The sequence below is a fragment of the Leptodactylus fuscus genome, chromosome 5 (assembly GCF_031893055.1).
Source record: "Leptodactylus fuscus isolate aLepFus1 chromosome 5, aLepFus1.hap2, whole genome shotgun sequence".
NCBI lineage: Eukaryota > Metazoa > Chordata > Amphibia > Anura > Leptodactylidae > Leptodactylus > Leptodactylus fuscus.
This window is the reverse complement of record NC_134269.1, coordinates 201670601-201742689: the sequence shown is the minus strand read 5'-3', so window position 1 is coordinate 201742689 and position 72089 is coordinate 201670601. Positions and strand designations below refer to the sequence as shown.

General features: G+C 42.7%; 1 protein-coding gene across 1 annotated transcript; it reads left to right on the top strand.

The window, feature by feature from the left end:
* The first annotated feature begins 25544 nt into the window (after positions 1-25544).
* LOC142203916 (solute carrier family 22 member 4-like) lies at positions 25545-61427 on the top strand. The gene is made up of 10 exons (XM_075275022.1): positions 25545-26073; positions 43092-43195; positions 47115-47269; positions 53828-53999; positions 54851-54977; positions 55062-55162; positions 56965-57179; positions 57425-57607; positions 58084-58219; positions 59556-61427. Exons 1-10 carry the CDS (start codon positions 25681-25683, stop codon positions 59644-59646), a joined length of 1677 nt encoding a protein of 558 aa, XP_075131123.1. The 5' UTR covers positions 25545-25680; the 3' UTR covers positions 59647-61427.
* Positions 61428-72089: the final 10662 nt, after the last annotated feature.

Genomic DNA, 72089 nt, shown 5'->3' with positions numbered 1-72089 from the left:
AATTCTTTATTTAATAATTATTATCACGCTGATGATCACAGCTATCATATCATGAACTCGGCTGCAAGAAGCGAGCCCTGCTATGATGAAGATACAGTGATGTTTCATTCTTTTTCGACATTTTCCTTTATTGCGGCCACCGCTGATATACAGATGTGTCCACCCTTAAAGGGGTTGCAGGATTTCTTTTATGGCCTTATCCTTAATCCATGGACTATCAGACTTAAAGAAATCGATCGACCTTCGGCGTACAGATTCCTGATCTTTGAGCTGGCAAGGCTTGGACAGCTTTACGTAACAATCTTCCGCCCACCCTCCTAATAGTTAATGAAGGTGGACTACAGACCTCAGTCTCAAGTCCGTGCTCATAAAAGAATGTAATTCGAGTTCTCGAGTAACTTTCAGGTTAATAACCACTGCAGAAACATGGCTTTGACCTCATGGTAAATATTTCCTGCTGGCGTTAACCTCTTTGGTGTTTCCGGACTGCTGTCGCAGGATATTGGTAACAAATGACAATCACACACACAAAAAAAAAGTTTAAAACAACATCCACTCCGTTAGGTAATAGAGACGACGTTTCCAACAGTTACATTTAGTAAGTGTGTTGAAATATTTCTCAATACGTTTGCCTATAGACACTATGACAATATGTAACGTGCTGGGTTATACCGTATGTACTACAAAGATAAGAAATCGCACTAGAAACATTGTAGGATTTTTGATGTTGATGAGTTTTGTAGGTTTGTTTTCAAATGCGTCATGTTGTAGGTATAGATTTTTTGTGTGTGTTTTCTATAGGCTTAGTTATATAACTTAAAGGGATTCTATCATTAAAATCTATTTTTTTCTCAATCACTCGTAGGAATAACCTTAAGAAAGGCTATTCTTCTCCTTTAGATGTCTTCTCCGCGCCGCCATTCAGTAGAAATCCCAGTTTTCGTCTATGCAAATGAGTTCTCTGACAGCACTGGGGGTGTCCCCAATACTGCAAGAGATATCTCCAGCACCGCCTCCATCTTCTTCAGGAACGGCCTCTTTGCACGTCTTCTTCCGGAGCTGGATTCAAACTTCTACGCATGCGCAGTCGGCTCTGCCATCGGGACCCGGGCAGAGCTAATTGCACAAGCGCACAGCCACAAGAAAATGACCACTTACACTAGGCGGGCATGCGCAGTCGGCTCTGCCCGACGGCAGAGCCAACTGCGCATGCGTATAAGTTTGAGCCCAGCTCTGGAGGAAGACGCGCAGAGAGGCCGTTCCTGAAGAAGATGGAGGCAGCCCTGGAGATTTCTCTAGCAGCATTGGGTGCTAGGGCCCGCCCCCAGTGCTGCGAGAGAACTCATTTGCATACTGACAAAAACCGGTATTTCTACCAAACGGCGGCGCGGAGAAGACATCTAAAGTTAGGAGAAGAATAGCCTTTCTTAAGTTTATTCCTACGTGTAAGGGGCAAAAAATTTGATTTTAATGGTAGAATTCCTTTAAACAATTTGGAACAAAACATTATAGTCTATGGGGTCCGTGTGCTTTCATTGCTCACTGCTTTTTAATGCGTATAGGTTTTCGTTCGGGAGGTCCCCAAGCAGACGGAAATCCGAACGCAGATGTGAACCAGGCCTTGGATCATGTGCATGTATTATTGACAGTGATGAATTGCCAGATTAGACAAAGGTGGACATACTGTCATCACAAACAATATAGGAATCCACTGAGGAAGTTCTGTAACCTATAATTATACCAAAGTTGTGTAACATTGAAGATTTATTACTGGATTATTGCATACACACTTTTCACTACCTGTAGGGGAATTCTCTTTAAAGATTTCTATGGAATGCACTAAAATGACATCAGTATAAGGCATCCTAGGGTATATAATGTGAAAAATCTGTCCAAGACTTAAACGGTAAAAGCTGCAATTATGTTCCCAAAATAGAAGGACGACTTTGTATTCTTTATCAATTATACATTCAGCAGCACAGAGGACTTCAGTGTCAGAACATTGAGCCATCGTTGCACAATGATCTGAACATTTAACAATCATTCCACTGACCCCGTCCCCTGATCCCCTCACTATTGTCAAAAAAACAGCAGATGAAAAGAAAGTGCATAGGGTGATAACATCTTGGTGTATTAACCCGTTTCATAGACTGTATGGATGGGTCCTCATCTTTAGAAGAGAAGTATTAGGCAAAATGTAGCTAGATTTTGATCAAGGGAGAGGTTGCTGCCCAGCACGTTCCACCTGATACGCTGTCCGTCTGGCCACATGGTGGAATGATTAGAGAGGAATAGGAAGAACTTTCACTATATGCAAGCAGTACTTTTCTCTCCCCATGTTTTGTGCGGACAGTGAGCGGAAACCACACAGACCCCATTATAGTCTATGGGATCTGTGAGTTTCCTTAAGTAACCACTTTATAATGCATATAGGTTTCCGTTCAGGGGTCCCCAAACGCAGATGTGAACTGGTCCAAACTCTGCCACAATGGTGAGGTTGGGAAGACACAGGTCCTAGACCATGGCAAGACAGAGCAACGCAACAAGATACAAGGTAATTTCTGCATCAACAAATCCTCTCCCAGGCTAAGATTTCAAAGCAGACAAGAGTTCAAGATGTGCTGTTCAAGTTCTTTAAAAGAAGCACCATTGGGCAATGTTGAAGACTGTAGATGGTCGGCCAAGGAATCTTAGTGCAGTGGTGAAAGACACATCATACTTCCCTTTGATATCGAAATATGTCCAGCAGTGGCAACAGCTCAAAACTGGCACAATCCAGTGGGACCCCAGTATACCCATATACTGTTCGGAGACGTCTGGTCTGAAATAGTCTCCATATAAGATCTACATCCAAAAAGCCCAAACATTGAAGACCAAGCGACTTAATACATGAAAACTTACAGAGGTGCATAAAAATGGCAGCAGATTCCCCGGACTGATGAGTTAAAATGTGAAATATTTGGCATTAGCAGAGGACAAATTGTCCACTAAAGGGCTGTAGATCAGGACAATAGTGACCGCAGACAACTATGAAACGTGCTGGAGGTTCCTTGCAAGTTTGGGGCTGCATTTCAGTGAATGGAGTTGGGAAATTTGTTCAGAACTGATAAGGTCCTCAATACTGAGAAATACAGGTAGATACTTAGCAAACATATCATCGGCAGCAGTACGACAATCCTAAAGATACAGCCCATGTTATAAAGAACTATCTGAAACATATAGAAGAACAAGGAATCCTGGAAGTGATGATATGGCCTCCACAGAGTCCTGATCGCAACATCATCAAGTCTGTCTGGGATTCCATGAAGAGACAGAAGGATTTGAGCAAGCCTCCATCCATAGAAGATCTGTCCTTAGTTCTCCATGCACTCTTTCCATAGTGTATCCCCCCAAGCAAATTGGTTCAAAGCTAAAAAAAAAAATTGTGTTTGCAAAAATGTTTAACTTTTTATGTTTAAATATGGTTATTTCATGGAACTTGAGTCAAAAGTAGGGACTGTTCCTCCATAAAAGGGACGGTTGGAAGGTTAAGTCATGAAAATACAGTGTTGGCCAAAAGTATTGGCCCCCCTGCAATTCTGCCAGCTAATACTCAGTTTCTTCCAGAAAATGATTGCAAGCACAAACTCTTTGGTAATATCTTCATTTATTTTGCTTGCAATGAAAAAACACAAAAGAGAATGAAAAAAAAAAAAGTCAAATCATTGATCATTTTATACAAAACTCCAAAAATGGGCCGGACAGAAGTATTGGCCCCCTCCGCCTAATACTTGGTAGCACAACCTTTAGACACAATAACTGCGCACAACCGCTTCCGGTAACCAGCTATGAGTTTCTTACAAGGCTCTGCTGGAACTTTAGACCATTCTTCTTTGGCAAACTGCTCCAGGTCCCCCCTGAGATGTGAAGGGGGCCTTCTCCAAACTGCCATCAGGAGATCTCTCCACAGGTGTTCTATGGGATTCAGGTCTGGACTCATTGCTGCCACTTTACAAGTCTCCAGGGCTTTCTCTCAAACCATTTTCTAGTGCTTTTTGAAGTGTGTTTTGGGTCATTGTCCTGCTGGAAGACCCATGACCTCTGAGGGAGAGCCAGGACAGAGGTTGAGTCAACTTTAATCCATTTCAACTGGCTGCAAGTATGATTTAGTTATTGCCACCACCTGTTAGGTGCCTCAGGTAAGTAACAGGTGCTGTTAATTACACAAATTAGAGAAGCATTACATGATTTTTCAAACAGTGCCAATACTTTTGTCCACCCCCTTTTTATGTTTGGTGTGGAATTATATCCAATTTGGCTTTCTGGCAATTCTTTTTGTGGTTTTTCATTGAAGACAAATTAAATGAAGATAATAATACCAAAGAATTTGTGACTGCATTTGTGAATATTATGTGACAGAATTGCAGGGGTGCCAATACTTTTGGCCAACACTGTATATGACGGTTCTGTGCAGATACATAACAATGAGAACACCGGAGTTCACACCACTTGTAATGGACTTTGTGTCAGGACGCCTTGTCCTTCGGCGGGTCAATAAAATGATGTTAATTGATGATTAGTAAGATTTGGCTACAATAACACCATGCACAAGTAGAATTGCTGTCTGGCAGCCGATAACGGCATACTATGGCAGGACTTGAAGTGCTGACACTGTCAGTGTCGCTTCTGTTCTTATCGTCTCCGAGATCACAATTTTCATAAAGTTCAACATATTCTGTCATAAATCGCCAGAGAAAACAGAGTGACAAACCATACGGAAATCCAGCGATTTCAGCTAAAATACAAAAAGGACATTTTACATACCCCATTATTGTCAATGGACCCTTGGAATCTGTTCATGTCCCTCATAGAACAGATCTGTCCTTGTCCTCCAACAGACCAGAAGAACAGACACAATGGCGATAATGGACACGAAGCGTAATCCTGGTATTGTGTAGAGTCATATTACCAGGACCACTCGCCCCTCTAAGGGTGCCTACTCATCTCTGTAGTTTAATCCATTCTTTTTGTCTGTTGCAAGACCAGAAGATTGGATTAAGTAATAGTAAGTCGATCTAATGATGGACGAGGGGTCTCAAGGGACTCCATTGACTCTGATGGGGTCTGTTGGTTAGCTGTTATTTTTTCCCTGACTTTGCTCGATGAAAAAGACGCACTTGCAAGAGTTTTTCATGCATGATTTCAGATGGATTCTGCACCGGATGAACTTTGATGCAGATGTAAGGCCTCGTTCATTCGGGGCTATGGACCGCGTATTTTGGTCCTGATTCTGATGCGGGAAGCCTCGTCAGAATAGGACCAAAATGCACTGTCGCGGCTACCGACAGTCGTGGCTTCCCCCACCGGAGTAAGCTCAAATGAAGGGGCCTAGTCCAGAGGGCGCTGTCACGAGGCGGACGCCGGGGTTGAATCAGCCGTGGAATCCACTTGAAGAAAGGACAGCTCATTTCTTTTTCCATGAGCCGGAACATACAAGCTAGCGGTCTACATAGACTTCTATTGTGAGGGGGCGGATTCTGAGGTGCATTTGGCGTCTTGCCCCGTGTCAATGAGCCCTTAAAGCGATTGTCTAGGCTTATTTTTCTTGTATGGCTTATATCCTTTATCCTATTATGGATAAGCCATAAATCGCAGCTGATCGGTCCACAGGTCGAGTGTCGGCCCCCTATCGATCATATATTTACGGTTTACCCTGAAGACAGTCCAGAAAAAATAAGCCCCGAGAACCCATTTAATGGAGCCTATTATGTATGGGGACCTATTTACTCTTTGCTCATTCAGAACATGTTGGATTATTTGAGCCTGTATACGGGGGAGGATTTGGAAGTGGCCGTGGTTGGCCGACAGTTTCCTAACCGCTCCCACAAACCGCAATCGGATGATTTTCCCAAGTTTGCCGTTGTCTCTAAATTTCCCTTCTGTGGCCCATAGACATAGAAGCCAGCCATATTAGTCATCCAGAATGGGGGCCGTTTATCTTCTGCGGCTCATATAGGAGGGTTCCAAGGATTCCCTCAATATGACCTAACAAGGCTTATAGACATGGGTGACGCTAAATACCAAAAACTCCTCATATGGACGTAGTATGGGGTCCTAATAGTAAAACTGGAATCTGTGGATCGGCCTGAACAATGAAGTGAGTGAAGTATCTCTCTTCATTCTGGCTTCCCTATTCCCAGTTCCTTTTTTGTGCTGAAATCTCTCTAAGCCTCAACTCCTCAACCCACATAATATCTTAGAACACAATAAAGTCTGAAATATTCTGAATCCTCCTCCAAAATTGTAATGTTGCCAGCATGCCAATAATTCTAAAAAGAGTCTATTCATGGGTAATATTGCGGTTAAGGCAACGTTTTACTCCAGACAGATGAAGCAGTGTTTATGTATATGAGAACTTATATTATATTCTAACATAGATTACGGTATATGGCAACCAGGAACTGCCCTCAAACCATATTCACTGGCATCAGGAGTATCAGGCACATTCTATAGGCATAAAGGGGTGTTCCGTTTTGGTTTTGGCACATAAGGAAGGCGAAAGAGTATCAATTACGTTTTGGTCCTGGGCACTGTTGTGTTGGCGTTCGGAACTGCAACCCATCTCATGTTGACTAGAATAGGAACAGGGCTGCTTCTGGCACCTAGTATATGGGTTCTGGGGGCATTGGCATAGGTCTTGATGTTGGACCCCCATGGTTTTGATACCACTGACTTATCCTGTGGATATTGTCCACTGTACTTGGATGGCAACAGTTGACTATACCAGGGCATCCAAAGGACTGTGACTGGTTGCAACAAGAACAGCAAAAATACAATTGGAATAATGGATACATCCTACTAATAATATTATAAATGTGAAAGTTTGTGTGTTTGGATGTTTGTTCCTCAATCACAGCCAAACGGCTGAACAAATTGAGCTCAGATTTTGCACATACGGAGATATTTGTCAGGAAGGAAACATAGGCTACTTGCCAAGCTGTGCACTCCGCTGACAGGCCCACCATGACCGGCGAAACAGAGCCCCTGCTCCGCTGCAGGACTTGGATGACGTCATCACAGGTCTGTCAGTGGGGATACGATTGGTGCGCAGCAGCCTGGGGGTGGGCAGATGCAGAAGCGGCGCGGCCCGATATGTCCGCGCAAGTCTGTGGGCGGTCCAATGTGCGAGCCAGCCAACATGGCGGCTGCTCGCAGCACCGGTGCGCCGCCGCCAAGCCACCTGGCTCTGCAGGGCCCGACGAGGCCATCGGCAGCACAGCGCATGCAGCAAAGAGGACACACAGCTAAACTCACCGGAGTAGAGAACAGTAGTGTAGAAGTACCCCAGCTGCCTCCACAGTGCAGATACGGCTTCCCAAATGCGTGTCCACGGCCAGGGTGTACAGGGGGCCAGGACAGCGCCACAGGTCTCGTCTCGGCTGTGCCAGCTGGGTAAGTACCCTGCCAGATTGTAGGGTGCAGCTACGGCGGCCCAACCCTGGGGCCACAGTCAAGGTGTGCAGGGGGCCTGGCCAGCACCGCAGAACTGTACAATTTGGGGGTGCTGGGCCAACGGGCAAGCCATTTAGGGGCCTAGGGTGTGCGCAGGAGGCTGCTGCGCAGGACAACGTTTAGGGGGGTACAAGGAGGGTTCCTTGGCCCGCGGGGCACAGAGGGCAGGGCAGTAGGCTTTCCTCGGGAGCGCAGGGGCGTGGATGTAGGGTAGGCTGCGGGAGGAGGGCCCACAGGAGGGTTCTGGGGCTGCCGCGGGATGAGGGGTCACGGGAGGAGGGAGGGGGGGGTTTCCAGGTTCTCCGCCAACAATACAGCACCTGTACACGCTTCCACGCCGCCGCCGCCAACCCGCAGGCGAAGTCGCGGGCAGATGCTAGTAAAATATAACTTCACAATTGCAGATACTTGGCAGTGACCCTTTAGCAACAAACGCCTTGAAAACAATGCACTGAATCGAGGGAAACCTCTGTCTAAGATGTAGTACAATAACCAAAAAGCATATTTATTCCTGATGTATCCACAATTTATTGTTCTGCCCTTCGCACCTTATCATTTTATTGTCGCAATTGACTTTTTATCTTCATTTAGTTAAATGAATTGAACATTAGATACATATTAATAAAGATGAGATAAAAGTAAGAGCTTAGACTAGTACACAATGATAGTTTGCCACATAAGGCCACTTTCAGATAAGCGTTGCACTTGTTGTTCTACAGTATTATGCCGGTCATGATATAGCGCAGTAGCTGTTGTATAACTTTAAGGTCAGTTTTAGACAAGAGTATTACAGGCGACTTTTACACCAGTGTTATAGACTGGTGAGAAATGAGTCTAACCCAAACACACACCATTGTAGACCTCATGGTCATGCACCAGTTACTATTCCGTATCAAACCTGTCATGTTGCTCTTAGAACAACTAGTGCTACAATGGGATATAACATGGAATGTGTTCACATTCAGTAACTGTAACAAGGTGTAAGTGGGTGTGGGTCCTGTGGGTTACCTAACTGGTTTGCCTTTGGGCTACTCCTGAGGGAGTTATCCCCTGATTTTTACCCACTAAACCCTATACAGGGACTTCACAGAGGACTGAATGTAGGTGTCAGGTAAGAGTTTGTGCATGGTCAGTAGTCAGGCCGGAGGTCAGGGCAAGTAAGAGTTTGTGCATGGTCAGTAGTCAGGCCGGAGGTAAGGGCAAGTAGCGCTCCTTCACTACTCAGTAAAAGTATGAGTATGCAGAAGAGGAGTCAGTCGGATAACAAGTTGGGGTCAAACACATGATCATATACAAGCACTTTGGCAGGACACTAGCAAGCTAAGACCCTTAGCTCCTGTGACATTTAGTGCATAAAGCAAACTTATAGATAGAAAATGGCCGGATTGGCTTGGAATAGAATAGCTGGTGCATAAACTGGACCGCTAAGACACAGAAAGGATTGGGTGCACACCCTACGGGCAGACAGCAGGAGAGATGGATGGAGGAGGGTGCACACAACAGAACATGGAGAAAGTAAGTAAGATGGCAGCCATGACCATCGGGAAGAGCAGGATGCGGTCACAAGGATTACACAAAATATACTTAGAAATTTGCTTAATTTTTATCTAATGCTGCACCTCCCTACATTTCCTCCCTCGTCTCTATATATTGCCCAACCCGTGCTCTCTGTTCACTCAATGACCTAACACTTACATCCTGTATTATCAGAACCTCCCCCGCTCGTATACAAGACTTCTCCTGAGCTGCACCACTTCTCTGGAATGCTCTACCCCGGACAATCAGATTAACTCCAAAGTGCAAACTAAATACACATCTTATCAGACAGGCCTATCCCAATTCCTAATGTAAACCCTTCTGTACCGTAACTAGAATCCCTAAAATGAACCCTCCTCTGTCCCCACTCCCACATTACCCCACAGAATATGATGCCATTCGAGGCTAACTTTATATGTCCAGGCACTATCTGCATGTTACTGTTGACGGCTCATACAGTTTTATCTTTCTGTAATGACAGTCACCTCTATTACAACATTGTCTGACCTCTGTATAAGCAATGCTGCCCCTGCTACCTCTTGTGTCACCCCCTCTACCTCATAGATTGTAAGCTCTTGTGAGCAGGGCCCTCAGTCCCAGTGTGTGAAGTGACTATTTCTCTGTAATATATCCTTTTGTCTGTGGATGAACCCTACAAATTGTACAGTGCTGCGGAATATGTTGGCGCTATATAAATAAAATGTATTATTATTATTATTATTAATAATAATAATAATAATAATAATAAAAGACCATGTAATAGTTAATAAGTATAAATCCAAATAAACATGGGTTGAATCCTATGTGTATTACTATATATCTGTTTATTTACAAGGGAACGTTCTGAAATATCAGTAGTGCAGTGGTGTGTGTTACCAGACATATTTTACCAGAGAACTATGGCATTAAATGACATCCAAGAAACAAAGACGTTGCCGCTTTCTCACGTCTCACACTATCATTACTGTGTATTTAGTGCACAAGCCAAATCCTGTATTTAGCTACAACTTCACTCAGCTCCAAGGAAAACCATATGCAGCGACTATATCAGTACAATGTAACCCATCACACCACCAAGGCCGACTCTAAATCTGAACAAGATACAACAAAGCATGTACTGTATATAATGTATCGATGTGGCTTGGGAAATGCTCACGGAAAACATGTAGGTTGCAAATGAAGAATGAAATTGCAGCCAAAGACCTTCCTACTGTCACACTGGGGTCTTCTTTTTGTTAAAGAAGTGTTTCCATGTTAGATGTTTATGGCATAACCACAGGACCCCCCATTTGGGAGATATGTGCAGGTCCAAAAGATAAAACTTACATTTATAAGGCCTGGTTCACATCTGCGTTTGGGTTTATGTTCGGGGAGTCTGCTTGGGGACTCTCCGAACGGAAACCTATCCGCATAAAAAAGCAGTTACCTAAGGAAACCCGCGGACCCCATAGACTATAATGTGGTCCATGTGGTTTCTGCTCGGTATGTGTATGAAAAATGCAGAGAGAAAATTGTTGCTTGCAGTTTTCATGCAGAGAAGGGAACGGAATGGCCCAAATGCAGATGTAAACCAAAGGCCAGAGGCATGTATGGAATAAATTATGTCTATACCATAAATGTCAAAGATTTATGGCATAAGACTTGTAGTGTTATGCCATAAATCTTTCTGCAGTCTCCACAAGCTCTGTGTATACTCAGCATCTAGACATCACTCAATAATATCCTATCCTTCCTTCCTATCCTATCCTATCCTACTTCCTATCCTATCCTACTAATCCTATCCTATCCTACTAATCCTATCCTTTCTTACTAATCCTATCCTATCCTACTAATCCTTCCTACTTACTATACTATACTTACTATATATAATAAAAGCTGAACAGATCTGGATGAAATTTGGCACATAGATAGTTTGTAACCTGGATTAATACATAGGCTACTTTTTATCCCGGTAAATGACATGACTTTATACTTTGTTAAACTGCAGGACAATTCAGCTAATTGCACTTTGCTGATAAAGCCTGCTCTGTTATCTCTCTATGTAAACACACAGATAACACTGAGTCCATGCTGTACAGCTGTGTACAGTTCTGGGCACCTCAATTCAAGAAAGACATCGATATATTGGAGCAAGTCCAGAGAAGAGCAACCAAAATGGTGGAAGGTCTGCAAACCATGTCCTATGAGGAGCGGCTAAAAGAATTGGGATTGTTTAGTTTGCAGAAGAGAAGGCTGAGGGGAGATTTAATAGCAGTCTACAAATATCTGAAAGGTAGTCACAGTGCAGAGGGATCTACCCTATTCTCATTAGCACAAGGAAGTACAAGAAGCAATGGGATGAAACTAAAGGGAAAGAGATACAGATTAGACATTAGGAAAAACTTTCTGACAGTGAGGGTAGTGAGAGAGTGGAATAGGCTGCCACCGGAGGTGGTGGGCGCTCCATCAATGGAAATCTTCAAGCGGAATCTGGATAAACATATAGCTGGGATGATTTAGGAAAACCTGCACTCGCAGGGGGTTGGACCCGATGGCCCTTGAGGTCCCTTCCAACTCTACCGAAAAAGAAAAAAAAAAAAAAAAAAAAAAAAAAAGCATCTGCATATTATCTGATCTACATAAGTGTTCTGTGTCCTGTTTAGGGAGACAAATAAAGCAAGTGATAAGCAGACACACTAGGCAGCGTACTGAGACACTGAGACGGGAAAACCCCTTTAATCCAAATTGGCAGTTTCCCAATTTTAAACATGCCGGGAAAAAGAAAATCTAATGTGTCGCAAAATTCACAAAAAAACCCAGAACTATGAAAGTAGTCAGAAGTCAACATACTTCTCCTCAAGTGGAACTGAGGAGGATTGAACAAGCTAGATGTGAAGCCGCTCTTAGAGCTGCCAAAACGCAGAGGCAGGCGGATCATCAATGCCAACAGCACACTCATTATATGGCATCCCAGAGAGCTGCTGTAACAATCACAGGCACAGTGCGAGGAATACGTTCAGCGGCAGTCCAGCTTGAAAGTTGCTGAAACGCCTGAGCAGGCAGATCATCAATGCTAACAATAAGCTCATTATATGGCGTCCCAGCGAACTGCTGAGATGCCGGAATAAAACCAGGCATAGCGCAAGGAAGAAGTTCAGCGGCAGGTCAACTTAAGAGCTGCCGAAATGCCAAAGCAGGCAAAAAATTTTATTACTCACACATTTTTCATTTCTCTCTGGACCCAATTCTGAAGTCCACGCAGGTGAAATCATGGGCAGAAGCTAGTTGTATATATGGGTACATGGCATGTAATGTTTGCCACAAATCACTCAAAGAGGTCATTCTTGTTTTGTCTCAAAAGAATGTGATATTAGAATAGATTTTTTTTTTTGCATAGTCATAAAATGTGAAAAATACATATTTAGTTCCCCAATATTTAGCAATACAAACCTAACATGTTACGTATGATGAATGATGTACAAACATAAAGAGCAGCATTTTGACAATAGTGTTTGTACCCCTATAAGGACAAAGTAAATGTTTCTACAGTGTTGCCAACACAATGGTTACCATAAACATCCGACAGACAACAGGAATCCGCAACCCACATTAATAACAAAGACACCAGCATAGACTTAAACTTCTATTGGCACTTATGCTTATAAAGACAATGTTAGTGCTAATAGAAAGTTTAAGTACTTTCTGAGATATTCCCATCACTGAATTATATAGCATATGCCATAACCAGATTAAGATTGGTGGGGTCTAACTTCAGAGAAAAGAGCTTAGCAGGCAAAGCTGGCAGAACATGTCCCCTCGGTGCCGAGTGCTACAGGAGAGCACCCACAGGCCACTTTGTCTTCATTCTGAAGGAAGGGTACACAACACTGGTTAAATACTGTAGCCCCATTACAGTTTATACCATGAGCCATTTTACAGGGACAAGCTTGAATTTATCTATGCTGCAGTTATATTGAAACATTGTGGGGACTGTTAAGAAAATTGATGGTGTATCCTAGTTAGAGATGGGTGAACCTCTCAGGATTTGTTTACTCGGGTCCCAGATTTGTTTCAGGTCGAATACATACAAACCACACCTTAAATCTATAAAACATAGGAACCTAGGAACCTATCTATAATACATAGTGTATAGCACTGTCAGGGCTCCTAGGAACCTATCTATAATACATAGAGTATAGCACTGTCAGGGCTCCTAGGAACCTATCTATAATACATAGTGTATAACACTGTCAGGGCTCCTAGAAAACTATCTATAAAACATAGTGTATGACACTGTCAGGGCTCCTAGGAACCTATCTATAAAACATAGTGTATGACACTGTCAGGGCTCCTAGGAACCTATCTGTAATACATAGTGTATGACACTGTCAGGGCTTCTAGGAATCTATCTATAAAACATAGTGTAGAATACTGTCAGGGCTCCTAGGAACCTATCTATAAAACATAGTGTATGACACTGTCAGGGATCCTAGGAACCTATCTATAAAATATAGTGTAGAACACTGTCAGGGCTCCTAGGAACCTATCTATAAAACATAGTGTATGACACTGTCAGGGATCCTAGGAACCTATCTATAAAATATAGTGTAGAACACTGTCAGGACTCCTAGGAACATATCTATAAACATAGTGTAGAATACTGTCAGGGCTCCTAGGAACCTATCTATAAAACATAGTGTGGAACACTGTCAGGACTCCTAGGAACCTATCTATAATACATAGTGTATAACACTGTCAGGGCTCCTAGAAAACTATCTATAAAACATAGTGTATGACACTGTCAGGGCTCCTAGGAACCTATCTGTAATACATAGTGTATGACACTGTCAGGGCTTCTAGGAATCTATCTATAAAACATAGTGTAGAATACTGTCAGGGCTCCTAGGAACCTATCTATAAAACATAGTGTATGACACTCTCAGGGATCCTAGGAACCTATCTATAAAATATAGTGTAGAACACTGTCAGGACTCCTAGGAACATATCTATAAACATAGTGTAGAATACTGTCAGGGCTCCTAGGAACCTATCTATAGTACATAGTGTATAGCACTGTCAGGACTCCTAGGAACCTATCTATAATACATAGTGTATAACACTGTCAGGGCTCCTAGAAAACTATCTATAAAACATAGTGTAGAACACTGTCAGGGCTCCTAGGAACCTATCTATAAAACCTAATGTAGAACACTGTCAGGGTTATTAGGATACTGTAGGGTATGACTGGGCAATTATGTCCTAATTCAAAATAGCAATTAATTGGGCATTTTACTTTGATGACAATTAAGGGTGATTATTTAGGTCACTCCCCTTTTAAACCACACCCCTTTTATAGTATGAGTGTGTTGGTTAAACCTCTCGAGATTCGTCTTGCATGTTTCACCCAATGGCTCAAACCTGTGTTTGGGCCTCAGTGGGTCATGTAGCATTAAGGGGACTCCAGAAATGTAAACCCAAACGCACGTGTGAACCTAGCGTAAACTTAACTCCTTTGAAATAAGGTATGTTAGGACGTATTTATGAAACACAAGATATAAATTTAATCTTGAGATGTGATTGGTTGCTTTGGGCAACAAAGCCAATTTTTCTTTTGGATAGTTTCATAAATCTCCCCCATTATGTAGTACACCGCCTGGAGGCTTCTCGCATTGAGAGCTAAGACTTGTTATAATCCATCTGTCAGCTTTGCTGAGAAGGCGATACCTATCATTAAAAATATTGAAAAACATGAGAAACCTTTGGTGTACATAGTAAATGTGGGAATATATTAACACCTACAAGTATTTCAGCTTTTAATTAACTCAGGAATCCAGAATATAGGCAGGTCATTTTACAAGAAAAGCACTGAGACATCTTGCCTTTGCCAGAGGCTAGAGATGCCTTCAGATTACATGAAATGTGGCTGTTTTGTTGCAGAAATTTTTCCCATGGAAAAATGAATTTTATATAACTCTATGGGTTGTTTCGGTAGCATGTGCTTTGTTTTCAGATGAATAGGACGTTCACCAAATTTGTTGCAAATAACATCCACATTGTAATGTATATATACTCTAGTGGTGGAACACGCCATGTGGCGATACACAACGATTCTCCCTAACAAAGAGTTAAAAGTGGTTGTAAAATGTAAAATACTTCAAACAGTGCAGGGAATAGAAACCTCAAGCGCTCACCGAGCGCAGACGTGAACCCGGGCTTAGCTCTCTTTATGTAATTGCAAGAATGTGTCCAGCAAAGTGACTGCCATGTGCCTGAGATCATATATCTAAAGCGAGATATTCAGTAAGAGGCCCCGTGAGGTCACAGGTAGTAACATTGCAGGTCCTTGGCTGATTGGACTCGGCGGTCACAGCACAGAAAAGACTTATACATATATTATACATACAATATACATATCTGTATTAGTTACTACATGTAAATATACATACATGTCAATGTGAGGGGTCCCAGGTAACAGCTGTAAGGAAACGGCACAAATTTGCAGTTGATTTTTACTCAAGGACCCACATTTGGATGGGAAACATGGTCCCACACAGTATAATGCTCCACAGTGGCCCCTCACAGTATAATGCTCCACAGTGGTCCTACACAGTATAATGCTCCACAGTGGTCCCACACAGTATAATGCTCCACAGTGGCCCCTCACAGTATAATGCTCCACAGTGGTCCTACACAGTATAACGCTCCGCCATGGTCCCACACAATATAATGCTCCACAGTGGTCCCACACAGTATAATGCTCCACAGTGGTCCCACACAGTATAATGCTCCACAGTGGTCCTACACAGTATAATGCTCCACAGTGGTCCCACACAGTATAATGCTCCACAGTGGCCCCTCACAGTATAATGCTCCACAGTGGTCCTACACAGTATAACGCTCCGCCATGGTCCCACACAATATAATGCTCCACAGTGGTCCCACACAGTATAATGCTCCACAGTGGTCCCACACAGTATAATGCTCCACAGTGGCCCCTCACAGTATAATGCTCCACAGTGGTCCCACACAGTATAATGCTTCACAGTAGCCATACACAGTATAATGCTCCACAGTGGCCCCTCACAGTATAATGCTCCACAGTGGTCCCACACAGTATAATGCTTCACAGTAGCCATACACAGTGTAATGCTCCACCGTGGTCCCACACAGTATAATGCTCCACAGTGGCCCCATACCGTATGCCTCACAGTAGCCATACACCGTATAATGCTCCACCATGGTCCCACACAGTATAATGCTCCACATTGGCCCTACACAGTATAATGCTCCACAGTGGTTCTGCACAGTATAATGCTCCACAGTGGCCCTTCACAGTATAATCCTCCACAGTGGCCCCTCACAGTATAATGCTCCACAGTGGTCCCACACAATATAATGCTCCACAGTGGTCCCATACCGTATGCTTCACAGTGGTCCCACACAGTATAATGCTCCACAGGGTTCTTCAAAGAGTCATGACTGAAATGGGAATATCCACAGGATGTCCTCACCACCAGGCCAGAACTATAAAAAATAAACAAAAAAACAGTCGGACATGGCTGTTTTACACTACTGTGTACATAACTCTATCGAAATAGACAGGAGTTACAGAAACAGCGTAGCTTACTATGCTATTCTATAATCATAACTTCTATTTTTGTCTATTGGAAAATATAATCTTAGGGAAACAGTGTACAACAACCCAGTTTCTGTAACTCCCAACCACATCAGGGGGCTCTTTTGACCTGGTGTATCTATTACATGCCCAGATGGGCCCTAATATGCTCTTACAAGACAAACCCATGGAAAGATAGTGGCCTCTGAACCTACTTAACTGATTGGGCAGTGTTATTTAGGAATCTGTTTGGGAGTTTTATTTCAGCATGTTATGCAGGTACTGTACGGTGTAGCTCGTTGGACATTATCACTAGAAGTCCCAGAAATTTCGAGCTCCCCCTTGAAGTCCTGAAAGAGGGTCAAATGACCCTTAATCTCAAACAGGCAACTCTGATGGCTCCAATTAGCTTCCTATCTTTTGCAAATGTGGCCATTGTCTGAGGAATCTGCAGGGGACAATGGTGTTGATCCACCTCGTCTTGTAAGAGAGTGTAAACAAACGAATGTAAGCTGCTCCTGAGTGTGTCTGCCCACCCCCCAACACCTTAGCAAATTTGCATGCAGCCTTTTGTGCTGTGGGGGATAAATAAACAAAATGCAGAGAAGGCACACAGTTCAACAGGCATTGGAACTGATCCTGAGCAACACCAACCCTTCTGACTCAGATGGAGAAGACATAGTCCTTCAACTGGATTCGGACTCTGAGCTGTCTTCAGGTTAGATTTTTCAAATTACTGATTTCTATTTCCTGACTATCTTTTTTTATTTAGAACCAAAACAAAATGTTAATTTGAAATTATTTATCTTGCAGATGAGGAGACTCCTCCTCTACCAAAAAAGAGAGCTCTGTTGGCGAGTGAGCAGACAGAGACCGCAAAAGATGGCACAGTGTGGCATGAAGTAGAAGTGGGGAAACGTCTCCATTTCACCCCAATAGAACCGTACCCTACAGATGGAGAGCCAAGTGCTAAGGCCAGACGAAGTGTCCGGAGTCGCCTTCAGAGCTTCCTCTGTTTTATCACTCTTGACATGCTTCGTAGCATTCAAGAATGGACTACGCAACATACAAGTCACACGGAGCAGGTGGATTGGTTCATGGGTCTCCCGGAACTAATGGCATTTATTTCAGTCATTATCTTGCGGGGGGTGACCAAGGTTCCATCACTACGTGACAGCTGGTCAGAAAACCTGGGAAACCCAAGGATCATTGCAACTATGACCTGAAACCGCTTCCAAGACATCATGCAACACCTACGCTTTGATGACATGTTCACACGCAGTGAGCGAGTGGAGACCGATAAGTTTGCTGCAATCTCCGATGTGTGGAAATCGTTTGTCACCAACTGCATCGCATCCTACAACCCTGGTCGACACATCACTATTGATGAACAGCTTTTCCCGTCAAAGACTCGCTGCTGTTTTCTGCAATACATTGCAACAAAACCAGACAAGTTTGGCATCACGTTTTGGGTGGCTTGCGACTTGAAATCAAAGTACATCTGTAATGTCCTCCCATATCTTGGCAAGGACCCCAGTCGTCCCAGCGGGGAGAGACTTTCCGAAACTGTAGTGATGAGGCTGATGGAACCATTCATGGACAAGGGCAGAACTGTAACCACGGACAATTTCTTTACATCATTGTCACTTGCACGACGACTGCTTAGCCGGAAAACCACTATCCTCGGCACAGTCAACAAGAGTCGCTGGGAAATTCCTCAATCTGCTAGACAGATGGCAGCACTGAATTCACCACTCAGGTGTTTTCAACCACTGGTGCCACACTGACAGTGTATGCACCCAAACGAAAGAAGGCCGTCTACATTCTCAGCAGCATGCACAGCGTGGTTGAGACTGAGGATACCAGCAAAAGGAAGCCAAACACGGTCACACAATACAACCACACAAAGTGCGGTGTGGATGTAATGGACCAAATGGTGCGGGAGTACAGCGTGCGTGCAGGAACACGGAGATGGCCAGTCGCCGTGTTCTGCAACATGATTGACATGGCAGCACTGAATGCTTATGTTCTTTATTAGGCATGCACTGGGGTGCAGGAGAGACGGGTGGACTTCCTGGTTAAGCCTGCAAAAGAGTTAGGTGGCTTTCATGTGACTGAAAAGAAGGCATGCAAGGAGAAACTCCTTCGGCAACAACCTTCCACACCCAGCCATGGCAAAAGGGCGACGTGTCAGGTCAACCATCGATGCACGAACAATTGTGCAACTGAGAGATGTGTTGACTGCTACAAATACACGTGTGGCAAATGTACCAGGGACATACCCAGGCAGTGCCAGGTATGTTCCGACAGTGCAGACAGACTGCTGAGTGAGTGCTGAAATGCTAGTCACACAAGAAGGACATGCCACTCACACACACACACGCGCAGCCCCCACAGCAGCCTATTGTAAATATGTGTGGAATTGTTTTATTCCTTGTATTTTTTTTATTATTTTCATAACAAAAATAAAAGCATGGAAACAAATAACAGTTGTTCTTTTGTATATTTACATTTTTGTATATTTAGATTTGAGACAATGGGTGCAGAAAAAAAAAATCGCAAAAAAAATCTCAGCTACTTGCGCTACTTTTGCGATCAGTCCCATTGGTCATTTAGATCACTCCTCTGGGATTTTTCCGCACGAAAAAATTCGCACAAAAAAAAAAAAAACGCTGGAAAATCGCTAGTGTACTTGAGGCCTTACACCAGGGGTAGGGAACGTACGGCTCTCCAGCTGTTGCAAAACTACAACTCCCAGCATGCATACTGGCTCTGCTGTTCTGGGAACTCCCATGGAAGTGAATGGAGCATGATGGGAGTTGTAGTTTCACAGCAGCTGGAGAGCCAAAGGTTCCCTACCCCTGCCTTAGACAAATGTTTTTGGTCATTACTCACAGCTGTACCTTGCTCTAAAATTTCTGATTCTATTTAAAATATCTAAAAAATGATTCATTGTTTCAGTGTTTTTTTGCTCAAATAAAACTAAACTATACAATATGTATAGTCTTTATATTATCAAATACAATAAACTGAATAGAACTAACTACTTTACTAGCTACACACTTTACTAGCTTTGGCAATTCCAAATGTCTATTCGGACGTGCCAATAAAGCTTGTTTGAATTGAATTGAACTAAATAGAAACTAAATGGCTAAACTCAATGGAAAACAACCTTCTGTGGTGTGACTGTAATGGCCTTAATTACAGAACAATAATGTGATGTAATGGCCTTAATTACAGAACAATAGACTGTGATTATAGGTGTTTGCTTAAAGCCTTCAGGTCATTCGACCCTTCTCTGGGTTCCAAAGGTAGAAATGTCAAATGACCCCTCTCTGGGACTTCTAGTGTTATATCATGCAACATATGTGGTATCCATAGGTACTGTACAGTGCATAATCCACCCTATGGCATGTAGCTATCATGTCTTATGCTAGGTGAGCATGCTTTCTTGTCGTTGCCACATACGTTAGATCAGGGGGCTGTGTAAAGGATGGAGGGCACATGTGATTCCTGAGACAAGTGCAGGGCACAGGGATGAAGAATTGTGTGTCGGTGACTATCTCCTCCATACAGCATGCCCAGCTGTGACTACAGAAGGCCGGCACCAGGCAATGTTGTGCAGGATACAGAGGAGAAAACTGGAATAACATTTTGTGGCACAGAATGCATCGTCAGGGTTTGCAACAAGACAGAGCAATGTTGTAACTTTCCTACCGGACTTCGGCTATAAGCTGACCGTATTGGAGCATTTTGTCTTCACAACATTTCATAAAATACACAGTAAAAATTAAAAAAAAGCTGCACTTCTCTGCGCCAGAACTCCTCATCTTCATCACTCTGCAGCAGTGAGCCTGATGAAGGACCAGTGGACCAAAACATCATTGTCCTTGTGAATTGCTCCCCTATAAGTAAATGTTCAAATGTAGGGTCACAGTACACGTAATATACAGCAGAGTGACAATGTGACTATACTATAGGGTCACACTATACATATTATACAATGTCACTATAGGGTCACACTATACATATTATACAATATCACTATACTATAGGGTCACACTACACATATTATACAATGTGACTATACTATAGGGTCACACTACACATATTATACAATGTGACTATACTATAGGGTCACACTACACATATTATACAATATAACTATACTATAGGGTCACACTACATATATTATACAATGTGACTATACTATAGGGTCACACTACACATATTATACAATGTGACTATACTATAGGGTCACACTACACATATTATACAATGTGACTATACTATAGGGTCACACTACACATATTATACAATGTGACTATACTATAAGGTCACACTATACATATTATACAATATAATTATACTATAGGGTCACACTACACATATTATACAATGTGACTATACTATAGGGTCACACTATACATATTATACAATGTGACTATACTATAGGGTCACACTACACATATTATACAATATCACTATACTATAGGGTCACACTACACATATTATACAATATAACTATACTATAGGGTCACACTACATATATTATACAATGTGACTATACTATAGGGTCACACTACACATATTATACAATGTGACTATACTATAGGTTCACACTACATATATTATACAATATAACTATACTATAGGGTCACACTACACATATTATACAATGTGACTATACTATAGGGTCACACTACACATATTATACAATATCACTATACTATAGGGTCACACTATACATATTATACAATGTGACTATACTATAGGGTCACACTACATATATTATACAATGTGACTATACTATAGGGTCACACTACACATATTATACAATATAACTATACTATAGGGTCACACTACATATATTATACAATGTGACTATACTATAGGGTCACACTACATATATTATACAATATAACTATACTATAGGGTCACACTACATATATTATACAATGTGACTATACTATAGGGTCACACTACACATATTATACAATGTGACTATACTATAGGGTCACACTATACATATTATACAATGTGACTATACTATAGGGTCACACTATACATATTATACAATGTGACTATACTATAGGGTCACACTACACATATTATACAATATCACTATACTATAGGGTCACACTACACATATTATACAATATAACTATACTATAGGGTCACACTACACATATTATACAATGTGACTATACTATAGGGTCACACTACACATATTATACAATGTGACTATACTATAGGGTCACACTATACATATTATACAATGTGACTATACTATAGGGTCACACTACACATATTATACAATATTACTATACTATAGGGTCACACTATACATATTATACAATGTGACTATACTATAGGGTCACACTACACATATTATACAATATAACTATACTATAGGGTCACACTACATATATTATACAATGTGACTATACTATAGGGTCACACTACACATATTATACAATATAACTATACTATAGGGTCACACTACATATATTATACAATGTGACTATACTATAGGGTCACACTACACATATTATACAATGTGACTATACTATAGGGTCACACTACACATATTATACAATGTGACTATACTATAGGGTCACACTACACATATTATACAATGTGACTATACTATAAGGTCACACAATACATATTATACAATATAACTATACTATAGGGTCACACTACACATATTATACAATGTGACTATACTATAGGGTCACACTACACATATTATACAATATAACTATACTATAGGGTCACACTATACATATTATACAATGTGACTATACTATAGGGTCACACTACACATATTATACAATATCACTATACTATAGGGTCACACTACACATATTATACAATATAACTATACTATAGGGTCACACTACATATATTATACAATGTGACTATACTATAGGGTCACACTACACATATTATACAATGTGACTATACTATAGGGTCACACTACACATATTATACAATGTGACTATACTATAGGGTCACACTATACATATTATACAATGTGACTATACTATAGGGTCACACTATACATATTATACAATGTGACTATACTATAGGGTCACACTACACATATTATACAATATCACTATACTATAGGGTCACACTACACATATTATACAATATAACTATACTATAGGGTCACACTACACATATTATACAATGTGACTATACTATAGGGTCACACTACACATATTATACAATGTGACTATACTATAGGGTCACACTACACATATTATACAATATAACTATACTATAGGGTCACACTACACATATTATACAATATAACTATACTATAGGGTCACACTACACATATTATACAATGTGACTATACTATAGGGTCACACTACACATATTATACAATATCACTATACTATAGGGTCACACTATACATATTATACCATGTGACTATACTATAGGGTCACACTATACATATTATACAATGTGACTATACTATAGGGTCACACTACACATATTATACAATGTGACTATACTATAGGGTCACACTACACATATTATACAATGTGACTATACTATAGGGTCACACTATACATATTATACAATGTGACTACACTATAGGGTCACACTACACATATTATACAATGTGACTATACTATAGGGTCACACTATACATATTATACAATGACTATACTATAGGGTCACACTACACATATTATACAATATAACTATACTATAGGGTCACACTACTTATATTATACAATGTGACTATACTATAGGGTCACACTACACATATTATACAATATCACTATACTATAGGGTCACACTACTTATATTATACAATGTGACTATACTATAGGGTCACACTACACATATTATACAATGTGACTATACTATAGGGTCACACTACATATATTATACAATGTGACTATACTATAGGGTCACACTACACATATTATACAATATCACTTTACTATAGGGTCACACTACACATATTATACAATGTGACTATACTATAGGGTCACACTACACATATTATACAATGTGACTATACTATAGGGTCACACTACACATATTATACAATGTGACTATACTATAGGGTCACACTACACATATTATACAATGTGACTATACTATAGGGTCACACTACACATATTATACAATGTGACTACACTATAGGGTCACACTACACATATTATACAATGTCACTATACTATAGGGTCACACTACACATATTATACAATATAACTATACTATAGGGTCACACTACACATATTATACAATATCACTATACTATAGGGTCACACTACATATATTATACAATATAACTATACTATAGGGTCACACTACACATATTATACAATGTGACTATACTATAGGGTCACACTATACATATTATACAATGTGAGTATACTATAGGGTCACACTACACATATTATACAATATCACTATACTATATGGTCACACTACACATATTATACAATATAACTATACTATAGGGTCACACTACACATATTATACAATATCACTATACTATAGGGTCACACTACATATATTATACAATATAACTATACTATAGGGTCACACTACACATATTATACAATATAACTATACTATAGGGTCACACTATACATATTATACAATATCACTATACTATAGGGTCACACTACACATATTATACAATGTGACTATACTATAGGGTCACACTACACATATTATACAATGTGACTATACTATAGGGTCACACTATACATATTATACAATGTGACTATACTATAGGGTCACACTACATATATTATACAATATAACTATACTATAGGGTCACACTACACATATTATACAATGTGACTATACTATAGGGTCACACTATACATATTATACAATGTGAGTATACTATAGGGTCACACTACACATATTATACAATATCACTATACTATATGGTCACACTACACATATTATACAATATAACTATACTATAGGGTCACACTACACATATTATACAATATCACTATACTATAGGGTCACACTACACATATTATACAATATCACTATACTATAGGGTCACACTACATATATTATACAATATAACTATACTATAGGGTCACACTACACATATTATACAATATCACTATACTATAGGGTCACACTACACATATTATACAATGTGACTATACTATAGGGTCACACTACACATATTATACAATATCACTATACTATAGGGTCACACTACATATATTATACAATGTGACTATACTATAGGGTCACACTACACATATTATACAATATCACTATACTATAGGGTCACACTACACATATTATACAATATCACTATACTATAGGGTCACACTACATATATTATACAATGTGACTATACTATAGGGTCACACTATACATATTATACCATGTGACTATACTATAGGGTCACACTATACATATTATACAATGTGACTATACTATAGGGTCACACTACACATATTATACAATGTGAGTATACTATAGGGTCACACTATACATATTATACAATGTGACTATACTATAGGGTCACACTACACATATTGTACAATGTGACTATACTATAGGGTCACACTACATATATTATACAATATAACTGTACTATAGGGTCACACTACACATATTATACAATGTGACTATACTATAGGGTCACACTACATATATTATACAATATAACTGTACTATAGGGTCACACTACACATATTATACAATGTCACAGCCCCGTGTACTCTCTGCCAGGGTTTGTAGTGTCATGGTGTGTCAGCGGAGGACAGCCTGCTGTGCCCACCCCGGGGAGGAGGAGAAGGGGGAGGGGGGAGCAGACAATGCAGAGATGAGTGGAGGGAGAAGTCTGCAGGGATAGGTCATCGCCTGCAGCCCCGGGGCAGCCTGGCGGGGAGCATGGCGGAGAATACACCGATAGACTGGTGACTATCTGTCCGCCCCGCCCTCACTGGAGAGAGGACACCCCCTCCTCATAACAACATGACGAGAGCCCGGCTGCCTCTCTGTCCCTAGTGCCAGGGCTGCGGTGCCACTACTACCCTCCAGCCATGCGCGACTATGATGAGGCGACCTCTTTCCTGGGGGACTGGGGACCCTTCCAACTCACCATCTTCTTCCTGCTCAGCGCCAGCACCATCCCCAATGGCTTCAATGGTATGTCTGTCATGTTCCTGGCTGCCACCCCCGAGCACCGCTGCCTGGTGCCCGACACTGCCAACCTGAGCCAGGCTTGGAGGAATGTCAGCATCCCCTGGGAGGAGACGGACGGGCAGCGGGTGCAGAGCAGGTGCTGGAGGTACAGGCTGGAGACCCTCCGCAACTACTCAGCCCTGGGGCTCATCCCTGGCCTGGACATCAATGTCAGCAGCATCGCCAAGGAGAAGTGTCTGGACGGCTGGGACTATGACCGGGACCTGTACCAGTCCACCGTGGTCACCGAGGTCAGTGCTCAACTATCTATCTATCTATCTATCTATCTATCTATCTATCTATCTCCTATCTATCTATCTATCTATCTATCTATCTATCTATCTATCTATCCATCTATGTATCTATCTATCTATCTATCTATCTATCTATCTCCTATCTATCTATCTATCTATCTATCTATCCATCTATGTATCTATCTATCTATCTATCTATCTATCTATCTATCTCCTATCGCTCTATCTATCTATCTATCTATCTATCTATCTCCTATCTACATATCTATCTATCTATCTATCTATCTATCTATCTATCCATCTATGTATGTATGTATCTATCTATCTATCTCCTATCTATCCCTCTATCTATCTATCTATCTATCTATCTCCTATCTACATATCTATCTATCTATCTATCTATCTATCTCCTATCTACATATCTATCTATCTATCTATCTATCTATCTCCTATCTATCCCTCTATCTATCTATCTATCTATCTCCTATCTATCCCTCTATCTATCTATCTATCTATCTATCTCCTATCTATCTATCTATCTATCTATCTATCTCCTATCTATCTATCTATCTATCTATCTCCTATCTATCTATCTATCTATCTATCTATCTATCTATCTCCTATCTACGTATCTATCTATTTGTCTGTCTATCTATCTATCTATCTATCTATCTCCTATCAATCTATCTATCTATCTATCTATCTATCTCCTATCTATCCATCCGTCTGTCTGTCTATCTATCTATCTATCTATCTATCTATCTATCTATCTATTTGTCTATCAATATGTCTATCTATCTATCTATCTATCTATCTATCTATCTATCTATCTATTTGTCTATCAATATGTCTATCTACGTATATATCTATTTTTCATCAATTGTATTACTCTACAACAGTATCTATCTTTCTCATATATATCTACAGTATATATGTATCTACTTGTGTCTCTATTTCATATCTGTCCACCTATATCATATCTTATCTTATCTTTATCTCTCTGTCCATTGATCTCATATCTTTCTATCATTATCCATCTATCTATCTGTGTATGTATCTGATATCTAGCATTCATCTTCCATCTCATATGTATCTATTGTATCTATGTCACATGTATAGTATCTATGTTCTGTCTAATCCATATCTGTGTCTCTATTGTATCTATTTGTTGTACCTCTCTGTCATACATCTGATATATTATTTATATTCTGTCCATTATGCCTGCACCTATATCATATCTCAGTGACTACATGTATCCTTCTGTCTAGGCTATAAGTCACTCCTGACATATTACATGTGATATATTGTAGTCAGGCAGCGCTGGGTTTGTAGGTTTTGGCCACTATACAAGTTGTAAGATCCCGCTGGCAGAAGCTGATATATGAACATTGTCATGTTATATGATTCATATCCATCCCTGTGCCCACACCTTGTGCGTGAGATGTTAGATGAATAACAAGGCTGACATGTGGCACCGGATGACTTGTTGCCCAAAGCAATGAGATGCCGTAATAAAAGGGTGATATAATAAAGCCCCCGACCATATCTGTGTGCTTCTAGGACACCAGTGTACAGTAATAACACATACAGCACATCTAGTATTACCGTATTAGGTTTCCTCAGCATTAAACAATGTGCCAAGCCCTGGCTGTTGTATACTGTATACTGTGCTAACCTGCTGCATGTATATAGTGTCACATATATCTCTTATACACCGCAACTATCTCTCTAGTACCCATCCCCCCACCAATGTGATACTGGTGACCCCTGCTACCCTATGGATAGGCCATCACTAAGTCCCAGAAAACCCTTTAATGTTAAGTGTATGAAAACACGAATTTCCATTCACACGTCTTCTTATTTTTAGTTTTGGAAATCCGCAGCACGGTTTTTACCGCAAAGTGAGCATGGGATTCACCAGAATCCCATCCACTTTGCTCTGACTGTAAAACGCCGCAAGTTTTCCCACCGCCGGCAAATCGTGGCGTATACACCAAGTCTTGTGCATATTTTGATGTTGTGCTGTGATTCTTTCCAGTATCACAAATGTTCAAACCGTGTACAGACAATAAGGAGGTTAGAACAGGGGTCTCGAGCTCCTCTTCTAGAAGAGATTTGGCTCCTCTGTTCAGTACCTTGTGGGATCTAGACTGGATGGAGCGCTACTGAGCATGTCCGGCCACAGCGATAATCTGACTGTGGTCGTGCAGAACGCCCACTCCGGTGACCAGTGGAGGTCCCAGCAGACACTATATTGTTTGGGGGCACTAACATAGCAATATACTTCCTGGGGGTATTATACTGAGTGGAAGGGGACTAAGGAGCTTTGTATTGTGTGGGAGATATTAAAGGGGTATTCCCATGACGCTTGTTCACTAACTTGCAGGCTGTTGTGCTCTCTTCACTTCCTGCTTTTCTCGGCACATTGGTGGGCGGGGTTTCACTTGCACGGGATTGGTTGTAAATGAATTACCACAGTGTGAAGCTGATGTAGCAGAGCTGAATTTGAGTCAGTTTGCATTTCATACAGAGCTAAGGGACTCCCTATCTCAGCCCTTATGAGCCAAATTCAATTAAACCGACTGATAAGAGCTCAGAAATCCCGGAGCTCTCACCTCCCCTATCTGAGGAGCTCCTTTGCTTGTCTGTGGCAGAGATGTACACCACACTCAGCCCCTCCCTCCCCCTGAGAGCAGGCTGCTACATCACTTGACAAATGAGCAGATAATTCCAAGGGCCATAGAAACAGAGTGTAAACAATGAAGTGAATAAATTAATATAGCGGTCAAACAAAGCAGTTTTTATAAAGCAATGCATTTAGGAAAAGTCTTAAATCCACATAAACTAGTAGTATAGACAGGATCCTTGTGATGGGACATCCCTTTTTAAGGGGCATTATACTGTGCACTAGCCCATTAATGCCCCTCCACACATAGTATAATGATCCATTGGTCGCCTCCACATTACAATGAACTACAAGTGTTCCTCCTCCCCCCTACGCAGTATAACGGACCATTAGTACCCCCGCATAATGCTCCTCAAAATAGATACTAACAGTGGTCATGAGAAAAACTTGCTGTCCCCAAGCCCTGATACCTTACAACAGCAGCAGAGATCAGTAATCCTCCCTACTGTTTACATACAAGCGGTGCCGATCCTTGCGGTGCCGATCCTCGGCGCCACTGTTGTATGAGAAGTTGTTTAGAACTGGAGGAACGCTTTCAGAGGCCACAGCAGGACGGAATTAAAAGTTTTTAGACTCCTGGAGCTTAGAAATATAAAGTAATATTTTATAACAAAATCTAGTAACTAATTCATGAAGAAGCAAGCACTTAGTAACCACCATAACTACATCAGCCTAGATGGGAATCAATCATTGGAAACTCTTCCCAGAAATGTCTACAATCACTATAATCTGACTTTCCATCTAAGATATGGAACAGCTTTATAATTGATCGTGTTTTTACCTTTCGTCAGGGGCTTGGGTGAGATAGAAAACTTACTAATAAGGCCGGGTTCACACGGAGTTACGTGCCGCGAGATTTGGCACGTAGACGCCGCGTGACCCTTTGCGTGCCGTACACGCTCCCATTCATTTCAATGGGAGCGGGGAGCGTATGCGCCGCGCTAGTTTGCGGCCGTGAATAAATGCACGGCCGCAAACTAGCGCGGCGCATACGCTCCCCGCTCCCATTGAAATGAATGGGAGCGTGTACGGCACGCAAAGGGTCACGCGGCGTCTACGTGCCAAATCTCGCGGCACGTAACTCCGTGTGAACCCGGCCTAACTTCAGAATCATGCTGAGCCTCAATCTTTGCTGCTCCTGACTTCACTTAGTGAGGGATCAAACACAAACCTGTTCACAACATGGCTTTTATGGCTTCTTCATACAAAATCAAATCAAACAAGCTTTATTGGCACTCCCGAATAGATAATTGGCATTGCCAAAGCTAGTAAAGCGGGGGGGGGGGGAGTTGGAGTGGTGGGTATGTAGGGTGGGGTGGTTGACTTGGGGTATAACAGTCCGTGGAGTCTCATCTTCCTCTTAGTTGGTGACCACTATATGGGGAGGTGGGGTGGGTGGTTTGGGGTATAACAGTCCGTGGCGTCTCATCTTCCTCTTAGTTGGTGACTGCTATATGGGGAGGTGGGGTGGGTGGTTTGGGGTATAACAGTCCGTGGCGTCTCATCTTCCTCTTAGTTGGTGACTGCTATATGGGGAGGTGGGGTGGGTGGTTTGGGGTATAACAGTCCGTGGAGTCTCATCTTCCTCTTAGTTGGTGACCGCTATATGGGGAGGTGGGGTGGGTGGTTTGGGGTATAACAGTCCGTGGAGTCTCATCTTCCTCTTAGTTGGTGACCACTATATGGGGAGGTGGGGTGGGTGGTTTGGGGTATAACAGTCCGTGGAGTCTCATCTTCCTCTTAGTTGGTGACTGCTATATGGGGAGGTGGGGTGGGTGGTTTGGGGTATAACAGTCCGTGGAGTCTCATCTTCCTCTTAGTTGGTGACCGCTATATGGGGAGGTGGGGTGGGTGGTTTGGGGTATAACAGTCCGTGGCCTCTCATCTTCCTCTTAGTTGGTGACCGCTATATGGGGAGGTGGGGTGGGTGGTTTGGGGTATAACAGTCCGTGGCGTCTCATCTTCCTCTTAGTTGGTGACTGCTATATGGGGAGGTGGGGTGGGTGGTTTGGGGTATAACAGTCCGTGGAGTCTCATCTTCCTCTTAGTTGGTGACCACTATATGGGGAGGTGGGGTGGGTGGTTTGGGGTATAACAGTCCGTGGAGTCTCATCTTCCTCTTAGTTGGTGACCGCTATATGGGGAGGTGGGGTGGGTGATTTGGGGTATAACAGTCCGTGGCGTCTCATCTTCCTCTTAGTTGGTGACTGCTATATGGGGAGGTGGGGTGGGTGGTTTGGGGTATAACAGTCCGTGGCGTCTCATCTTCCTCTTAGTTGGTGACTGCTATATGGGGAGGTGGGGTGGGTGGTTTGGGGTATAACAGTCCGTGGCGTCTCATCTTCCTCTTAGTTGGTGACCGCTATATGGGGAGGTGGGGTGGGTGGTTTGGGGTATAACAGTCCGTGGAGTCTCATCTTCCTCTTCCATACCACTACATACACGTCTTACCACCTTGCTTTTCCCGGCACATGTGTCAAAAACAGGGCACTGGTGCAGGATGTACAGCTGATCGTGGGGGTGCCAGGACTAGGACCCCTCTAATCTGATATAAGCAGTAAATAAAGAAGGAAGTCCTCAGCTGTCGAGCTTCCCTAGATGCCACTTTGCATTACACGAAAGCACGCCTTGCACTGCCTGGCATCATCCTGACTCCTGATGTCCTTAGCTGCACTTCTTCTTCTGCTTAAGGGCACATAACCATTAAAGGTACATGTAACTATATCCTAACACCTGCATATGGTGCCAGAGCTCTGTGTTTGTTGTATACGCCGGGAATAGCAGTGTGATATGTGTCAGGATAGGAAAGCACCATTATATATGTATTCTTTTTATCACAATCGAAGGCAGGCAGTTGTATACTGTCGGATGCCTGTACAGTTCCTTGGTACAGGTCGTAAGATTTGGTTATCTTCCTAATGTATTGTAAGCTGACTAGTATACAATTGTAACGAAAAATAACCGCTGCTTTAGGTTCTCCGGTTTGCCAGTAGATGCATACCAGTAATAAACTCCCTGTAACATACACAATGTCAAAGTGCGCCCCTCCCCAATCTCGTGTGCCCCAAGGCAGCCATGATGCTATCTTCTTGTTGACTCATTTGTATGTTCTTTCTTATTCTATGAACCTTGACAACATTGAGCCGACATGTAACTGCAGGAATATACGGCCGCTCTATCTAATGGTGCAGATGTCTGTAGAGTTATCTAATGTGACATATTCACGGACCACGTGACAAACCGACTGTGGAGATTTAACCACTTTAGGTCTGGGCTATATTTCCTGATTTTGGCATTAAAACGTAACAAAAACTAGATACGTTTAGAATTGCCGTAATTCGGGGACGCCATTTTGGCTGCGCAGTGAACGCTGTAAAAATGGAGCCCGTAAGAAAGTCACGCTAATTTTTTTTACAGTTTGTGAAAAGTAAAAAATTTTACGGCTTTTGGAAAGTGAGGAGTAAAAAACGAAAAGTGAAAAAAATGGCCGGAAACCAAAAAAAAAAGAAGGGGAAGCATATTGTAGTCACTCTGGGTGGGGCTAGAACCTGAGATATGGGCTTAATAGTGGCGAACAGTTCTAACATAACTGACACATTGCCTTTAAGAGGTCGTCATGATTGTCACGTTTTTGAGGAAAAATCCCACTGTGTAAACCCAGGCTTAGAAACCCATCCTAACAATTGGCTGATCAGTTACTGAAACTATGGACGCCCCATATTTCTCTTGTAGTACAGAGGGAGACATTCTTACTGCTAGTTCTCCTTTCTACTATGACTGGGGGACCTGAGCAGGTAAAGGGACAGTAGCCATCTTCATCCAGTATGATAATATGGCACCTGACAAATATGGCCCTTTCACTCACGAGCTATGTAAAACTGATTGATAGTATTTGGTTGTGTATTTGGAGATAAGATAAGGTATCAAGCATGGATACATTGAAAGGTTGTTATATAGACCCTAGATGTAGTAAAGACCCTAAATGTTATATAGACCCTAGATGTAGTAAAGACCCTAAATGTTATATAGACCCTAGATGTTGTATAGACCCTAGATCAGTGATGGCGAACCTTTTAGAGACTGAGTGCCCAAACTGCAACCCAAAACCCACTGATTTATCACAAAGTGCCAACATGACAATTTAACCTTAATACTGTGCGGATCCACAATTGCACACAATTACAGACCTGCAAAATATGGTCATACGAATGCGGCTTTATAGAGTTTTCTGATCCACTGTGACCCCCACACTGTCTAATCTGCTTCACAGTGGCCCCCACAAAGTATAATCTGCTACATAGTGGCCCCCACAAAGTATAATCTGCTGCACAGTGGTCTCCACAGAGTACAATCTGCTGCACAGTGGCCCCCACAAAGTATGATCTGCTGCACAGTGGCCCCCACAAAGTATAATCTGCTGCACAGTGGTCCCCACACAGTACAATCTGCTGCACAGTGGTCTCCACAGAGTACAATCTGCTGCAGAGTGACCTCCACACAGTACAATCTGCTGCAGAGTGACCTCCACACAGTACAATCTGCTGCAGAGTGGCCCCCACACAGTACAATCTGCTGCACAGTGGCCCCCACACAGTATAATCTGCTGCACAGTGGTCCCCACACAGTACAATCTGCTGCACAGTGGTCTCCACAGAGTACAATCTGCTGCAGAGTGACCTCCACACAGTACAATCTGCTGCAGAGTGGCCCCCACACAGTACAATCTGCTCCACAGTGGCCCCCACACAGTACAATCTGTTCCACTGATGGGTGCCCAAAGAGAGGGCTCTGAGTGCCACCTCTGGCACCTGTGCCATAGGTTCGCCATCACGGCCCTAGATGTTATATAGACCCCTAGAGTCTCAGCTTGTACTCCTGGAAGTACCCGCCCTGCATCCAGGAGGAGTTACTCACACAGTCTCCATGATGTGCTTGTAGGTAACGATCAGGCTTGGTCCTAAGGTTTGACGTATGCTGGTATTTAAGGGGTTAAGACAAAGGATATACAGGAACAATGAATGACGTCTAGAATACTAATATAGAGGGCTGGCTCCTCTGGGTACTCCCTTAGGTACTACTGACTCATCAGATCTCTGCAGCAAGACAGATGTCTGATTCTTCCTTCTACTACAGTGGCGGACATATTGTGGACTGCTAATGTAAATGTGTATGTAATAATACAGAGCTCCAACATCTAACCAAAAAGTTAGAATGTGACTGGCGCAGTCTCGGTCACTACAGTCTTACCCTTCTATGTGGTGGACTCTTCATTTGTACGAGGTTTTTTAAGCATTGCCAGGTTGTGGTCAGGACTGTTTCCTGACATGAATGCCCGGTGCTGTAAACCACATATTTCTGATGCAAGGCAAGAGCTGAATATTATTCTGCAACTCATATTTTTTCCCATTGCAACTAGATAAGGATATTTTATATTCGGCGGTCCAGATAGCTTTGCATCCAGTCCTCCTCTGCTCAGTAGGAAGCCCCCGATGTACTCGGTTTAGTGCTTTAGATTCAGATATGGCTTTTTATAAGCATTGCACCCTATGACGATGACGAATGCATGTAATGCAAATTTATCAACGAGATAGCAGAGTGTGTTGTGGGGTAGAGGAGTTAGCGGCTCATCCCCAACACCCTCAAGGGTTAGTTATTAGAGATGAGCGAACAGTGTTCTATCGAACACATGTTCGATCGGATATCAGGGTGTTCGCCATGTTCGAATCGAATCGAACACCACGTGGTAAAGTGCGCCAAAATTCGATTCCCCTCCCACCTTCCCTGGCGCCTTTTTTGCACCAATAACAGCGCAGGGGAGGTGGGACAGGAACTACGACACTGGGGGCATTGAAAAAAATTGGAAAAAGTCATTGGCTGCCGAAATCAGGTGACCTCCATTTTAGACGAATAGTGGATTTCAAATCCGGGTCATATGAGAATGTGAACTTTGTGACTATGAGACAGGGATAGCTGTACAGGCAGGGATAGCTAGGGATAACCTTTATTTAGGGGGGAATGTTATTAAAAATAACTTTTTGGGGCTCTATCGGGTGTGTAATTGTGATTTTTGTGAGATAAACTTTTTCCCATAGGGATGCATTGGCCAGCGCTGATTGGCCGAATTCCGTACTCTGGCCAATCAGTGCTGGCCAATGCATTCTATTAGCTTGATGAAGCAGAGTGTGCACAAGGGTTCAAGCGCACCCTCGGCTCTGATGTAGGAGAGCCGAGGGTGCACTTGAACCCTTGTGCACCCTCAGCTCTGCTACATCAGAGCCGAGGGTGCGCTTGAACCCTTGTGCACACTCTGCTTCATCAAGCTAATAGAATGCATTGGCCAGCGCTGATTGGCCAATGTATTCTATTAGCCTGATGAAGTAGAGCTGAATGTGTGTGCTAAGCACACACATTCAGCTCTACTTCATCGGGCTAATAGAATGCATTGGCCAGCGCTGATTGGCCAGAGTACGGAACTCGACCAATCAGCGCTGGCTCTGCTGGAGGAGGCGGAGTCTAAGATCGCTCCACACCAGTCTCCATTCAGGTCCGACCTTAGACTCCGCCTCCTCCGGCAGAGCCAGCGCTGATTGGCCGAAGGCTGGCCAATGCATTCCTATGCGAATGCAGAGACTTAGCAGTGCTGAGTCAGTTTTGCTCAACTACACATCTGATGCACACTCGGCACTGCTACATCAGATGTAGCAATCTGATGTAGCAGAGCCGAGGGTGCACTAGAACCCCTGTGCAAACTCAGTTCACGCTAATAGAATGCATTGGCCAGCGCTGATTGGCCAATGCATTCTATTAGCCCGATGAAGTAGAGCTGAATGTGTGTGCTAAGCACACACATTCAGCACTGCTTCATCACGCCAATACAATGCATTAGCCAGTGCTGATTGGCCAGAGTACGGAATTCGGCCAATCAGCGCTGGCTCTGCTGGAGGAGGCGGAGTCTAAGGTCGGACCTGAATGGAGACTGGTGTGGAGCGATCTTAGACTCCGCCTCCTCCAGCAGAGCCAGCGCTGATTGGTCGAGTTCCGTACTCTGGCCAATCAGCGCTGGCCAATGCATTCTATTAGCCCGATGAAGTAGAGCTGAATGTGTGTGCTTAGCACACACATTCAGCTCTACTTCATCAGGCTAATAGAATACATTGGCCAATCAGCGCTGGCCAATGCATTCTATTAGCTTGATGAAGCAGAGTGTGCACAAGGGTTCAAGCGCACCCTCGGCTCTGATGTAGCAGAGCTGAGGGTGCACAAGGGTTCAAGTGCACCCTCGGCTCTCCTACATCAGAGCCGAGGGTGCGCTTGAACCCTTGTGCAGCCTCGGCTCTGCTACATCAGAGCCGAGGGTGCGCTTGAACCCTTGTGCACACTCTGCTTCATCAAGCTAATAGAATGCATTGGCCAGCACTGATTGGCCAGAGTACGGAATTCGGCCAATCAGCGCTGGCCAATGCATTCTATTAGCCCGATGAAGTAGAGCTGAATGTGTGTGCTAAGCACACACATTCAGCACTGCTTCATCACGCCAATACAATGCATTAGCCAGTGCTGATTGGCCAGAGTACGGAATTCGGCCAATCAGCGCTGGCTCTGCTGGAGGAGGCGGAGTCTAAGATCGCTCCACACCAGTCTCCATTCAGGTCCGACCTTAGACTCCGCCTCCTCCAGCAGAGCCAGCGCTGATTGGCCGAATTCCGTACTCTGGCCAATCAGCACTGGCTAATGCATTGTATTGGCTTGATGAAGCAGTGCTGAATGTGTGTGCTTAGCACACACATTCAGCTCTACTTCATCGGGCTAATAGAATGCATTGGCCAATCAGCGCTGGCCAATGCATTCTATTAGCGTGAACTGAGTTTGCACAGGGGTTCTAGTGCACCCTCGGCTCTGCTACATCAGATTGCTACATCTGATGTAGCAGTGCCGAGTGTGCATCAGATGTGTAGTTGAGCAAAACTGACTCAGCACTGCTAAGTCTGCATTCGCATAGGAATGCATTGGCCAGCCTTCGGCCAATCAGCGCTGGCTCTGCCGGAGGAGGCGGAGTCTAAGGTCGGACCTGAATGGAGACTGGTGTGGAGCTATCTTAGACTCCGCCTCCTCCAGCAGAGCCAGCGCTGATTGGTCGAGTTCCGTACTCTGGCCAATCAGCACTGGCCAATGCATTTCTATGGGGAAAAGTTAGCTTGCGAAAATCGCAAACTGACAGGGATTTCCATGAAATAAAGTGACTTTTATGCCCCCAGACATGCTTCCCCTGCTGTCCCAGTGTCATTCCAGGGTGTTGGTATCATTTCCTGGGGTGTCATAGTGGACTTGGTGACCCTCCAGACACGAATTTGGGTTTCCCCCTTAACGAGTTTATGTTCCCCATAGACTATAATGGGGTTCGAAACCCATTCGAACACTCGAACAGTGAGCGGCTGTTCGAATCGAATTTCGAACCTCGAACATTTTAGTGTTCGCTCATCTCTATTAGTTATCTCACAGCAAGCTGATTTACTGGAGGATTCTGGAGTACCCGGAGGAAACTGATGCAAACACAGGGAGAGTCTACAAGTCTCATATGGATTCAACACAGGACCCCAGGTCTGCAAGGCAAGAGTGCTAACCACTGACCCACCCTGCTGTCCAAGGCCCAATTGTCAGGTCACTTATTGAGAACAAACTTCTGATACTTGGCCCATGGATGTGTCATCCCACTGCACCAAAAACGGGACAGACGCATATATCTTTAATCAGAGCTTGTTTTAATCCAAGTACACTTGGACTCTTAGTCTGAGATCTGATACCCTGTTTCCCCGAAAATAAGTCATCCCCCAAAAGAAAGACATAGCAGAGGTTTTGTTGAATTGCCTAATATAAGGCACCCCCCGAAAGTAAGACATCCCCCAATAATAATAATAATAATAATATTTCGGCGCAAAGATTGTATGAAGAAAAATATTGCAGCCAGCTGAACACTGTGCGCGATGTTCCAAGTGCACAGGTATGCCGGCTGCTGGCGCCGCTGCAATACGTTGTATCTACTGTTCCTGATGCTGTAGGATGAGCTGGGAGATGCCTGCTGTGTATACACTAAGCATCGTATGCAGTGGAGGGTCCACTCTCAGCTCATCCCACAGAAGCAGGAACACTGGATACAATGTACGGTATCACAGCAGCGGCAGCAGCCGGCTTTCCTGTGCACATGGAGCACCGCACACAGCGTTCAGCCGGCTGCAATGTTTTTCTTCATACAGTCTTTGCGCAGCAAGCACATATGCGTGCAGCACAGTGGCGGCGGCAGCACACAAAAATAAAATAAGACATCTGAAAATAAGACATAGCATATCTTTAGGCTCAAAATTTAATATAAGACACTGTCTTATTTTCGGGGAAACACGGTAGTCTTAGGGTAAGTTCACATGTAGTTTTTTGGTCAGAATCCTGACCAAAAAGACAGCTCCCATTGAAATCAATGGGAACCACTCAGGAGTTTTTTTCCGGGAGCCAGAAAAAAGAAGCGACATGTTCATTCCTCAGGCCGAGTCGCTTCGCAATTTCGGCCTGAAGACGCTCCCCTCCTCCGGACTAGGCCTATTCATTGGGCCTTATCCGGAGCGGAGTGCGCGACTGGATGCCGGTGCAGTCCACTGGCTTTTGAGGCCGCCTCAGGTTCCGGTCCAAAAAACCCAGTGTGAACTTTACCCATATCATTCTTTTTGTTCACCTCTTCCGCCCCTGAAAAATGGAACAAAATTGATCAAGAAGTTTCATGGCACGCACAATCTTCCGCGCAGAAACAAAAGAAAACCATTCACAACGCTGTAGTCAGACATATAAGAATTTACAGGTGTCGGAATAGGTCACTTTATACATTTTGTAAGATATCAAAACAGGACACAGAACGACAGAAATTTAGTATTGTCATGATTTTACTGACCCGCAGAATAAGGGAGCCTTCACACGGAGTAAACGCGCGTGTATTTTTGCAAAATACACGTGTAAAAATACGCCTGTAAAATGTCATTGAAGTCAATGGGAGTCTTATTTTTACACGTGTATTCTGCAAAAATACACGCGCGTTTACTCCGTGTGAAGGCTCCCTTAAGGTAATGTGTCCTTCACACTGCACGACTGCGACTGCTGTAAGAACAAATTCCCATAAAAAACGACTATTCCTGGTTTTATTTCCCCATTCAGCTGTTTTTCCAGCTTCCCAGTAAATTGTATGGCATATTAAGGGGCCGCTATGAAGTACGATTTGTTCTGCATAAAACAAGCCCTCATTCTACTTAAAAAAGTTGAGTTCTTGGAAGACAGAGAGGAAATAGCGTAAATGAAAAATCACCGTGACCTTAAGGAATCAATTTTTGGACTTTGGGATGTCTTTGAACGTAAGCATGTAATAGCGCTTGGTCACTAGACTGCAGTAGACAGCGGTCTTGAAGATCTGGTTGGTTTCTTCACTTAGACCCTGTAAGCCTGGGAACTTTCACATGATGCTCAGCGTTTGCATATTCAAATATACGGCATATGCACACATGTGAAAGTGATGTTTAACTTGTTATATGGAGCTATCTTCAATAGCCCAGAGCCACATTGCAATTGTCTAACCTAAAGTAAATGTAGCTGCTGGTATAGGATGGGTATTTTGAATGAATGCCCCCCATTGCTTCCCCTGTACAATAATATAGCCCCCATCACTTCCACCATATAATACGGTAGTCCCATCACTGCCCTTGAAACAGTATAATGGCCCCCATCAGTTGTCTTCATATAGTGGTCCCCTATATAATGGTCCTCATACAGTAGTCCCCCATACAATGGCCCTCTATAGAGTGGTTCCCATAGTGGTGAGTATTCAGTACTTACCTGCTCTGCTCCAGGTACACTGTTCTGTTGTGTCATGTGCCCAAAGCAGGAAGGAGTGGGATAGGCTGGGGAACAGAGTGGTAAGTACATAAGTAACACTTACCTCTCACTGCTACGGCTTGTAGGCCAGGGGCTTAATGTGGCCCCTGGTCTACAAGTTGGAAGGTGGTAGGACAGGAAGCCATACTACAGTCAAAACGGGGTTGGGGCTTCTCTTCTCCTAAGATGGGAGGAGCCATTTGCATCCCACCCCTGCTTAGTATGCATGAGAGATTCACTGCATTGTAGTCCAGCTTTTGCAATCTGACAACCGATTGTAGATAAAGCTATTCCATAAACCCAATACGGCTGTCCGCAAATTGGTGTCTGATTTTCTGATTTGGCTTGTATTACAGGTCATGTCACAAGTCTTCTAGAAAGTCAAGCATTGACCTATAGAGGGGCTACCTTCCAGTAGGTGGCACTAGAGACATTTTTCCTTTCCACCCATGTAAACATACAGTATTTGCAGATTCTTTTATGGACATTTTTAGCACATTCACAAAATTTACCATAAATGTCTGATCAATGTGGATCCCACCTACCTCCAGAACGGGGATTACCCGAACCCCTGTTTTGAGAGGTGCTGCAAATGGAGGGGTGACCTAGCGTACGCCATGTGGAAATTGTGTCGTATTCAGCTCCTGAGAACCCGGCTTTAGTGTATCAGACCTCCATACCAGGATGGGTGTGCAGTCTCAGGATGTAAACCATATGTCCCCTAATCTTATATACAGTATATGACTCAAGAGAACACCATGACATGAATGACTGGTATATATTTAGTTAAACTCTGACAAGATCTCAGGCGCGTGCGAGGTGACATAAATGGAGACCATGACTAAGCATTCTGACGCGCGCTGAGCATTGTGTCGTGTTGTCACCAGCAACAATAAAAGCCTATACAGATCTGGCACACACATGGTTACATCATGCAAACACGCCTGTTTACTGTCCTAGCCTGGCTGCATTATTTATCCCTATATACACACAACAAAAAAAGGCGGTTGCGCCGGTTATTAATCCGTAAACCTACTTATTATATGACCTTTTGATATATACTTTAGCGGAGCAATGCTTTTAGGGGAGAACGTCTCCTTACGTAGCGAGTCCTATAGAATATACTCCATTTTTATGTGCAATATGCATTGAAAGAAAAAAAAAGTGAAAGTACAGTATATAGCTCATATACTTAGAAGGCCTTCTACAGGCAATCTGAAGCGTACACCCGTGCACCCATTCCCCCAAAAAATCCAATCCTCATACAGCTACACCAGCAGAAAAATAAAAAAGTTAGGGTTCTTGGATAGGAAGATAAAACAAAAAAAGAATTGCTTGTATATTTCCACCTAAAATAGGCCAAGGGATTATGGAAGGTCATGCATGCAGAATTTATTTATGTGGTTTGTATTCGGTGTGCGCGCGTTTGGGTTGGGTCTCTCTTAGCAGATGAGTATTAAAATCTGTTTCCGGCCCTGGTGACATCTCTTCCTCTTCACCTAGTTATAAATATAGCCAGATATGAAGTGCCTGCAAAGGGCGCACGTTCCAAAAATGTAAATCTGAAATTGTGGCCCATAACAGCCAATTACAGCATTGCTTTTAATTGTTTTTTTAAAGAAATAATAAATTGAGTGGTTGCTATCTAGCTGCAGCTCCACAGTTGGATTTTCCTAGCTCCACCGTTCCTGGGCAATAGGTGCAGTTAGTTTTGGTGCCTGATATACTATGTAGGCTCTGTGCTGTCAGGGAAGAGCAGACAAGGGGTGTGATTCTGATCTCTGCCTCTGATTGGACCTCTGAATCACACCCCTTGCCTGATTGATATCTTGCACCAATAGCATATCACGCACCAAAACTAACTACGCTCACGTTAACAGATTCTAAGAACTGGAGTCGGTGGAGGGGTGAAAGGTCCTTTTTAAGGTTGATAGAATTTAACAACAGTGACACCTCCAGGCCACGTGGAGGCACTACTCCTCACCTAATGTTGCTTCCGATGTGGGGCCGAGTTTGCAGCAGAGTCCACTTGGATGACACGGGGAGTGATATCTGAGTGCATTATGTATTCACTTCTGTGGGCGCAATCCATTCTGTTCCAATGATGTGGATGACTATAGAGCAGGTGTTATTGGAGACCCCCATAGAGGAGACCACAGAATGCACCAAGTGTCATCCAAGTGTCTTCCACTGCAAACTCAGCCCCACATCGGAAACACACTCAGTCGTGTGCATTGGGTCTTACCATGATTTTATGTAATGGAAAAAAAATTTTATTTGACCTCATAGGCATAAAATCTTGTATATTTTATATACCTGCTTGACCATAACAATGTAAGAACAGTAACTAGAGATGAGCGAGTACTGTTCGGATCAGCCGATCCGAACAGCACGCTTGCATAGAAATGAATGGACGTAGCCGGCACGCAGGGGGTTAAGCGGCCGACCGCCGTCAAAGCGGAAGTACCAGGTGCATCCATTCATTTCTATGGAGCGTGCTGTTCGGATCGGCTGATCCAAACAGTACTCGCTCATCTCTAACAGTAACTACAATCAAATAAATGAAACAAGTAGTAAACATACTGCAATACCACACAAAGTCAGATATACAGATCTTAGGCTAGAAATGTTTTCATATCCCAATATTTCAGTTCTAGTTGAATATATGACAACATCTGGAATGAGGCATTTTTGATGCAGTTTGGGGGCAAGACAAATACGGGATTGGATGTGAGAGATAGAAAAAAAATAAAGTTCTTTACTCTCTCGCCTTTGACGCGACTTGAAAACTGCATCAAAAACTCGGGATATTCTCCACAAATTTCCATTGGTCATTGAACTTAGGAAATACACTGTCTACCGATAAGTATTTGGACATCCAGTAAAGTTCTGCAGAGGTGGAGTTGTGGTCTGGGGGTGTTTCTTCTGGTATGGACTGAGACTCTTGGTCCCGTGCACGGTAAACTCAACGCCAACGTCTATAGATAACAGGGTGCTTCCTACATTATGGCGGTGCTATGGGTCGGACCAATGTTACTTCCAGGATGACAACGCCGGCTGACATGTAGCGAGGTCTACCATGGCTTGGTACAGTGACAATCAGGTTAACCGACTGGACTGGCCTGCCCAGACTTGAACCCTATCGAGCACCTCTGGGACGAGTTGGATTGCCGAACTATGGGGTGCTGCAGCCGACCAAAATCGGTGAAAGAACTTACCTGTCTTCTCCAAGACGAATGGAATAAAATACCACTAGCCATAATACAAGGACTTGTGGAAAGCCCCGGAGGGTTGAGACTGTAATTGCCGCTCAGGTGTCCAAATACTTATTGGTAGACACTGTATACTGACAAAGTATATGAAACAAGTGCCGAAAATTCATATATTTTAGTATTTGTTAGTTCATCTGCATTTTATTTTTCAGTGGGATATAGTCTGTGACAATGACTGGAAGGGGCCGCTGACAACGTCTTTGTTTTTTGCTGGTGTTCTTACGGGGTCATTTATTTCTGGACAGCTCTCAGACAGGTAATGTGGTTAGATCCCTCCCCTCCATGTAATATTGTCTCGTAAGTATCATTGGAGGGAAGGGTATACCTGGGCAAAGGTTGATTTACAGATACCGATAAGACGACACCCATGGGAAAATAAAGTTTTGGCTTTTTGTGGCAAAAGAGAAGCAAACAGCTACTTTGACGGAAAAATTGCAACAATTGTAAAAAAAAAACAAAAAACAAAAACACACAACACAGCTAAAACTGGCCTAAAAGGGCTGCAGAAAAAAACGCAGCAGAATCGCATTGCAGTTATGACTTTTACCTTCTAATATACCTGTATGGAATATACCAGAATTTTCACCGCAGACTGTTTTCTGCAATATGTGGATGGGGTTAGCCAAAATCCCATCCACTTTGCAACTACTGTAATATGTAGTGTTTTTTTTTTTTTTTCGCAGTGTGGGGCCCCTGTCTTAAGTGGTTAAAGACTTGCTGATTTACAGTAAATTGTATAATATATGTAATAATATACAGTATACACACACACACGTGGATAAAATTGTTGTTCCCCCTCATTTAATGAAAGAAAAACCCACAATGGTCACAGAAATAACTTGAATCTGCCAAAATGTCCTATGGACAGATGAGATAAAAATCGAACTTTTTGGCAAGGCACATCAGCTCTATGTTCACAGACAGAAAAACGAAGCGTATCTTGAAAAGAACACTGTCCCTACTGTGAAATATGGAGGAGGCTCTGTTATGTTCTGGGGCTGCTTTGCTGCATCTGGCACTGGGTGTCTTGAATCTGTGCAGGGTACAATGAAATCTCAAGATTATCAAGGGATTCTAGAGATAAATGTGCTGCCCAGTGTCAGACAGCTTGGTCTCAGTCGCAGGTCATGGGTCTTGTAACAGGATAATGACCCAAAAGACCCAAGAATGGCTAAGAGGAAAACACTGGACTATTCTGAAGTGGCTTCTATGAGCCCTGACCTAAACCCTATTCAGCATCTTTGGAAGGAGCCGCCACGCCGTGTGCCAACAGTTTTAAACCTGTTTTTAATGAGGGTTTTCCATGGCATTTAAATGGCGTGTTTAGTCACAAGCTCAATGTTCTGAAAGTCCGGCCGCTTTCCTTCATTGATATTACTTCCTCATTTCTCAGATTACTGATTTGCAGAGGTAGAGCCATGAATGCTGAAGACAGAGAGAGGAGAAATTTACCTACCTAAGACATACACGCTTCACTAGACAAGGGTCACTAGCTTGTGACTTGGGTGTAAGGACATTAGGATCCTATGGATTTCTATAGATATTGTTATGGGTGGGTAGGAAGCAGATGGACATAGTGTTTGCATGTGTATCTAAGCTCATGTATCCCCTCGTATTACAGGATCCCCTCGTATTCCTTTTTGGCCTTTGATCTAGTAGACAAGCTGTGACATTGTTCTGATGGCTTCTATCTAATATAGATCTATATCATTACCTGTATTCATGACAGTGCCCTCCGTGCCAACCTGAACCCACGTAAACTCCTCCTGGGTTGACCCAGCTTATCGAGCAGACTTGTACCGCATCTCATTTTACATTGAAAAAGAAAAATAACTTAAGCCTCAGTCACACAGCGCAAAAATTCTACAAGATTGCCGCACGGTTGTCCTTCAAGCGTCACCGCAGCAAACACCTCCCAAAATAATCGACACGCTGCAGGTTTAAAACGTTACGTTATGTGGAGATGATGTGTAGCTATGCCTTCATTTTAAGATTCTTGGAGGCCTGGCCTGGACACTTTCATCTTAGGGCCTTTACTGCAGCACCGTCACTCTTGGGATCATTGGGGGTACCAGGGGTCAGACTCCCACCGCGTTCAGCATACTCTACGGATATGCCATAGTTTACGAAAAGGGAAATAGTTATCCATTTTCTATTAGCGATGGCCTATCCTTATTACATCTGTGGGGTTCAACACCCAGGACCCCCGCAGATCAGCTGTACTAAGAGAGTATGGGAGGTGTGCTGCTCATTCACCGTAAAAACGGTAGCGGCAGATGTAGGTACTAAAGTACTTAGGTATCTAAGGATAGGCCATCAATAGTAGACACTGAACAACCCCTTTAGGCTAAAGCCTCACGGGGCAATCCATCGCAGCTCCTCCTGCAGTGCTGTAAACAGAAACTTCGCGGAGTTTTACTTAAGGCCCCGGCCTTAAGGAGTTGTCCCGTGAAGACAACTCCTGTCCATATGCTTTATTCGGGCACATGACCCCCTCAGGACCCCTTGTATGATCCAGATCAGAGAGACCTTTTATAAAAGCAGTTCCCATTCTGGTCGACTTCAGCCACCCTCGTACGATATCAATGGCCATACACCAGAATGTCCGCCGTGTATTGCCTGGCCGTGTGCCCCGCTCGGATGAACTTGCCACTATAAAGTATTGTAGACCTTGTCACTTTGGTTCTTTTACACATTATTGTACTGTAATGCAGTGTAAGCAGGGATGTAGGAAACATTAACTTGTGTCAGGTACAAAGTGTTAGGAAAATGAGTCTTGTAGACATGTGATCTTTGACTGTTTCACAGATAAATGTAACTCCAGGCTATAATTACAGTCGTACGTTATGTCTGCTGTGCCCAAAAACATCCTGTGCCCGTCTGCCATCAAACGGCCATTACTTTAGATCCTTTTTCACATTCTGATGCACAATCCATTCAGCCATGAATGCCACGACTTCCTCATGGCCTAATCTTACCCAGCACCCCTATTATTGTCCGAGAGCTCAGACTGTAATGTTGAGTGACAGTAAATGTATTGCCGGCCCTTCCAGGAATGGCTTCCTCATTCTAAGGAGAAGTGTCTCCAATGTAAACGTTCTGGATAATTTAATAAGATGTTCAAAGGGCATTCAAGTCATCGCAAGTTATCCCCTATCCAAAGTGTAGGGGTAATTTGGTGATTGGTGCAGGTCTGACCCCACGAGAATGAGGGTAAGTTTGCATGGAGTTTTTTGGTCAGGATTTTGAGGCCAGAAGGGCCACACTGTGGCTTAGTGGTTAGCACTGCAGCCCTGCAGTGCTGGAGTCCTGGTGTTCAAATCCCACCAAGGGCAAAAAACCATCTGCAAGGAGTTTGTATGTTCTCCCCATGCTTGCATGGGTTTCCATCCCATATTCCAAAAAGACATACTGACAGGGGAAAAAAAGTACATTGTGGGGCTCACAATCTACATTAAAAAAAAAGAAAGATTTTAAGGCCGTATCCGCATCAAAATCTTCACCAAAAAGACGGTTCTTTTTTCCGGGAGCGTTTGTTCTGGCTCCTGGAAAAAGAAGCGAGATGCTCATTCTTCGCGAGCCGAAGACACTCCCGACTAGGCCCATTCATTGGGCCTAATCCGGAGCGGAGTACCACAACTGGATACCGGTGCACTGCATCGGCATCGAATCACAGCTACCCCTATTTTGGACCGGAACCTGAAGCGGCCTCAGGTTCCAGTCCAAAAAACCCTATGTGAACTTACCCTTAGGGTGCTTTGCCTGATCTGACGACACATTAACATTAATGGGATCACCAGTTATCTCTGGCAGTCCCATTGACAGCCGCTCCATTAGAAAATGGAACCCATTTCTCAAGTAAGATATCCGTCCTATGACTAGTGAAGGTACGGTAGAGGATTCCTGAACCTTTATGCCATCTGTAATACGGCCATGTGTACGTATATCTCTGTATATGTACATATAGTTCATATTCCACACTTAAAGGGAGTGTATTATTAGAAATATGAGTTTATAAAGCCAGTTATATAGAACCAGGGCGAGATCATTATACAGGACGACATGGTGTAATAACATCTCTTCAGTGAACCTACAAGAACAAACACGATAATAGCTAAAGTAACAATTCCTTAGCACTTCTTGTGATTTATTCATGACGTATTCCTTCTCTACAGCTTTGGAAGAAAGAAGGTCCTCTTTGGAACAATGGCGGTGCAGACCGGCTTCAGCATCATACAAGTATTCTCCACCAGCTGGGAGATGTTCGCCATCCTCTTCCTCATTGTCGGGATGGGACAGATCTCTAACTATGTTTCAGCCTTTATATTAGGTATGTATAGGACTGGTGAGGAGAGCTGGTCTTGTCAAGGGGCAGGGGGCCTTTAGGTTGCCCAATATCAGCAAATAGTTTTGTATACGACTGATTTTCCCATATAAGACGGAGATAGATTCAGTATCCATAACTAAGTTGGATATAGCTGACCGACTACTGTATATACCGCCTCATTCCCAGATCACAACTTGTTGCCGATGGGCTCTATCTGCAGTGTAGACACATCATGAAATGTTATTGCGTGTGACTTTCTAACAGTAACAACGTGTATTTGCTTCTTGCATAGTAGATAGCCCGACAAATATCAGATTTCAGTGTTGGACTAGGCAAAACATAACAAGTTTTGATAATAAAAATTTTTTCCCACGTCTAGCTATTGCTCTTGTAGACTTGTCATGGCGCCCCCTGGTGTTCTCTTGATACCTCTCAGAACGTTATTCCAATATGTTCAGTTCTAGTGAGAAAAACTTGCTCCCAGTTGCACTGAGCATGTGCAACCGTCTTATTTTTAAACAGATAGGTGGATTTGTTGCATTTATTTAAAGGGGTTGTTCAGGACTTCATATGCTATACTTAGGATTGATATATGAGATTGATAATATCTGCACAATGTGCGAGCTGGACAGATTGCTCCATACACTGCGTAGTGTTCGTGTCGCACTATTGCGGCTCAATTCCTGTTCACTCCTCGGCAGAAGAAAACCTCAGCAAATAAATGCTCCAGGCTTAGGCCCCACGCTTTTTTTGGTGCAGATATTACTGAGTTTTTTTGAGCCAAAGCCAAGAATGGCTGCAAGGAATAGGAGATATATAGGAAGCTCTTATACTTCTTCTTTCTGCTCAGTCCACTCCTGACTCAAAAAACCGCAGCAAAATCTTCACCAAAAAAAGCTGTGTTCCCGCAATGTGGCCCCTCAGCCTAAGGGACTTGTTCAGTTTCAGGCAAATATTGGGAAGCAAATCTTATTTGTACATTAAAAAGTTCTACAATTTTCCAATATAGTTTCTGTATCAATTCCTCATGGTTATTTCACTTCCTTCCAATGAATAAAATCAGTAATATAAAAGTGATAATAATCAGTCCACGGTCATGTGATCTGTAGTCCATGGTCATGTGATGTACAGTCCATGGTCATGTGATGTACAGTCCATAGTCATGTGATATATAGTCCATGGTCATGTGATATATAGTCCATGGTCATGTGATATATAGTCCATGGTCATGTGATATATAGTCCATGGTCATGTGATATACAGTCCACGGTCATGTGATCTATAGTCCATGGTTATGTGATATACAGTCCACAGTCATGTGATCTATAGTCCATGGTCATGTGATATACAGTCCATAGTCATGTGATGTACAGTCCATGGGCATGTGATGTACAGTCCATAGTCATGTGATATATAGTCCATGGTCATGTGATGTACAGTCCATGGTCATGTGATGTACAGTCCATAGTCATGTGATGTACAGTCCATGGGCATGTGATGTACAGTCCATAGTCATGTGATATATAGTCCATGGTCATGTGATGTACAGTCCATGGTCATGTGATGTACAGTCCATAGTCATGTGATATATAGTCCATGGTCATGTGATATATAGTTCATGGTCATGTGATATATAGTCCATGGTCATGCGATATACAGTCCACGGTCATGTGATCTATAGTCCATGGTCATGTGATCTATAGTCCATGGTTATGTGATATACAGTCCACAGTCATGTGATCTATAGTCCATGGTCATGTGATATACAGTCCATGGGCATGTGATGTACAGTCCATAGTCATGTGATATATAGTCCATGGTCATGTGATCTATAGTCCATGGTTATGTGATATACAGTCCACAGTCATGTGATCTATAGTCCATGGTTATGTGATATACAGTCCACAGTCATGTGATCTATAGTCCATGGTCATGTGATATACAGTCCATGGTCATGTGATGTACAGTCCATGGTCATGTGATCTATAGTCCATGGTCATGTGATATACAGTCCACAGTCATGTGATCTATAGTCCATGGTCATGTGATATACAGTCCATGGTCATGTGATGTACAGTCCATGGTCATGTGATCTATAGTCCATGGTCATGTGATATACAGTCCACAGTCATGTGATCTATAGTCCATGGTCATGTGATATACAGTCCATGGTCATGTGATGTACAGTCCATGGTCATGTGATCTATAGTCCATGGTTATGTGATATACAGTCCATGGTCATGTGATATACAGTCCATGGTCATGTGATGTACAGTCCATGGTCATGTGATGTACAGTCCATAGTCATGTGATATATAGTCCATGGTCATGTGATATATAGTCCATGGTCATGTGATATACAGTCCACGGTCATGTGATCTATAGTCCATGGTTATGTGATATACAGTCCACAGTCATGTGATCTATAGTCCATGGTCATGTGATATACAGTCCATGGTCATGCGATGTACAGTCCATGGTCATGTGATCTATAGTCCATGGTCATGTGATATACAGTCCACAGTCATGTGATCTATAGTCCATGGTCATGTGATATACAGTCCATGGTCATGTGATGTACAGTCCATGGTCATGTGATCTATAGTCCATGGTCATGTGATATACAGTCCACAGTCATGTGATCTATAGTCCATGGTCATGTGATATACAGTCCATGGTCATGTGATGTACAGTCCACGGTCATGTGATCTATAGTCCATGGTCATGTGATATACAGTCCACGGTCATGTGATCTATAGTCCATGCTTATGTGATATACAGTCCACAGTCATGTGATCTATAGTCCATGGTCATGTGATATACAGTCCATGGTCATGTGATGTACAGTCCATGGTCATGTGATGTACAGTCCATAGTCATGTGATATATAGTCCATGGTCATGTGATATATAGTCCATGGTCATGTGATATACAGTCCACGGTCATGTGATCTATAGTCCATGGTTATGTGATATACAGTCCACAGTCATGTGATCTATAGTCCATGGTCATGTGATATACAGTCCATGGTCATGTGATATACAGTCCACAGTCATGTGATCTATAGTTCATAGTCATGTGATATACAGTCCATGGTCATGTATTGTACAGTCCATAGTCATGTGATATATAGTCCATGGTCATGTGATATACAGTCCATGGTCATGTGATATACAGTCCATGGTCATGTGATGTATAGTCCATGGTCATGTGATATATAGTCCATGGTCTTGTGATATACAGTCCATGGTCATGTGATATACAGTCCACAGTCATGTGATCTATAGTTCATAGTCATGTGATATACAGTCCATGGTCATGTATTGTACAGTCCATAGTCATGTGATATATAGTCCATGGTCATGTGATATACAGTCCATGGTCATGTGATATACAGTCCACAGTCATGTGATCTATAGTCCATGGTCATGTGATATACAGTCCATGGTCATGTGATATACAGTCCATGGTCATGTGATGTACAGTCCATGGTCATGTGATGTACAGTCCATAGTCAAGTGATATATAGTCCATGGTCATGTGATATATAGTCCATGGTCATGTGATATACAGTCCACGGTCATGTGATCTATAGTCCATGGTTATGTGATATACAGTCCACAGTCATGTGATCTATAGTCCATGGTCATGTGATATACAGTCCATGGTCATGTGATGTACAGTCCATGGTCATGTGATCTATAGTCCATGGTCATGTGATATACAGTCCACAGTCATGTGATCTATAGTCCATGGTCATGTGATATACAGTCCATGGTCATGTGATGTACAGTCCATGGTCATGTGATCTATAGTCCATGGTCATGTGATATACAGTCCACAGTCATGTGATCTATAGTCCATGGTCATGTGATATACAGTCCATGGTCATGTGATGTACAGTCCACGGTCATGTGATCTATAGTCCATGGTCATGTGATATACAGTCCACGGTCATGTGATCTATAGTCCATGGTTATGTGATATACAGTCCACAGTCATGTGATCTATAGTCCATGGTCATGTGATATACAGTCCATGGTCATGTGATGTACAGTCCATGGTCATGTGATGTACAGTCCATAGTCATGTGATATATAGTCCATGGTCATGTGATGTACAGTCCATGGTCATGTGATCTATAGTCCATGGTCATGTGATATACAGTCCACAGTCATGTGATCTATAGTCCATGGTCATGTGATATATAGTCCATGGTCATGTGATATACAGTCCACGGTCATGTGATCTATAGTCCATGGTTATGTGATATACAGTCCACAGTCATGTGATCTATAGTCCATGGTCATGTGATATACAGTCCATGGTCATGTGATGTACAGTCCATGGTCATGTGATCTATAGTCCATGGTCATGTGATATACAGTCCACAGTCATGTGATCTATAGTCCATGGTCATGTGATATACAGTCCATGGTCATGTGATGTACAGTCCATGGTCATGTGATCTATAGTCCATGGTCATGTGATATACAGTCCACAGTCATGTGATCTATAGTCCATGGTCATGTGATATACAGTCCATGGTCATGTGATGTACAGTCCACGGTCATGTGATCTATAGTCCATGGTCATGTGATATACAGTCCACGGTCATGTGATCTATAGTCCATGGTTATGTGATATACAGTCCACAGTCATGTGATCTATAGTCCATGGTCATGTGATATACAGTCCATGGTCATGTGATGTACAGTCCATGGTCATGTGATGTACAGTCCATAGTCATGTGATATATAGTCCATGGTCATGTGATATATAGTCCATGGTCATGTGATATACAGTCCACGGTCATGTGATCTATAGTCCATGGTTATGTGATATACAGTCCACAGTCATGTGATCTATAGTCCATGGTCATGTGATATACAGTCCATGGTCATGTGATATACAGTCCACAGTCATGTGATCTATAGTTCATAGTCATGTGATATACAGTCCATGGTCATGTATTGTACAGTCCATAGTCATGTGATATATAGTCCATGGTCATGTGATATACAGTCCATGGTCATGTGATATACAGTCCATGGTCATGTGATGTATAGTCCATGGTCATGTGATATATAGTCCATGGTCTTGTGATATACAGTCCATGGTCATGTGATATACAGTCCACAGTCATGTGATCTATAGTTCATAGTCATGTGATATACAGTCCATGGTCATGTATTGTACAGTCCATAGTCATGTGATATATAGTCCATGGTCATGTGATATACAGTCCATGGTCATGTGATATACAGTCCACAGTCATGTGATCTATAGTCCATGGTCATGTGATATACAGTCCATGGTCATGTGATATACAGTCCATGGTCATGTGATGTACAGTCCATGGTCATGTGATGTACAGTCCATAGTCATGTGATATATAGTCCATGGTCATGTGATATATAGTCCATGGTCATGTGATATACAGTCCACGGTCATGTGATCTATAGTCCATGGTTATGTGATATACAGTCCACAGTCATGTGATCTATAGTCCATGGTCATGTGATATACAGTCCATGGTCATGTGATGTACAGTCCATGGTCATGTGATCTATAGTCCATGGTCATGTGATATACAGTCCACAGTCATGTGATCTATAGTCCATGGTCATGTGATATACAGTCCATGGTCATGTGATGTACAGTCCATGGTCATGTGATCTATAGTCCATGGTCATGTGATATACAGTCCACAGTCATGTGATCTATAGTCCATGGTCATGTGATATACAGTCCATGGTCATGTGATGTACAGTCCACGGTCATGTGATCTATAGTCCATGGTCATGTGATATACAGTCCACGGTCATGTGATCTATAGTCCATGGTTATGTGATATACAGTCCACAGTCATGTGATCTATAGTCCATGGTCATGTGATATACAGTCCATGGTCATGTGATGTACAGTCCATGGTCATGTGATGTACAGTCCATAGTCATGTGATATATAGTCCATGGTCATGTGATATATAGTCCATGGTCATGTGATATACAGTCCACGGTCATGTGATCTATAGTCCATGGTTATGTGATATACAGTCCACAGTCATGTGATCTATAGTCCATGGTCATGTGATATACAGTCCATGGTCATGTGATATACAGTCCACAGTCATGTGATCTATAGTTCATAGTCATGTGATATACAGTCCATGGTCATGTATTGTACAGTCCATAGTCATGTGATATATAGTCCATGGTCATGTGATATACAGTCCATGGTCATGTGATATACAGTCCATGGTCATGTGATGTATAGTCCATGGTCATGTGATATATAGTCCATGGTCTTGTGATATACAGTCCATGGTCATGTGATATACAGTCCACAGTCATGTGATGTACAGTCCATAGTCATGTGATGAACACAGAGGTTTACTTCTCCCTACAGTCGCACGTCTGATTTCTGTGCTGTGACTATAATGAATTAGTTTACAGGGAAAAAAGCCTTAAAAACCATTTTTCTCATCCCTCAACTAGGTCATGTTTCTGATAAAGCCTCCATTTTCAGACTTTGTGTTTCTCCTGCTATTTTCAATAGGATGCGAAATTCTTGGCAAGTCGGCTCGTGTCATCTTTTCGACATTAGGCATTTGCATATTCTTTGCGATCGGATACATGATTCTGCCTTTGTTTGCCTTTTTCATCCGGGACTGGCGGACATTGCTGATGGCCCTGACTGTTCCCGGGCTGCTATGTGTCCCCTTGTGGTGGTGAGTTGATGTGAATGAATGCTTTCTGTCCATCATGTCATTGCTGTTTTTTCATCCTCCATATTTCATGAACATTTGAACCTTTGCCTTAGAGACATTATTGATGTGGGTCTGGATATTGGGACCTTCACCCGTCAATAGAATGGCCTCTCTGTGAGGTTCCTGTCTATCCAATCCATCTCTATGGAGTGTGAGATTGCTGGTAATGGGATTGATGGGGAGACCAGTAGCCATATCCCTACAGATTAGACTATTATCTCATATTATCACTATTTAATATACTATCTATATTGCCGAAAAAAATGGCGTGGAAAGGATGCTGATATCGCTGATATAATCTTTTATTGCCCTTGGTTTTACTGCTTGTAAAGTAAATATCCGTCTGGTTTTACGCTGGAAGATCCTTTTATCATATCCCCACCCCAAGGTCATGGAGACACTATTTCTATCCCTAGAAAGCTAACATGGCTGAGATAGTGTTAAGTGTTCTCTAAGGCAGAAATGCGTCACGTGTATTGGCCTAATGGGTTTGTCCATATAGTCTATTTGTAGAAAGCAGGGCTTGCACGCAAGCTCAGCTGTCTCCATAACCCCATAAAAGTATTTGGAGATCTCTACACATATCCTTGGCGCCTCCATTCATTCTCAGTCTCACCGGCCATGATAGCGGATGGAGGACTGCCATTGTGTGAGGGTCCCAGAGTGGGAAACCGTATCAATTACACATTTATTACCTATCCTACATAAGAACAGCTCTTTTATTTTCTATCACCCTTTAGGATATTATTTTCCTATGATCTTATTTATCTATTATTCTAAAAGAATAAGAATTTTCCTGATTTCTTTTCCAGGATTATTCCAGAATCTCCGCAATGGCTGGTCTCTCAGGGGAGGATAGAAGAGGCAGAGGCGATAATAAGAAAAGCTGCAAAACAGAATAAAATTCCTGCCCCTGCAGTCATCTTTAAAACCGCCGAGGTAACGTATGTAATAATGTCTGTGCGGAACGGAGAGATTCCCTCCTGTCAGATAGACTTATACTGGTTTGTTTTCTCTCCATAGCTGGACGACACCAACCAGCACCACAACAAGCGACACACTATATTTGATCTAGTAAAGACTCACAACATACGACTGATCACAGTACTTACTATCCTGTTATGGTGAGTGACGTCATCCTATCAGATACCGTATAAAAGTCCCACGTGTGCCATCCAAGGGTCCATTCTGTAATGATAAAAATAGAGCAGGTCCTATTCTGCTACGTTTCATCGGAACAGAATGGATCAGAAGCCACAATACAAGTGAGTTCATCAGAATGGATTTGGATGGTCACTCCACGTGTCATCCAACTGCGTTGCACTGCAAATTCGACCCCAACTCGGATGCACTCATTGGGTCTAACTGGGCTGCTGCACACAGTTCACTTATATACATGCTGGGGTGTCATATGTATAGATTCTCACCAGGGGTTGCAAGCTGACAGTGAGGGTAGGCAATTGTCCAGGGCACCACCTGTCATTGGTTGCACAATGATCTCTTCCATCACTACTGATGAAGGTGTCCATGGATTACCAAGACCCAGGGTGCATTTAGATCCCTGGTCTCTCCATGTGCTCCAACACCAGTAAGACGTAGGGTTCCGACATCCAGAGCAGAGAGAAGGACCAGGGATCTAAAGGCAGTGGAAATGGCTTAGGTAAGGAACAAAGGCGGAATACAGGGGCATCATTTTTGAATGGCGTTAAGTATGGTAGTGGGGTCATCCAAAAGAAAAGTCATAAAGGTCGGACACCCTCCGGCCCAGACAGTTTCAGCAAGATTCCGCTACATTGGGCACCAACCAACATCCATGACCTTGTAGCCCCATTGCGGAAAACCTTTCTTGCAGATTTTTTTTGCGGTTTTTGATCCAAAGCCAAGGGTCGCTTCAACAGGAATGGGAATTATATAGGAAGCTCTTATACTTCTCCCGCATCTTAAATTCAATCCAGACTTTGGCTTAAAGAGGACCTTTCATGGATTTGGGCACATTCGGTGTTATATACCGCTGGAAAGCCGACAATGCGCTGAATTCAGTGCACTGTTGGCTTTCCTGATCTGTGCCCCGGGTGAAGAGTTATCGGTCCCGGTACCGTAGCTCTTCACAGTCAGAAGGGCGTTCCTGACACTCTGTCAGGAACGTCCTTCTGCACAGCAGCGCCTATCGCGCTGTACAGTGTGAGCGGTGAGGAACGCCCCCTCCCTCTCCTCCCAGTACTCGTCAATAGATGAGTATTATCAGGAGGGGAGGGGGCGTTCCTCCCCAGTCTCACAGTACAGCACGATAGGCGCTGCTGTGCAGAAGGACATTCCTGACAGACTGTCAGAAACGCCCTTCTGACTGTAAAGAGCTACGGTAACGGGACCGATAACTCTTCACCCGGGGCACAGATCAGGAAAGCCGACAGTGTGCTGAATTCAGCGCACTGTCGGCTTTCCAGCAGTATACATCACCGCATGCGCCCAAATCCATGAAAAAAACCACAACAAAATCTGCAACAAAAAAAAGCAGTTTTTCTGCAACATGGGGCCATAACCTAAGACAGGTAGCAGTCAGCCGAGTTGGATTTTTCCAGAAAATCACTGACAGGGTTGTTTACAATTTATTATAGTTGGAAAGTTTCACACGAAAAATAAGTACACACCCGGAATTATGAAGCAATAACAATTATATTTTATTGCACCCAAGAGCAAAACAGCAACTATAAAATAATTTTAAATATTAAGAAGAGATGACTAACAATCCATTTATATACAGAATCATATTATGTATGTATGGTTCCCACTAACAAGAAGAAACGGGGCATAGACTGTGCCCTCTATCATATATTATACCATGTTATATTATCATTTGTTCACGCTACATTGTGGACATCATTTCATATGTACACCGCCCTGATATGAAACAATGCTTCTCTTCTAGGTTGATCGTATCCATTGGATATTTCGGTGTCTCCCTAAACACACCAAATTTGCACGGGGATCCATTTCTGAATTGCTTCCTTATGGCCGCCATTGAAGTTCCATCCTATATTATAGCATGGCAGCTTCTTGGGCATGTATCTAGGCGCTACTCGATGTGTGGAACAATGCTCCTCGGGGGAGTTGTGCTTCTTCTTATACAACTGGTGCCACCAAGTAAGTATTATATTCTTAAGGGTGCCAAAGTGGCCACAAATGCCACGTTCGCCTGAGGTTAACCTGGTGTGATATATAATGGGAGCACCATGGATGGCACAGATACACGGTTATAGATACGGAGACATTTTTGTGGATATGTCACCAATATGAAAAACCACTTAGGGTTACCCTCACAGTATATTACGATACATCACTGCTAATAATAGAGAATACTAATAATTTATCCTTATATATTTTTCTAGGTCTCAATATATTGTCCACTATTATGGTGATGGTGGGGAAATTTGGAGTTACAGCAGCTTTCTCCATGGCGTATGTATACACAGCTGAACTTTACCCTACAGTCATACGAAATATGGGCGTGGGTATCGGTTCTATGTCTTCTCGGGTGGGAAGCGTCATCTCTCCATACTTTGTTTACCTAGGTAAGATTAATATTGAAATTCTAAATGTAAATGTTTGCTTGTGGGATCTGTGACAATAGGGTAGTCACTAGAGATGAGTGAATAGTATTCGATCGAATACCTCACTCCCATAAGAATGCGTGTAAGCGGCTGAATACCAACGGGCAAGCGGTGTGCAGTGAAATCACACGGACCCCATAGACTGTAATGGGGTCTGTGTGCTTGCCGTGCGCTGCCCACACGAATCATACGGACAGGAAAGTGGATTGTGAAGTAGTTTCCTGTTCGCATGTTCCCTGCGGAGATGTCACGGCAAGCACACGGACACCATTATAGTCTATGGGGATCCGTGTGCTTCCACTGCACACCGCTTGCAAATGCGTTTGGTAGTCCATTCAGGGGGTTCAAATGGATTACCGATGCAGATGTGAACGAGGCCTTAGACAATTATTACTGCATGTGTAACTACATAATATATTCTTTCCTGTTTTGACCAGGTGCCTATAACCGGCTGCTGCCTTATATCCTCATGGGTAGTTTGACCGTAATTATCGGACTTCTTGTGCTACTCTTCCCAGAAACTTTTGGTAGACCTCTACCTGAAAATATGGACCAGATACAGAGTGTAACAGGGTAAAGAAAAACATTTATCCCTGGGGTTGATACTGGATGGTAGACTTGACAGTGTACAGATGTCACAGATTTAGGTTTATACCACCTATGACGCTAGGTTCACACCTGCGTTCAGCCCTCCGTTCTGTGCTTTCCGTCTTCTGCATGCCAGAAGACGGAAGGCACAGACCGGGTCCAGCCGTGAGCGGCGGTGAGCGTTTTATGCTCTCCGCCGCGAAACCGGATTTTTTAATCCGGACACAGAGTACTGCATGTCCGACTCTGTGTCCGGATTAAAAAACACTGTTTCATGGCGGAGAGCATAAAACGCTCACCGCCGGACATCTTTCTCACCCATTCAAATGAATGGGTGAGAAAGACTCCTGCAGGTTTCCGTCTCCTGCTCTGTTTTATGCAGGAAACGGAAACCTGCAGTACAGAGAGGACAACGCAGATGTGAACGAGCCCTTAGCTGACTTACTTAGTTTTTTGTATGTAGATTGTGAGCCCCATAACACACACATATCACAATGTACATTTCCATTTCCTATTAGTATGTCCTTTTAGAACGGGAGGAAATCCACACAAACACGGTGAGAACATACAAACTCCTTGCAGATGTTGTTCCTGGCGGGATTCAAACCCAGGACTCCAGTGCTGCAAGGCCGCAGTGCTAACCACTGAGCCACCATGTTGCCCCTTAGCTGACTTATTTTGTGTATCTGTATTTTAGACCAAAATCTTGGCAATTATACCAAATCATGGCGCAGTTTCCACCAGCAAACTGTCTGACATGCTGGTTAGAAGGGTCATGGCGCTTGGTTGAGCACTGCGGCCACATCACTGTATACCAGGCACAGTGCCATATATGACATACTGTAACAGCTTAAATAGGACTGAGCTGCGGAAAGATCATGTGAATGATAAACAGAATGAGACAATGAAGCCGTGTCCGCCTCAAATATCCTGAACAAAAAGACAGCTCCCATTTAAATCAATGGAAGCCGTTTGTTCCGGCTCCTGGAAAAAAGAAGCGACATGCTCATTCTTTCAGGTGGATTCGCCTCGTGGCATCCGCCTGAAGACACTCCCTCCCGACTAGGCCCATTCATTTGAGCCTAATCCGGAATGGAGTGCGCAACTGGATGCTGGTGCAGTGCTTCGGCAACCAGTCACAGCTACCCGTATTTTGGTCCGGAACCTGACCCTCCGCCTCAGGTTCCGGAGCAAAAAACCCCGTGTGAGCTTACCCTAGCCCGCTGTAACTACACCCATATGTGGCCAGGCCTAAAATGGGATTGTCCTTCCGACTCAATTCCTCATAGTCTTCCTAAATGTCTTGTCTTATCTCTTTCAGACTATGTTGCAGAAGGAATTCTCAGAAGGATCTTCATGGCAATTCCGAAGAATCAAAAAATGGCATGATATTAATGACCACAAAGTTATGAAGTTCTGATTCATTCTTCTAACCCCCAGGGTACAGGATCGGTCATGTCCATTGCTGTGCCTTTAGGAAAGATAGCCAGTAACTACACATCCCATTAGACGATCGCCTTCATATATTATCACTTATGGACGCACCAAAGAAGAAGGGGTCTGGCACTACCAGTATTAGCCGGCATTACTAGCCACCTATCCTATCACCTGTGCCCGCTGACAACGCTGTGCTGGAAGCCCAGAGGGCATTTTTCTCTTGTTTCCTGTGTTTTTTGTATGTTTTTAATTTTGCATTGTGTGATTTTTGTTAGTAATTTCTGATACCGTATGGAATTCTGGCCATTGAGATCATGTCGACATTCAGATCTTTTGGACGCGCGTTTCTCGGTCTTGCCTGACTGCAGAATCCGGAGAGCTGAGAGACGTAATATTCTTGCTTTCTGGACACGTGCTAAAAGATTATGAAAGCTTTTCTACTGTAAAGCCTATATTAGGTTGAGACAAATTGTGACCAAAAAAATCAGTTCTGTTCAATGAACGATTTATAAGACACTTTCTATAGAAATAAAACTTGGCAGCCATGTTTGTTGTCTGTCTTTTAACACAGTGAGGAGTGTCTGGAAAATCTGATTACAAAAGCGGATTATATCGTATTGATGCTTGAGACATACTAGAAGCGGGCACACCCTGGTACAGTCTGTACGATGTTGACACATCATTGCAACACCTGGCCTGTCTCCATGAAGGGGGTACCGGTACAAAATGGAGCACCGGGGCTGTAGTGGGCAACCATGGAGCACCCACCACCAAGACCCACATCACAAATCTGCTGAAATCAGCCCTTAAAATCTTCTCACAAACAATTCATGTATTGGCACCCCAAAAAGATACTGAATCCTGATTTATTTTTTTTAACAAACCTTTTATAGGTAAAAATAGGCATCACATACAGCAGATGATTTCTACAACTAAGGCCTGGTTCACTTCTGTGCATGGGTTTCCATTCGGGGGGTCAGCTTGGGAACCCCCAAACAGAAACTTAATCCACATAAGAACGCGGTCAACTTAGGAAACCCTTGGACCCCATAGACTATAATAGGGTCCGTGTGGTTTCGGCATGAAAAAGGCGGAGGGAAAAGTGCTGCTTGGACTTTCCTCCACCAGAGACTCCTGTTTCATGGGTTTTACTATCAGCTCCACTATAAGCCCAAGTAGTTTGCTCCCTTAAAGGCATAATGTCATGTTTAAATGCACAGTAGTATACACGGGTATATGCATTCTATCATTTGTTGTCTTTTCCCAGTGCATCTAGCATCCTATACTCCATGGGGGCCATACACATGTAACGGCATAGGAACCCACATCATCGTGACCCACACAGCCCAGCCATGTGGATATGGTTCTCTCTGTACACTGACCTGTCCAGGGCCACCAGGCCCCCACTCACTGGTGCTTACAAAGTTGGCTGGAAGAGCGCACACTCACTGTCACGTCCGATTATCTCTGGTACATTACTGAAGAAGAAGTAGTTTCTTGGGGACACCGAATATTTATCAGTTTTTCATGAGCTAGTGGTTCACCCAGCATGAGAGAAGAAGCCTAATGGCCACACGAGTTGGGGGGCCACTTGGGCGTGTTTGCTACCCCCACCCCCTGTGCTCAACCCCTAGCTACGCCTCTGCCCAATAGTCTAAGGTTATAGCATCAATATCTTTAACTCAATAAAGCCCTTTTAAAAAGGTGACCTACCCAATCAGTTGTGACCACGATAATAAAGTAAATTTGCCCTTTGTCTCTGCCTTTTACTTACTTAATGGATGATCAACATGATACTTGACATTTCAATCATGTGACCTCAAAAATATGCACAAATTCTCAGAAAAAAAATTAAAGTGCTACAATAGGAAGTATTTGTACGAAAATTATATTAAAAATAGAAGTTACGGGAGGGGAGACATAAATAAGATTTTAATGATTCATTATGAAATGTAGGCAGAATGTGGGTGGTGTCCAGGAATGAACAGACAGGTTATTGTGGCAGGCCCAATATTCTTCAAGGGGTTGTCCCATCTCAAGGTTCCTATCTATATTTGTAGCTCATGTAAATTGAAGACTTTTCCTAAATATATTGCTCTAGAAACGCTGCTTTGTTTGCCTGCTATGTGAACCTCCCATTGTTTACACAGTGTTTCCCTAACGCCAGACCTGAGTGGTAGGACAAGTGACATCACTCACTTATGAATCATACAGCTAGTGCCATCTTTATAAAACTTGTGTTCAAAATGCTATTGGGACTCATAAAAAATAGTTAATACACATAGGTAATAGCTTCCTAATTATCCCCCCCCCCCCCCACAGATAATAGTGTCCTATTTATCCCCCCACATAGATATTGGTGATCCCCACAGGTAATAGTTCTCCTAACCCCATAATACATTACATACAATCCAGGCCACACATTTCTGGTGAATTTCATACTTACCTCTATTTCCTGTAAAAAATTGATGCAGCACTCTTCTATTGTCCTCCCGGCGGCCATGTCACCTGCACTATTTTACCACAAGTGATACCATAGACCAGAAGACAGTATAGCTAAAAGAGGTGAACAGCCGGGTGCCACATCAGGAAGAAAAGTAAAGTATGAAATTCCCTACACCTGGAAACAGTAGTGTGGTGAGGGGGTCTATGAAGACCCTGTTTTTGGGCCTGGTCGCAAAGGCCCAAAACCAGCGTCCTCATAGACCCCTATGGAAGTGAGCACTATGGAAGTTTGTTCCGTCTTTGGCCAGAAGGTCTACAGCACTCCCCAGGTTGTATAGTACTGTAGACTATAGGACTGTATACTTGGAACAAACTAATATTACGTGATGTTGCATACTAGCCCTAAAGACAATAATATGGCCCCATTTTTGGACCCCACACAGTACATGACCCTCTTTTTTTTTGCCCCCAAACAGTATATGACCCACTTTTTCGCTCCAACACAGTACATGGCCCCTTTTTTTTGCCCACACACAGTATATGACCCCCTTTTTTCCCTACACAGTATACGATGCTCACTCAGTATATAATATCGACATGTATATGACTACTCACCTATCCATGCTCATGTCCATGCCAGCTTTTTCTGCCAACCCCAGGGCGCGCTATATCAGACGATTTGTAAACACACAAAGACAAGCACAACAGCAAGGGGAGAAGATAGTGCAAGTACAACCTAAAGTTAGTCCCCTGTTTGTAAATATAGAAGCCCTGTTAACAATGTGTTCTTACCATCAACAATGGAACAAAACAAGGACCCAGAAGGTCAGGTAAGTATAACACTCAAATGGAAAAAAAAATCCAAAGACACATCATTGAAATGGAAAAATACAAAATAATTTTATTTGAAAAACACTAATGAAGATTAAAAACACCAAAGCACAATGAGGACAATAAACACAACCATGACAATATGAAAGACCTGTAGTATCCGCTTGTAGTGCGGGCATGCGCAGTCAGCTCTGCCCAGGCCCGGTGCCTGGCAGAGTGAATTCAGAGCCGGAAGACGCCGCGGGGAAACTGCACGGAGGATCCAGCCCGACCCTCACTCGTGGACTTGGTAAGTATAATTTGATCGAACGTTGCCTAGCCCTGAAACGAGCATTTTCCCCCCATAGACTATAATAGGGTTCGATTCGAGTAGTTGAATATTGAGGGGCTACTCAAAACGAATATCGAACCTCGGACATTTTACTGTTCGCTCATCTCTATTTATTACCATTTTTGCTGTGTGGGTCGTGCATGCATTTTGGCATCCATGTTTGTGTCATCTTGACTGCATATGTTTTTTCACGCTATCAGCACTTTGCTAGTGCAATATAGTGGTCTTCCCATTTTTTGCCACATTATTTGTTGTACTATCATCAATTTTCCAGGGATGACCTCTGAATGGTGGCTGTGATACTGCAGGTCTTTCATATGGTTGTGTTTATTGTCCTCATTGTGCCTTGGTGTTTTTCAAATAAAATGATTTTGTATTTTTCCATTTCAATGATGTGTCTTTGGATTTTTTCCATTTGAGTGATATACTTACCTGACCTTCTGGGTCCTTGTTTTGTTATATCAGACGATGAAGAATGGCAGGATGTAACATGTCATGACAACATGCAGCACCACCTAGAGGCGGCAGTGAAGATCGGCATATTCAAGAGCACAGATAGGTGTGTAAATTATCAGCTACCTATTGCAATAATACAATAGATAGCGGCCAATTAAAAAAGGCTGCCTCTCCTAGTTCATACCATTGCCTCAGGTCACCTCATGGCAGATGTAGAAGTTCTTGGCCTTGTGCTTGATACCTGTGCACTATATTGCAATTGCAATGCTTCATGTAGTGAAGGCCATTCTTGTTTCCAGACAGCTGATGTCACATCATTGGTTACATGACCTGTTTGCAATATCAAGCACAACTGCAGAACAGTGCACTGTGCCATGAAGGGGCCACATCACTTTTGCAAACACTGCAGCCTCCTCAAACAGCTGATTGGAGGAAGGGGCTGCCAGGGGTCAGACCCCTACCAATCTGATATTAATGAGCTATCCAAAGGTGACGTCAACAACATCAGAGTTCTGGAAAACTCATTTAAGTTGCATCAAGCCATCAAATAAACCTGGCTCTCTTCTAAACATACTTTTGGTGCAACATAGTAAAAGTATTCCATTATGTACAGTATGTCATTCAAATGTTGACAGATGACTCTGATGCCCCCTGAGCCTGCAGGACAGCTTGAATTTCTTTGGAACTTGTTTTGGACTGCTTATCCACCATCCGGACTATCCTGCATTATAATCTTGAATCAATTTAGCTACACTGCCATGGGTTGTAAACGTCTTGATTATGTTGCCCACCATGGAGAAAGGAACATCAAGATCTCTGGAGATGGATTTGAACTCTTGAGATTGTTGATATTTTTTTAACAATTTTGGTTCTCAAGTCCTCAGACAGTTCTCGTCTCCTCTTTCTGTTCTCTATGCTTAGTGTGACACACGATGCAAAGACTGAGTCAATTTCTCTCCTTTTTATCTGGTTTGAGATGTAATTTTTATATTGCCCACACCTGTTACTTGCTACGGGTGATCACATGCTTGAAACAAAGTTATATACCCCTAATTTTGAAAAGGTGGCAACAATTTTGTCCAGCCCATTTTTGGAGTTATGTGTGAAATTGTCCAATTTGCCTTTTTTCCCCGATTTTTTTTTTTTTTTTTTTTTGTTGCTCTAATACATACAAAATTTTCTTGAAAAATTTCAAGGGTGCTAACACTGTATATTCCATGCAGGTTTTCTCCTCCCAGTAAATAGCTGGGAGTTAAGAAAAGCAAACATGCATCAAATAGCTCTGACCCCACTGCAAAAACCTGAAAATCAAGTAAATTTGAGAATCGCCCGAAAACTTGAAAGGCAAAATTGCCCAGCTTTGTTAGACAGATAGAAGATCATTTCAAGCGTGCAAGCTATAGGGGCTGTATGTGCACAACAGTCTTTTCTGCAAGGTGCTGCAAATCCACTCACTACATACTGCACCGGATTACGTTTCAGAGGGAAAAGTGAAAGTAACTTGAGCATAAAGCCAGACATCTACAATTTATGAGAGCAGATCAGAACATGGATAGGAGAAAGCGACACGTCTACACGACACCGGATTCTATTGTGGATTACTTATGGGGACAGAACACCTTGACTTTGATTGTGGATTATAATCTGGTAATAGAAGACAATATGAAGTTCTGAAGATCTACAGAAGGTAATTGTTATGATCTTTTCCCCTTTCCTAATAAATACAATGGGGAGACAGATTTCGGACAATAGGCATCCGTAGTTAGTTAAATTTTTGACGGACAGGCTAGAAAGTACAGGGTTATGGAATGGTGATGGGATATTAAAGTGGTAAACCAGAATATGAAGCCTATAGTCCTATCTATAGCAGGGAGTGTAGAGGCCAGCCTGCAGAATGGGAGAGATCACACCCAGTCATGTAAATAGAATCTATCAGATTTATTACTATTTATCCGTAGAACACATTGTAACCTTTATTCGTAGGGAAATATAGACGAAAATCTGTAAGAAAGTTACTTCGTAATAATAAAAATAACAAAGGATTTAAATAGACTCCGGCTGCTTTCACTTTCTATTTTCTTCTTTCTTTCACACTCTCCATTATATATACAGTATATATATATATATATATATATATATATATATATATATATTATACAGAGGATATATATTATACACACACTTTTCTATTCTTGTAGAATGAAGATGATTTTTGATGAATATTATTGTTGTATATTAGATAATATGAAGATATAATAAAACATTTATGGCTGACAATTCTGGCCTTTGAAATCTGTGATGATGATAATATTAACGCAGACATGTCCCATCTTTCCTGTTCTTTAGCAATCATGAAAACAGAGATTTTTGTGCTTAGAAGGATATGAGACGACCCCTGTCTTCCACCCCAAGGTGCTCATGAGTTATGGAGACAGCTGTTTCTGCAAGTCTTATAGAGATATACAGAAGTTACAGAAATGTTATATACTGAGCCACACTGTTACCATAAATCCAAAGCTATGGAAGCAGAGCAGATCATTGTGCTATAACAGGGGTAGGGAACCTTCGGCTCTCCAGCTGTTGCATAACTACAACTCCCAGCATGCATACTTGTTGTTCTTGGAACTCCCATGGAAGTGAATGTTGGGATTTGTAATTTCAGAGGAGCTGGAGAGCCGAAGGTTTCCTACCCCTGTGCTATACCGTTACTGTACCTCCTATTAAGGAATCTTAAGGAATCTTAGCTTAGAACAGATACATTTGGCTGTTTCCGAAAGTCCCAACCTAATAGCCCCAACCTACCCCCCTTTTCTCATCTCAGGCATGGACTAGCTTTACCTTTAATGTATTGATATTTAACCTTACCATACAGCCGCCCATAAGATTTAGATATTGGTCAACCTGATTATGGGATATAAAAGACTGAACAATGACACATTTGCTGTTTTTAGAGATGAGCGTGTAGTATTTGATCGAATACCTCCCCGCCATAGGTATGCGTGTAAGCGGCCGAACACCAAGGAGTTAAACGCATCGAATATTCCATGTGCTTAACCCCTTGGTGTTCGGCCGCTTACACGCATACCTATGGCGGGGAGGTATTCGATCAAATACTACTCGCTCATCTCTAGTTGTTTTACCCATTGTGGGGTCCAGTCGTTGGAAATACTTCAGTTCATTTGTGCTAAGCATCACCCTATACACACAAATCCAGTCCAAGGCACAGATTACTGCCAGTTTACCATTTTGAGTTGAGAGACCCCTCCCTAAACCAACCATTAGACAATTCTTGCAGCAAACTCTATATAGTCCATATTGTGCCACATCAGTCCCGACCTATGCAATGTTGAATAGTATAAGATGGTACAAAAGGAAACAATGTCTTCTCATTGAGCGTTTTATTCTTCATGTTCAGGCAGATCATTGGAAATTCCACAAATCCAGCTGCGAATCATGGACATATGCCAGTCCCGGGCTTTAGGATTTTATCTACAATAGTGCGACCATCATTGGCGGTAAAGAACTGAAAGGAGTTCACTTTCATTGTGAACTTTTAGAAAGTTCCTTAAAGTGTCTACAACTATATAGAGAGACATTTATATTATACAAAAATCATTCCCTAAGTACATTGCATTACAGGTTCTGTCCCTATATAGCAGCGTAGACTGGAAGTGGCCATATTGTGGTCTGCTCATATCTATGCACTAGGAGACAGAACATTCTGCTATCCAGAGACGGAATGTGTTACAATATGGATTTAGAATATTATTTTGAGCACTATATGCAGTGGTTCTCGGTGCAATGACAGCGTCCATTCTATATGAGCAGCAAGAACAGTGCTCTAGGGAGCTGCAGGCCCGCCTCCTGTGCACCAACTACCTCATTTGCATAAGGCCCCATTCACATCTGAGTTTGGGTTTCTGTTCAGGGAGTCCACTTGGGGACCCCTCAAAACAGAAACCTATACGCATTAAAAAGCAGTTACCTGGGAAACCCGCAGACCCCATAGACTATAATGGGGTCCATGTGGTTTCCGCTCGGTTTCTGTGCAAGCAGCACTTTTCTCTCCGCATGTTTTGTGCGGAAACCACACGGACCTTATTATTGTCTATGGGGTCCGTGTGGTTTCCTTAGGTAACTGCTTTCTAATGTGTATAGGTTTCGGTTCAGGGGGTCTCCCAGTGGGCTCTCTGAACAGAAACCCCAACACAGATGTGAATGGGGCCTAAGATTGCCAAGATATTTTTCTTCATATGTGACCTACAAAACAAAAGTATGTTGGTTATCAGTGTAATGTGGTGGTGGTAGTTGAATATACTTGGGGGAGGTGATAGAGGTGACAGACTCCCTTTAATGAAATGCTGGAGTTTGAAGAAATTTCCGTTACTTGTGTTTATGAGCAGTTGCATCCCCTATTATTTTACCAATTTTTATTCTAATCTGTGTTTTATTTTCTGATCATCATTTTTTTAATTCTATTTTTTTTTTATACGATTATGGGTGCAGCCATCTTGCCCCAGGTATAGCATTTTCGGGACCTGCTTTACAGCAGCCATATTGACCACAGACACATTGACTTTTACGAGGCTACGTTCCCATATGGCTCCACCGCTGAAGCCACCAGAAATCACCAGAGAGAAAAGTCCTGAATGGAGGTCTATTCTATCCTGTGCTTTCAGATTGAAAATGTAAGGAATATGCAAATCTGTCTCCCAAGATGTAAATAGGGAGACAGTGCCTCTGTTATACTGCCCTCTATAGGAAGCACCCTGAACATCATGCCCGACTTTCCCAGAAGCCTTTACTGCATAATGTGGGTTTTATACAAAGATAGTTTCTCAGCTACGGACGGCCGTTTCGGTCTGGTTGGATCTCGTCAGCACAGCGTAGAGAGAACTGACTTGGTAGAAGTGAGATATACAAGAAGTAATTTTGTTGCACACACTTAGGGGTTAAAGTGAAAAAAAAAAAATTTTGTGATTTTATTTTAACAGGATTGTTAATGCCATTGACACAATGCAAAGTAGTATTGACAATAAACTAGATCCGTAAATAAATCTTTTGACGTTTCGGTCCTTAGACCTTCCTCAGAAACGATCTAAAATAGCAAATACAAATCAGCGTGAGGCGTTAACAGGTGATGAAAAGTACTAGTGCAGTGAGATATATACAACAACTATACATAACAAGGGCTAGGCATAACATGAACATGTGGCAAAAACAAGCCAGATAGAACCAAAAACAGTCATGAAATAAATGATAATAAGAAAACAATAATAATAATAATAATAATAATAATAATAATAAGAGATCAAAGGCAGCCAGTAACACTAACCAAGTTAGAGTCTAAGGACTCTTTTTGTTAGCACCACGTATAAATGTATAGTGTGCGGTACCACTGATCTCTCTAGTGTTGGTAGAAGTGAGAGGCTGAGAGACCAGATTATGGGGATAATGTCACTCCTTAAGGAGAGACCACCTATTAGGTGTGTGGAGACTTATACAGCCATAGTCAAAGGGGAGCACTGGTGTCCGTGGGTAATAGGGTTGAGCGATCGGGATTAGATCCTGATTGGCGATCGAGATAATTTCACGATCACAATCAGCTGGAAAATGATCAGAAATCGGATTTTGAAATCTCAAGATCGGCTCAACTCTAAAAGTGACTTTTCCCATAGAGAAGCATTGACTAGGGTTGAGCAATTAGGATCGGGAAAGATCATATCCCGATCGGCGATCGAGCAAATTTCACGATCGTGATCGACTGGAAAATGAGCGGAAATTGGATTTTAAAATCGATCCTGAAATCTCAAGATCGGCTCAACCCTAGTGGGTAACCGTTGTTTTAGCGGTCTGGCTCTCTCCCGGCACCAATGTGAACCTAACCTGAGATAGTTTTGTAGACATGCTCTGGGATCTGTGCAGAGGTCATTGTGCAGGGAGGGCGAGTAGATAAGATGTGACCATGGGTTGTAAATTGTAGTAATGGTTTATACAATTGATGGAAATTATTTTAATTCCAGACTCATTTCTGCTACCTTTTACTGTCCATCACAATTTGTAAGTAACATTTTGGTCCACACGTACTGCCCATGATTCCTGCTGTATGAGCAGCTTAGGTTCTGTTTCTAAACAGATAAAAACGATAGGAATCTAAATCCGCTAAAAGATTGTATCCTGAAACTAGATCTATCATGTAGCATGCTCTTTGTTAGGATGCAATGTATTGTATTAAGATGAATGCAATTTTATTCCCATTTTTTCTTTTTATTTAAAATCTTTATTGATGCAAGTGGTTCTCTATATATAAACTACTATCTGGGCAATACCCCAGTACCCCAGGCAGACACATGTCCAATAACTGGGTGACAGTGCAACTAGGACAATGGGAGGAAAATATCAATCCCTCTATGTCAATTTCTTACTGTGCTTGCACATTTGTGATGCATATTTGGCGCAAAGCCTTTTCGTGATCCAAATGCATGCCACAGCCCCGGCTCTGCACCACCCTCACCACATTGTGCAAATTTGGAAAGGGATGTCTCAGCACAACCTATCCTACTACTATAATAAATGTGAAAGTTTGTGTGTTTGGATGTTCCTCAATCATGGAATTTGGCACATAGATAGTTTGTAACCTCGATTAAAACATAGGCTACTTTTTATCCCGGTAAATGACATGGCTTCACAACTGTTATGAATTTATGTTCACATACTATATTACACTGCTCCTGCAGCAGCTTATCTCAGGACCCACATCTGTTATCTCTCTGTGTAAACACATGCTAACCCTGAGTCCATTGTGTACAAGCATTTGCATATTATCTGATCTGCTCCAGGCAGTGCAGACAAACTGACATGGACAAACACCTTTGATCCAAATTGGCAGTTTGTCAATCTTAAACCTTTCTTGGAAAAAGAAAATCTAATTTGTCGTAAACAACGAGAGCTATGAAGCTAGCCAGAAGTCAACAGATATGGGAAATCTACACCAGAGCCCCTTCATAAATTCACCGGAGCCCCTTCATATATCTGCCAGTTGGGGGCATAAAAAATGTCAATAATAAATCTGCTCAAGTATTTCCCAAAAAAATAAGCATTAGTAAAAACAAAAGATCCGTAATCATCCAACCCATGTTGTTATTTTGGTATGTAGAAGTCAGGCCAGCATAACCCGTGGAGATGGCACAAAGCCTGGACAGCTTTTTCCATAACTTTCAGAGTGCTGGCTTGGAGCAACACACCCTCTCGTAAAAATCATGATGAGACTGGTTTACAATATTTATCTATATCTATAGCATTCAATTCAAATTTATGTTGCAAACATCTTAAGATTAGAAACTACATTGAGGAAATGATATGAGAATACAGAGAGATGGGGAATTCCACAGCGGAGACCATAATATGGGAATGAACGCTCAAATGCCAAACTTATTTTGTTAAACATTTGGCAGATTTGGCAGTGTAACAGCATCACCAATGAAGTGCAGATTCTCCTAGAAATCTGAAGTGAAGCGACAGGAACACCATACTCTTACACAGGGGCATAACTACCGGGGTAGCAGCTGCCACAGGGCTCAGGACAGTAGGGGCCTGGTGACAGCCGATACCGCTGCGTTTTATTTTTTTAATAGGCCCTATTTACTTACAGATCCTGGCAGGGGCCAGGGATCAGTAAGTGACAACGCGGGCCCCACAAGCACTATTATACTCGGGGGTATTTTTGGACCCCCGAGTATAATGATCGGAGGCCCGGGAGAGGAAAGGAAACATAAAAAAAAAAAAAAACAGGTTTACTTACTTCTCCGGGCTCAGAACAGGCTTCGGGCCTACTTGCGTGACGTCCCTAACGTCACATGACCGGTCTGAAAAGACCTCAGAGTATAATAATTGTTCATGGGTGTCCACTGTGTGCAGGACCACTATGGGACATCATACTGTGTGCAGGGGTCACTATGGGACATCATACTGTGTGCAGGGGCCACTATGGAGCATAATGCTGTGTGCAGGGGCCACTATGGAGCATAATACTGTGTGCAGGGGCCACTATGGAGCATAATGCTGTGTGCAGGGGCCACTATGGGGCATAATACTGTGTGCAGGGGTCACTATGGGACATCATACTGTGTGCAGGGGCCACTATGGAGCATAATGCTGTGTGCAGGGGCCACTATGGGGCATAATACTGTGTGCAGGGGCCACTATGGGGCATAATACTGTGTGCAGGGGCCACTATGGAGCATAATACTGTGTGCAGGGGCCACTATGGAGCATAATACTGTGTGCAGGGGCCACTATGGGGCATAATACTGTGTGTAGGGGCCACTATGGAGCATAATACTGTGTGCAGGAACC

Excerpts from the sequence above, each read along its gene's own strand:
- LOC142203916 (XM_075275022.1), top strand. The coding sequence starts at position 25,681 with ATGCGCGACTATGATGAGGCGACCTCTTTCCTGGGGGACTGGGGACCC. Across the intron at positions 54,978-55,061 it reads TCATCTTTAAAACCGCCGAG|CTGGACGACACCAACCAGCA; the intron begins GTAACGTATGTA and ends TTCTCTCCATAG. Across the intron at positions 57,180-57,424 it reads TATACAACTGGTGCCACCAA|GTCTCAATATATTGTCCACT; the intron begins GTAAGTATTATA and ends ATATTTTTCTAG.